Source organism: Symphalangus syndactylus, chromosome Y (genome assembly GCF_028878055.3).
Source record: "Symphalangus syndactylus isolate Jambi chromosome Y, NHGRI_mSymSyn1-v2.1_pri, whole genome shotgun sequence".
Classification (NCBI taxonomy): Eukaryota; Metazoa; Chordata; class Mammalia; order Primates; family Hylobatidae; genus Symphalangus; species Symphalangus syndactylus.
Genome location: NC_072448.2, coordinates 19,853,271 through 19,925,359, shown reverse-complemented (window position 1 = coordinate 19,925,359; position 72,089 = coordinate 19,853,271). Strand labels below are relative to the sequence as shown.

The following is a 72,089-nucleotide window of genomic DNA, read 5'->3' as shown; positions in this document are numbered from 1 at the left end:
ACATAATAATAAAGGGATCAATTTAACAAGAAGAGCTAATTATCCTAAATATATATGCACCCAACACAGGAGCAACCAGATTCATAAAGCAAGTCCTGAATGACCTACAAAGGGACTTAAACTCCCACACAATAATAATGGGAGATTTTAGCACCCCACTGTCAATATTAGACAGATCAACGAGACAGAAAGTTAACAAGGACATCTAGGAATTGAACTCAGCTCTGCACAAAGTGGACCTAATAGACATCTACAGAACTCTCCACCCCAAATCAAGAGAATATACATTTTTTTCAGCACCACACCACACCTATTCCAAAGTTGACCATATAGTTGGAAGTAAAGCTCTCCTCAGCAAATGTAAAAGAGCAGAAATCATAACAAACTGTCTCTCAGACCACAGTGCAATCAAACTGGAACTCAGGATTAAGAAACTCACTCAAAACCGCTCAACTACTTGGAAACTGAACAACCTGCTCCTGAATGACTACTGGGTACATAATGAAATGAAGGCAGAAATAAAGATGTTCTTTGAAACCAACGAGAACAAAGACACAACATACCAGAATTTCTGGGACACATTCAAAGCAGTGTGTAGAGGGAAATTTATAGCACTAAATGCCCAAAAGAGAAAGCAGGAAAGATTCAAAATTGACACCCTAACATCACAATTAAAAGCACTAGAAAAGCAAGAGCAAACACATTCAGAAGCTAGCAGAAGGCTAGAAATAACTAAAATCAGAGCAGAACTGAAGGAAATAGAGACACAAAAAACCCTTCAAAAAATTACTGAATCCAGGAGCTGGTTGTTTGAAAAGATCAACAAAATTGATAGACCGCTAGCAAGACTAATAAAGAAGAAAAGAGAGAAGAACGAAACAGATGCAATAAAAAATGGAAAAGGGGATATCACCACCGATCCCACAGAAATACAATCTGCCATCAGAGAATACTACAAAGACCTCTACGCAAATAAACTAGAAAATCTAGAAGAAATGGATCAATTCCTTGACAAATACACCCTCCCAAGACTAAACCAGGAAGAAGTTGAATCTCTGAATAGATCAAAAACAGACTCTGAAATTGTGACAATAATCAATAGGTTACCAACCAAAAAGAGTCCAACGCCTGATGGATTCACAGCCGAATTCTACCAGGGGTACAAGGAGGAAGTGGTACCATTCCTTCTGAAACCATTCCAATGGATAGAAAAAGAGAGAATCCTCCCTAACACATTTTATGAGGCCAGCATCATCCTGATACCAAAGCCTGGCAGAGATACAACCAAAAAAGAGAATTTCAGATCAATATCCTTGATTAATATTGATGCAAAAATCCTCAATAAAATGCTAGCAAACCGAATCCAGCAGCACATCAAAAAACTTATACACCATGATCATGTGGGCTTCATCCTTGGGATGCAAGGCTGGTTCAACATGCGCAAATCAATAAATGTAATCCAGCATATAAACAGAACCAAAGACAAAAACCACATGATTATCTCAATAGATGCAGAAAAGGCCTTTGACAAAATTCAACAACCCTTCATGCTAAAAACTCTCAATAAATTAGGTATTGATGCGATGTATCTCAAAATACTAAGAGCCATCTATGACAAACCCATAGCCAATATCATACTGAATGGGCAAAAACTGGAAGCATTCCCTTTGAAAACTGGCACAAGACAGGGATGCCCTCTCTCACCACTCCTATTCAACATAGTGCTGGAAGTTCTGGCCAGGGCAATCAGGCAGGAGAAGGAAATAAAGGGTATTCAATTAAGAAAAGAGGAAGTCAAATTGTCCCTGTTTGCAGATGACATGATTGTGTATCTAGAAAACCCCATAGTCTCAGCCCCAAATCTCCTTAAGCTGATTAGCAACTTCAGCAAAGTCTCAGGATACAAAATCAAGGTACAAAAATCACAAGCATTCTTGTACACCAATCACAGACAAACAGAGAGCCAAATCATGAGTGAACTCCCATTCGCAATTGCTTCAAAGAGAGTAAAATACCTAGGAATACAACTTGCAAGGGATATGGAGGACCTCTTCAAGGAGAACTACAAACCACTGCTCAATGAAATAAAAGAGAATACAAACAAATGGAAGAACATTCCATGCTCATGGGTTGGAAGAATCAATATCATGAAAATGGCCATACTGCCCAAGGTAATTTATAGATTTAATGCCATCCCCATCAAGCTACCAATGACTTTCTTCACAGAATTGGAAGAAACTACTTTAAAGTTCAAATGGAACCAAAAAAGAGCCCACATTGCCAAGTTAACCCTAAGCCAAAAGAACAAAGCTGGAGGCATCACGCTACCTGACTTCAAACTATACTACAAGGCTACAGTAACCAAAACAGCATGGTACTGGTACCACAACAGAGACATAGATCAATGGAACAGAACAGAGCCATCAGAAATAATGTCACATATCTACAACTATCTGGTCTTTGACAAACCTGACAAAAACAAGAAATGGGGAAAGGATTCCCTATGTAATAAATGGTGCTGGGAAAACTGGCTAGCCATATGTAGAAAGCTGAAACTGGATCCCTTCCTTACACCTTATACAAAAATTAATTGAAGATGGATTAAAAACTTAAATGTTAGACCTAAAACCATTAAAATCCTACAAGAAAACCTAGGCAATACCATTCAGGACATAGGCGTGGGCAAGGACTTCATGTCTAAAACATCAAAAGCAATGGCAACAAAAGCCAAAATTGACAAATGGCATCTAATTAAACTAAAGAGCTTCTGCACAGCAAAAGAAACGACCATCAGAGTAAGCAGGTAACCTACAGAATGGGAGAAAATTTTTGCAACCTACTTATCTGACAAAGGGCTAATATCGAGAATCTACAAGGAACACAAACAAATTTACAAGAAAAAAACTAACAACCCCATCAAAAAGTGGGCGAAGGACATGAACAAACACTTCTCAAAAGAAGACATTTATGCAGCCAAAAAACACATGCAAAAATGCTCATCATCACTGGCCATCAGAGAAATGCAAATCAAAACCACAGTGAGATACCATCTCACTCCAGTTAGAATGGCCATCATTAAAAAGTCAGGAAACAACAGGTGCTGGAGAGGATGTGGAGAAATGGGAACACTTTTACACTGTTGGTGGGACTGTAAACTAGTTCAACGATTGTGGAAGTCAGTGTGGCGATTCCTCAGGGATCTAGAACTAGAAATACCATTTGACCCAGCCATCCCATTACTGGGTATATACTCAAAGGACTATAAATCATGCTGCTGTAAAGACACATGCACATGTACGTTTATTGGGGCAGTATTCACAATAGCAAAGAGTTGGAACCAATCCAAATGTCCAACAATGATAGACTGGATTAAGAAAATGTGTCGCATATACAGCACAGAATACCATACAGCCATAAAAAATGATGAGTTCTTGTCCTTTGTAGGGACATGGATGAAACTGGAAAACATCATTCTCAGCAAACTATCACAAGGACAAAAAAACAAACACCGCATGTTCTCACTCATAGGTGGGAATTGAACAGTGAGAACTCATGGACACAGGAAGGGGAACATCACACTCTGGGGACTGTTGTGGGGTGGGGGGAGTGGGGTGGGACAGCATTAAGAGATATACCTAATGCTAAATTACGAGTTAATGGGTGCAGCAAAACAACATGGCACATGGATACATATGTAACAAACCTGCACATTGTGCACATGTACCCTAAAACCTAAAGTATAACAATAAAGAAAAAAGAAATTTCCTGACTCCTGGAGTGAAAACCTGTTTTTCCTGGCTCTATTTCATAAGAAAAATTATTTTCCTGATTGGACATCATGTCTTTCCAGACCTCTTCCTTGAGTAAAATTTATTCCCTCACTTCTTGCTTTGAAAGACCTTCCTCTTGGCTCTCTTATCAAATGGAATTCATTCCCTGTAACCTGAGCTGTAAGTCACTTCTTATTAGCTCTCTTTTCTGACTCTCTGGCTAGATATCTCTTCTTTCTGGTCTCTTTGCTAATGGGTAAGATTTTCTGACTACTTGATTGTCTCTCTCTCTCCTAAATGAGAACAATTTTCATGTGATTATGAGCTTAAAGTCACTTCTTTGTTCCTTTTCCTAAATGTCTATTATTCTCTGACTCCTTGGATTGAACTTATTTTTTTCCTTTGTTCTTTTATTTGAGGTAAGAGCTCTGTGATGAAATACTTCTTTTCATGATTGAAGATTATTTCCTGGCTCTCTGGGATAGAACTTTGTCATCACTCACTCTTTTTCCTGATTTGAAATTTTTCTCTGACATTTGGGCTCAAATTTCTTCTTTCTGATACTATTTCCTGATTGGGGTTATACCGTGACTTCCTTTAAAATCCTTCCTTCTCTCTCTTTAAAAAATTAATAATGATTATTCTAACTTTCTTAGATAGATGTTCCTTCTTATGGGCTCTCTTTTTTCTGAGTGACATTTATTCCTAATGTGCAGAAGTATTTTCCTCCTAGGGGATTACTGTGTGATTCCAAGAGATGGATTTTTGTTTTGTTTTGTTTTGTTTTTCTTAATATTTTTCCCCTTATTACAGATTATTCCAACATTCTGAGGATTATTTCCTGATCCATTAGTTGGAAATCTCATCTTTCTGGCCCTTTTACTTTATGGGGTATTATTCCTTGTTTCCTAGGGTGACAATTTCTTTTTCCAGGTTATCATTTTTCTAAAGATTATTCCCTGACCCACTGGGGTTGCAAGTCTCTCCTGCCTTGCTCTCTAATCTGACTGGAAATTGTTTCCTGATTTCCAAGTCTGGAACTCTTTTTTTGTCAGTTTTCCTTCATGTTTGGGATTATTCCTTTATGTTCTGTGTTGTGTATCCTTCTTCTTCCCATGAGGGGCTCATTCTCTGACATTTTTGGTTTCAGTTATCCTCTCGGGTGACTATTCTCAAGTAAGATTTTTTCCCTGATTCTCTTATGCCAAACATCTTTTCTGCTAGCTACTACCTGAGTGGAGTTTTCCCTGACTCCATTGGCTGGGTTCCCTTTTTTTCTAGCCTCTTTCCTGAGTGGAGGTTATTTCTTGATTCCCTGTGTTGGAGACCTTTTCTTCCTTAAGATGAATTTCCCCATCCTTCTGGCCATCTGGAAGTTTATCTCTATCTTTACCTATCTGTCTCTATCTCTATCTCTATCTCTGTCTCTATCTCTTTTTCTGTCTCGTGATCTCTATTTCTAATCTCCAGTGAAGCTCTTTGACACCTCTGTTTTTTATTTGTATTCTTGCCTCTCCCATGGAAGTCTCCTAGCCAACTAAAACCCACCTTCTTGGACCCTTGTAGACTTTAGGCTTTGCTAACTCTATATCCTTGTTGTTGGCAGGCCTTTTTCAAGGATAATTTGGAATTTCAATGATCTTTGAGAAACTTAACATCTCCCTGCATGGGTGCTCTTTGATGTCTTCCTTCTTATTACTCATGTTTATTGTTTCTCCTCTCACTACTTTCGATCTTCTCTTTACCTTCCTTGAATCCTTTGCCATATCCTCCTTCAGATCTCTCATCATCCATTCTTCTATCTACCCGTAATTAAACCTGTCTCTTCCTATTTTAGCCTTTCAACTCTCGATAGTCAACGGAAATTTAGGCCCACTAACTCAGAGGCTCTTGAGGGACATGAGTATCTTCCCCATCCTCCAAAAAATTATTGGCCTGAAGTTGAAATGAAAAATGGCTAATTAGAAGAGATTGAGTATTTTGTCTACTGAGCCTTTGGAGACATCCAGGTTGCAACTAGATGTATTCTATACCTAAAATGTAGTCCTCTGGCTCCATAGATTAAATATTGGGGCAAAATAATACCCTAAAAGTCTGCCTCACCAATACGAACAAAAGGTATTAGACCTATTGAATAGGAAACCTTGTCGCATTTGCCAGAAGAACAATTTAGATACAATATAATATAGATATAAACCAGTGAGTTTTATATTACTCTATTGCCTCATTCTTGACTAAATAGGAGAGCTATAAAATATGTTTGCCTCTATCTGTATTTTTATGCAAATACGCTATGTGTGTGATATATTTCTACCTCTGGATATTATTACAAAGTTAATTTTTAATCACTTAAAAATCTGCTATTCAAATTGGCTTAGAGATAAATAAGTGCTATTGTGAATTACATACTCCTGATAATCCTAGAAATATGTATTCACGTTCACATGACTCATGCAAATATTTAGTACATAAGATTAGTTTAAATTGTTTAATACAAACAGCTACATATTATGAATTGTTGTTATTATTAAGTATAAAAAGACATTTGTGGGCCAGGCATGGTGGCTTATGCCTTGAAGCCAGCGTTTTGGGAGGCTGAGGCAAGTGGATCATCTGGAGTCAGGAGTTTGAAACAAGCCTGGCCAACATTATGAAACCCCATCTCTACTAGAAATACAAAAATTAGCCAGGAATGGTGGTACACACCTGCAATCCCAGCTACTTGGGAGGCCGAGGCAGGAGAATTGCTTGAACCCGGGAGGGAGGGGTTGCAGTGAGCCATGATCATGTCACTGCAGTCCAGCCTGGGCGAGAGGGCGAGATTTAGTTTAAAAAAAAAAGAGAGAGAGAGCGAGAGAATACTTTTGTCATTTGTATCCTTCTTGGATTTACTAATTTACTAGTTAAGCTGTGTTATGTTCACTGGACATTTAAGATTTTATAAACATTTATATGGCAATAGAGTCATTTCTGAAGTTTAGTAAGAATGTATTCTCCTTTCAACAGAACCTAACTAGAACCTGGTTTTATTACAAAGCATTGTCTGAAATATCAAATACAGTTAAAAATGATTTGCATAAAATCAGAGACAACTGGGCAGCTTTAAGAACTATAGTTGACTGTGGAGAAAATACTTCTATGGCCCTCTTGGAAAAACCAGCCTCGTAATTGATTAGAGTTCCTGGCCTGAGATGTAAGAAAGACAGGTCATTTCTGGGCAAGCTCTGGAGCTTCATGATATCTGGGGACATTGAGAGGAAAGGATTTCAACCGAATGTATAGGTTCTGAAAGGGAAGCCCAGTGGCAAGTTCCTGGCTTAGTTCCTAGTCTCAAGTCTTTAAAAAGCATAATCTGAAACTAATTATATAAAGTTCTCAAAAAGAAAACTGGAAAGGCCTCTGTTGCCAGGCATGGTGGCCCAGACCTATAATCCAAGCATATTCAGAGGCAGAGGTGGGAGAATCACTTGAGCCCAGAAATTCAAGACTAGCCTAGGCAACATGGTAAAACCCCATCCCCAAAATCAATCAGAAAAAACAAACAACATGTGAAAATTAGCTAAGCATGATGGGAACTTGTATGAATTCTGCTTGCATTAGTTAAAGCAGCAAATTTTAAATTATCAACTTCTAGTTGATAAAACATAACTAAATTACAACTTAAATGCCACTTAACTATTTACCTTAAAATATATAATTTTGCTATATGAATTTCATTACCACAACAAAAGTCAACTATTTTCCCATTTTTCCTTTACCTATTCTTAGTTGCATAACCATCATCTCTTGGTGACACATGGACATTTCTCCTGGAACAGACTGGCTCGCTGCGTGGAAGACCTCCATAATTCTCTCATCAATGTAACATGGGAAATTTAATGATAAAATAATTAAATATTATGTAAAGAACACAAAATCTGAAACATGACTTTTTCTTCTCTAAAACAAATTTTTAAAATTATTTCTTATATGACTCCATTCTTCCTTCCCTAAATTACTAGACATTCATGACAACTTAAATATTTCTTCTGGCTTTGGAAAATCCCATGCCTCCACAAGGCCAGCTCTTCTAATGAAGCTGAAGGTGGACATTAATTCTTACGTAAAAGTTTATTTTTAATTGTTAAGAACTAGTTAGTTATTATTTTTCTTTTTATATGAATCACTGATGACTACTAATGAGACAGGGAAAACATGTAAATCCATCAAACTTTTCACTGAATGTAAAGTTTACAAATGCTGTCGTTTCTCAGCTGAAGAAGGTAAATTTTCCCATGTTGTTCAATCCATCTCACACACACAAATATTGCTGCCTTTGAACTACTGAACGCTAAAATTCTACATAAAAGTGCTCCTTTGTCTCTAAGTGATTAGCTCTATCTTAAATATTGACAAATTATAATGTACTAGTGCATCTCTTCTAATGATGTCCAATATTTATTTTTACTGCAATTAGCAATACTCTTAAATGGGTCATTACAATATTGTACCTCTTGCAAAAATAGAAAACTTCCTCCTTTAACATAGTCTTCACATGCTAATTTGTAGAGGTCAGCCTTTCAACTTTGATGTATTCGCTGGCTAGCCTTCTCATGGAAATGTGCTGGCTTGTGTATTCTGAAATCAATAAATACTTCAGTTCACTGATACTCTGCGTGTGAAATGTAAAACTTAAAATGGCAGTTTTCAATTTCCTCCATATTATGATGGAGGCTAGGTAAGAATTTTAATTTGTTCTGCATAAATTTCTTTGCTAAGAACTGTTACTTTATTGTCTAGCTTTCTTCTGTTCAGTCTGAAATCTTAAACTTCCTCTTCTCAAAAATATTACTTCTATTCAATCCTACTATTCACCTCATGCTGCTTATAACTAAATTCTCTCTTCAAGTAATTTCAAATCCTACACTAAGGACCTTGTGTTAAGGTTTCACCATCCCTGTACAATCTTAATGATTGTACATATCCCATATATTTACACCACCCAAATATTAATATACACCATATCTTAACTCACACCCCCCATACATTTAACAACTCTACACTTCTGTCATATGCACTTAAAAATGCTGGACTCCTTCAAGTCTACATTTCAAGCCTTAATTTTATTAATCGATATTATTTAAGCCTAGTGATTACTTATCTTTAAAATGCTCTTTTAGTTTTTAGTGTCCTCACATAACCAGTAAGAATGCCTTTCACATAAATATTATTGAGGTCTCAGAACCTGGATGGCCAGGCACAGTAGCTCACACTGTGAGCCAGTGTGGAAGGCTGAGGCAGCTGGACTGCTTGAGCCCAGGGCTTTAATGTCAGCTATGACAATGTAATGAGATCCTGTCTCTACAAAAATATAGAAAAAAGAAAGCAAATTTAGCTACGTGTGGTGGTGCATGCCTGTAGTCACAGCAATGCAGGAGGCTGAAACAGGACAATTGCTAGAGCCCAGGAATTTGAGGCCATAGTGAGCTATCATCCCACCAACGCACTTTGGCCTGGTGAGAGCAAGATTTCAACCCAACAAAAAAACTGAACAAACAATTATTAGGTTGGCACACTGGGTGACCACTACCAAGGGACCTAGAAAATTGAAGAACTCATTAGATTAAGAAGCCTACCATCAAAGAAGACTGCCAGGAACTTTAAGAAAAATTAAGAGGAGTTATCTAGCAAACACAAGGTTAAAACTAATGTTTGCTCACAGTGTGAATCCAAGAATCCAAGGCTGAGGTGGGTGGATCATGAGGTCAAGAGATCAAGGTCATCTTTGGCAACATGGGAAACCCCATCTCTCCTAAAAATATAAAAATTAACTGGGCCTCGTGTGCAACTGTAGTCCCAGCTACATGGAAGGTTGGGGCAGGAGAGTCGCTTCAACCCAGGAGGTGGAGGTTGCAGTGAGCAGAGATCATGCCACTGCACTCCAGCCTGGTGACAGAAGAAAATCTAAAATATAACACAAGAATCATTTTATATTGGCATAAGAGAGAGATGTAGGATAAATGCAGAGTGAAGAGAGAGCACAATTCTATCAGTTAAATATGTAAATACAATCTAGATAAATACAAAATATATTAGGAGAAAAATGATAAATTATTGTTCATGTAATTCTCGTATGAGGAAAGCTTTTTCAAAACATATCATAAGGGTACACCAAATGCCATTCAAAGAAACACGAATATTTACAAAATCAAAAAATGACACCTCAGAAAAATATAGTATGTAAAATTTGTATCATAAAATACAATTTTTACAAATCCATTATGAAATATTAATTTTTAGTGTAGGCTGTGGTCATTTTTAATAATCTTCAAGAATTGCATATTAAATAATGGAAAACATTTTCATATATCCATAAAAAAGGTAGATATATTCTAATGCTTTAGTGGTGTCACAGGTAGGAAAATGCATATTCTTATACATGGCAGAATAGCATTAATCTTTGCCCTCAGGGTCAACTGAGAAAAAACAAAATACCATAAAGCTATGTACCTTAAAATGGAGCAAACACCGCAATTTCAACTTTAGAAAACATATCAAATGAATTACACATCAGGTTATTAAAACTCAAACGTTAGATTTTTGAAGGTTGGTTAATAGAAAATACAATTGAACCAATTTTTTAATACCTTTTTTTTGTTTGTTTTGGTTTTGTTTTGTTTTGTTCTGTTTTTATGAGATGGAGTCTCACTCTGTTGTCCAGGCTGGAGTGCCGTGACGCAATCTTGGCTCACTGCAAGCTCCACCTCCGGGTTCACGCCATTCTCCTGCCTCAGCCTCCCAAGTAGCTGGGACTACAGGTGCCCACCACCACACCTGGCTAACTTTTTTTTGTACTTTTAGTAGAGACGGGGTTTCACCATGTTAGCCACGATGGTATCAACTTCCTGACCTCGAGATCCACCTGTCTCGGCCTCCCAAATTGCTGGGATTACAGGCGCGAGCCACTGTGATCAGCCTACATGGAGTTTTTTTTAAGTAAAAATTGACCCCTCATTCCTATTGAGTAAATCATTCATAAATACCATTTTCAGTGATTTTCCTCCAGCAAAAAAGATACATACATATTTGTGAAGCAGTGGTTTTTAGAATTTTCCTGAGTCACAGACTGTTGAGAAATTGAAGTTATGGATTTCTTAAATGCAAAATGCTTTATGGCAGGCCAATGTGCAAATTATCCATATCAAAATGCAAAGGAATACATTTGTATAGATATTTCCATGTGTATACACAAATAACAAATATTGCAAGATCAATCATAAAATACTGACTTACTTATTTCCTGATGGAAGTTTTTCACGATTCCATTGTATTTTGATAATACATTTTATATGAAGTTCTGGGCATAATGAATATAAATGAGTTCTGCAGAAAACCTGCTGAGTACAGGCAATCAGCATTAATGAATTCAATTTAGTTTTAAATGTGACATTTCAGTGAACAGTAATTAAGATTTTAAAATGAAATTTTCACATTATTTCAATCATTCTTTTAACACATCTTTCGTACTTATAAAGAATTTTGCTCATTATCAGTAAATTAATATTCTGTACATGAAGTAAATAAAATTGAGAAATTTTGATATCTTCAAACTTACTGACTTTTAGTCCTATTGTTCCATCTTTATAGTTTAAAACATTACCCAAATGTCCTTCACATGAGGGACGCAAACCTTTTGTTCCTCCACTATCTCCTCTTGCAGATCTCAGACTTCCTAAAGGCTCCTGTTTCTCCAAGAATGTGGTGGTCTTCACCTGCTATCACTTTGAAAAGATGGTTTGCTGACTTGTCCTATATAATTGCTTTTCCACCAAAAGACTAAAAGTATTAAGTATCCTATCAATAAGATTGTCACATTTAACCTAAACACATTTTACAAACATTTTTCTATCCACTATATTTCAGTTCTAGATGTTTTCTCCCAAAGCAAACGTATTTTTATCCTGAAATGACCATGTCTTTCTCAATGCAAAATTTGAGACATTTACTGAGCACATGCCTTCCATTAAGGGATCAAATACAAAATCTATCATTCAAATTCCTTGAAAAGTTTTCCAGTATTAAAAAATAACACCTCAAAAAAATTAACCTATCACATATTCTATGTGATAATGAAGCACATGTCTTTTTTACAATATATAATCTACTTCATCTTTGTATTCACATCACTTGTTTCAGTGCCCCAAGGGTATATGAAAGACTGTCATCTAAATATATAAGATTTTTTATTGAAAGTCATTAGCCACATTATTTGTTCTGAATTGTTTCTTTTTTGTTCTGCTAACCGCTTACATAAAATGTCCCAATATGATTTACAATTCTACATTCACTGTATCTCTGTTTCTGTAAACGTAATCCTTGTTTGCCGTCATTCAAGATTTTTGCCTTACTCATTTCTTATTTTGCCTTAGAAGTGTCCCTAATAAATTACTCTTAATATAGTATTTCACGTTATTTCTCAGAAAGGCTTAAATGTGCTAATTAATTTCATAATAACTTTCTTCAGTTTAATCTTTTCTATAGGCTAAGGTGATTTTTGAAAAAATGCCAGCAAAAATTGTATTTAAAAATTACATTGCTTTGTTATTTGGGGGAAGATCTTAAATCCTTTCCAAGACCTCTTGCAGTCACATAGCCAGTCATTCAAACTTTGGGACTTCTTTTGTTATTTCTAGGCCCTAAATATGTTCCCCAGATTTGCACATGACTGCTTTCTTCCCACTATTTGGAAGTCAGCCAAACTTTCTTAAAGTGTTCATTCCCCCTGAAGCCTCTAAGTACTTCCTTTATTTCCCTTCTTAACTTTTGTGTGCCTATTACATTTATATTTATTCTTACACAATAAGACATGTTAGATGAAGTAATTTAGAAATAACATCTACAGAAATCACCTGTTCTTGTGCTTGAAATCTATGGGGAAAAATAAATTGTCATAGATTACTAAACATAAGTCAAAATTGTTTCCATACCTACAAAACCATGAGCCAAAAGCAACTTTCAGTTTCTACTAAACTTAAAATATGAAAGTAAAACCTGAATAAAAATGTCCTTCTGCTATGTACCAGGAAGTGTGCTAGATGTAACAGAAACAAAAGCAACTAGGAAAACTTAAATATGCACTAAAGACAACTTAACAATCAACAGATTAATACATGGTACAATGAGGCCGAAATACCCACAATATACAGTGAAGAAGAAAATCTAAAATCTAAGCTGTTTCTGAAGCATAAATTGCAATATGTGAGATATATGCCGGGAAGAATAACTCTCAAGAAGTCCAAAAAAGCATATTGGTGATAGCATAAAGAGTATTGGGAACTAAAAACAGATTTGGATAACGTTATATAAAAAAAATTCCAAAGTATCCAGAATGCAATCATTTTGATGGTAATATGAAGGAACTAAGTAGGTAATAGGCTGACACAAAAGTTTAAAGCTGTAATAAACACACAATCCCTAGAATTTAAGATTCAGTAAGACAGAGATCATTAGTTGGATCAAAACAAGTGTTCAAACACACTGGGAAAATGAATAATTAGGTATTCATGTTACCTAAAACACTATGGTGACAAGATAAAAATGTTTTTTAGGAAGGAAAGGATGGGGCAAAAATGCCAGTCATTCTATTACTCAACTTCAATATTCTCATATTATTTTCTACTTTCAAGTACTTAACACTTCCTTAAATGTAAAGATCTTAATGAAATATACTTTCTCGAGAATGTGTTTTCAGAAAATGTGAAAAAATATTTCCTTCTTGCGAGTCTGTCTAGATGTCTCTCTATAGAAGATTCCCATCTTGTAAGTCTACCTAGCTGTCTATGCATAGTTTGTCTATGCTATAGAAGTATTTCCATGAATTGAAAGTAATTCCATTAATAGCATTTGATAAACACTGAATTATTTCTCTCATTTTTGTGAGGGTTTCTCCTAAGTTTTAAAGCTTCTGGAAAGCTTTGAAAATCTATTTACACTTGTATTGAAATACTAATATACAAATATGATTACCATATATTAATTTATGTAAAGTTTATTCCAATATCCTTCCAACTACACTTGCACTTAACATGGTAAAAAGAAGAGGATGGCTAAAGCATTTCAGATCATGTGACATTATGATATCTTCAAAACTTTAGTAATACTAAAGAGACCTTGAAATGCTGTTAAGTGAAGAACAGTTAGGATATTATCAATAAGGAAATGTTACGTTTCCATTCATATCTTTGCCAGCATTTTTAGCATCTGCAGCTTTCTCAAAATAAATGCAAAGGGTCTGAATTTGCTGGTTTCCCAATCATTTATCAGAAGAACTAAAATATATGAAAATATTTTACATTTATATAATGCACTCACTGTAGTACTAACAAATCCAAAAAATGCATTTCACATCATTACTATGATTATTTTAATGCTAAGTCACCTCTATAGTCAGGCTATTTTATTCCAATTTGTTCCCTGCCTCCACAACATATTTACTTTCGCTCATTTTCCTTTTTCACTAGAAGGTGACCTTTACCACAGACCCTTCACCTGCTGCCATGAGAATTTTCCCAATGTCAAATAGAAATCTGAAAATAACAGTTTAAAAACAAATAAATACTTTACATATTCAGTAAATACATTGAGTATATATTTACTTTAAAATATATATATATATATAAAAACCAACATATATATGTAGTTACATATATATACAGACACACATATATATCTAACATATATATACACACACACACACACACACACATATATATATAACAGTTGCCTTCCAATATGAGACCATATTTCCCAAATACTGCTTTAAGCATCTTTTCACTGGTTTCTAAACGGAGGCCACCAATGAAAAGCTTTTCAGGCCAATCTGCTTCTATCATTTTGCTGTAAATGGTAACAAAAATCTATATTTAGATAATAAATAAGCCAAAAGATAAAATTTTATTACATATTGTGTTGAAAACTCAAGTGAAATTCCCTTGCAGAGGCTGACATCTTTTTGGGTTTTCTTACTTCAAATATGTAAAATGTGTAACATGCAGAGTGAAAGGGGCACTGAATTCATGGACAAGTGCTGCATTTTAATATATACCTGACAAAAACTTGTTTGTAAAAATGAGATGAGAAAAGCTACTGTAAATTTCTTAAGCTGCAATATGCAGGATGCTCCATTTAAATACTTTTATTTGAAAACTATGTATTTATACTGTACAGTATGTTTTGTGGATCTTTTTCTTGACATTTAAATTTCCTGTTGCCAAAGTGCACCGTTCACTGCAACCTCCTCTCCCAAACCTCAAGTGATCCTCCCACGTCTCAGCTAATGCGTAAGCTACAGGCACCCACTACCAGAGCTAGCAGGCTTTTTTGTGTGTGTTTCTTTAATAGACATGGGTTTTCCCATGGTACCCAAGCTAGTCTCGAACTCCTGGGCTCAAGCAATCTTGTGGCCTGGTGCTACCAAGGTGATGAGATTTCAAGGGTGAACCACCACACCCAGCTTGATATTTTAATAAATCAAGCTAACTAAAATACATGCTTCCTTGGAGGAGAACATTTCAAACTTTTTACATTTTAGTGATTTGAAATATACAATAGATCAGGGATCACCAAACCCCGGTCGCCAACTGGTATCTGTCTGTGGACTTTTAGGAAACTGGATGCAGAACAGGTGGTGAACCACTACCACAGTCTGATCCCTGCCTCGTCAGATCAGCGAAGGCACTGGATTCTCACAGGAGTAAGAGCCCTACTGTGAACTGCGCATGCGAGGATCTAGGTGGCGCTCTCCTTAGAAGAATGTAATGCCTGAGTGTGACCTGAGGTGGAACAGCTTCATCCAGAATCCCTCCTCCCTATTCCCCGCTGGCCTGCCCTGTCGCCCTCGTAGCCCTGCTGCCCCACCACTGCCCCCTGTCACATTGCTCTGGCCCGAAGCCCCTCCCTACACTGTAATCCTCTTGGAACAGCCGCCCCCCACCTTCCCATGGTGTCTACCACACCACCTTCTACTCCTGCCCTCCTCTTGTCTGTGGAAAAATGCCTTCCACTAAACCGGTCCCTGGTGCCAAAATGGCAATAGATTAAAGAAGCTCATTATATTATGCAGGCTGGTCTCCAACTCGTGACTTCAAGCCATTCTCACACCTCCTCTTCACAAAACGGTAGGATTACAAGAGTAAGTCAGTGTGCCAAGTTAATAGAATAACTTAAACACATTTATTTTGTCTCCATTTTAAGCTCTCTGTCACCGTTTATCTCAATTACACCCACTTATTCGGTTTAAATTATTTACGGTGTCAGAGATACATGAAACATATTTCAAATACTGTCATACAAGGAAGGAGACAAAGGCTTTATGCAGACAAATTTAAACTGAGATTATTTATGGCCCTAGACTTCATTATTAACTAAAGTAATGCAATGTATGTCAAAATTTGTTAATTCCTTTCAAGCAAATCACAAATTTGACATGTGATGAGTAAAAGCTTTTAATCACAATGGTTAAGTATATTGCCTATATATTTGAATTATCACCACATTCACAGAGAAAAACCACTTTAACAACAAGTGCACATGAAAAAAAAAGGCGCCCTAGCTCCATCTCCCATAACTTGCCCATGTGTCGTCCATGTATGACGGTAAAGGGAAGAATATTCAAGAAAAATAAACGAGTTTAACAAAAGTGAGTTTCTTAATAGCACCAAAGAGTTCTCTCCCTACTGTTTTCCCCCATAATTCAACACTCATACATTGAAAACCCCACCTCCTTTTATAGACAATCCACAACATCCGGGGTGTTTGTATTCCTGACAAGAAACCAATCTGTGCAAAGAAACATAAAATAAACGTGCTTTTTGGTAGGACAAACTGATATCCAGCACTTTCATATATACAGTTATACCCATATACATAAATCCACACATAATAACAATTATAACATTTCTAAACATTTGCTAAAGAAAACCTGAGAGAAATGGTCTGATTTACCACATTTCCTCTATTCACAGGAGATGATTTAGACATTAACTCTTTCTCCTGAGATACAAACATGTCCTCTTTGCTTAAAATTAAGCTTTTTTTGCCTCATTTCCCTGATTTTCTGAGAAATCACCTGTACGCCACCCTCTGTTACCATAAGCTGAAGGAACAATTGAAGCTTGTGGCATATCCAGCTAAAAAGCTGAGAAACCTGGATGTACCACTCCCATGAAAGCCGCAAACAAAGTAGGGAAAGAGGAGCATAACATAAATCAAAGGAAGTGTGGCCCAAGACAGTTTTGAATTAAAAAAAAAAAGGAAAGAAAATTAAAATGCCAAAATATGTTCTGTATTATTTTCATTTTTTACTTTCTTCAACTGTGGTAGTGTTATCAGTCTTAAAGAAGTATTTTTATTATGAAATAGTCATCCATGTTTCATCCCCCTCTCAAATGTTAGCAATAAGCTCACCCTACATGGTGTCTGCTTATTTCATAAAATAATGCATAGAGGGGAAACATAATAACTCAAATTTAAAGAAATTTATAAGAAACAAGCAATAATAAGTAAAGTAACATTAAAAGAGAGCAAGAAAATCAGTCAATTAGAAATGTAAAATTTATACATCTTAATCTGCCATCTTCCTTTTTGGTTGTAATATAAATGTTTAGACACCTTATTTTATTTGCTTAGTAGATAAATGTAGTGATTTGATCCAAAGTTCCAAATTAACAAAAACAATACACACACACAGGCAATTTCTCTGTCTTCAATTTGTGTATAACAAATAACATCCTTAATTAACAGAGCTCTAGTAAAATAAATAGCATTTGTATTCCTGAAAAAATATTTTATTAGCTGACAGATTATATTGTCCACAGTAAAATTATTCCATTCTATGTATTCTGTTGCAAAATAAAATGTAACATAAGAAAATACACTTAAATATCTACACAATGCAACCCAAACTTATTTTTCTGAGTTTGTTTATAAATTGTGCATATCAGAATTTAAAAGAACAGTTCTTTAAAAAATGCCTACTTATAAGTCACATTTTAAGTGTTTTATATTAATTTTAACAAATTAAAACTTATACATTCTATACTCACACTTATGAATTACTTGGTTCATAAACTATAACATACCAATATGGAGCTGATTGTGTCTGCATAAATATTTTATCTTTTCAATGTTTTCTTTTCTGATGGATAACCTAACAGTAAAAGCATGCTCTTAAGGTAAAGATATGTTTATAAGTTAATGTATATTTTAGAAAAATGTTTCTTAAATTATGGTTACAAATACTTCGGTATTATGAGTTTCTTTGTTACCAAAACCCACTGTAGCATTTTATTCTCACATTCTCTTTGTCACATTCTTAGCAGAAAAACATTAATTTGACCATGGTTCTGTCTACATTATAGATTACCCTTTTTCCATTTTGAACAGATATTTCCCTTTGTTTCAATTTATATTTACTTGAGGAAATGCAAGTATTAACATTATATGTAATTGAGTAGCATATTATACTTAATGATAATTAATACAAAAAAAGAATTAGTAAGTTAGCTAGTGAGACTATACCACAGGAAAAATAGATATGTAAATAATACATTATGACTGATGTCATAGGATGTATGAGAAAATGCTTCAGTGTTTTTTTAAAAAAAGCATACACATAATGTCATTTTCCAAAAAATGATAAGCATCAACTTCTTTGATAAAATATCTACATATATTTTATACCAAGTTCATTTTTAGAAGTCCCATCACATTTTTCTAATTTTTATTAGGCCTAATTTGCAAAGCAGGAAACTTAAGTTACAAGCATTTAAAAGGTACACAGTTTTAGGAGTCTATTACTAAAAAAAATTAGGATTTAAACCAACAAATCTTTCCTTCAGAAATATTTTGTTCTTAAAGAAAACTACCTCTTATAAAGACATGGAGAAAAACAAGATGGAAAATGATTTTTAATCTATTATGTATGCTACTAAGAAACATTTTCTAGGCAGAGATAAAACGTACAGATTAATGGAGTTGTTAAAATCTGTGTGGTGGAAGGAGAAGTAAAAACACAAATATGGAGCAATATTTGCTGGGAGAATGTGCAGAAACATGCAGTGTTCTAAGTAAAAATCAACTTGGTGGAATAACCTGCATTTTCTTTTGATCAACGAAATAGGACTAAACAGACAAAGATCAGGGAATGTCAGTAGTGGACACAGGGAGGGAGGGCAAGATGATGAAGCATATTGCTTCAAATAGGCTACTTTTTTTTTTTCAGGGCAGCAGTTAAAAATAATTTAACCAAAAGCTTAATGTCTGCAAGATACTATACTGCATGTGGTGATTTGTACAGTATAAAGTTAGGCAAACCTAGAAAAATCTAACCTTCACCATTTAATAGCTGTGTGAAGTTAGACTGCTTTATCTTTGACATTTACCTAGTCAACAAAGAGAATATAATAATGGTATCTACTAGAGATTATTATCATAAGATTAATAATGTGCTGAGCACAGAACAAGTAACATAGTTCAGTGCTCAATAATGTATAGAATTGTCATAATTATATTTATATTCAGTGAGAACTAGAGGTTTACTTGCAATCCTGCTTTCTTTAGTGACTGGTCAAAAATATACAAAATAAACTTTAAAAATTGTGTTGCTTTGGATGTTTTGCATTAAGTAAAACATCCAATAGTTTAATTATATTAATGGGTACTTATACTCATATTGGGTGAACTAGCCCCCAGTATTTCAATGTAGGTTATTTTCTATTTTCTCTAATTGTCAGCCAGTCTGAGAAATAAAAGGAAAGAGTATAAAAGAGAAATTTTGCAGCTAGGTGTCCGGGGCAGACATCACAGGATGGCAGGTTCCATGATGCCCCCTGGGCCACAGAAAGGAGCAAGTTTGTATTATGGATTTCAAAAGGGGAGGAGCGTATGAATAGGGTGTGGGTCACGGAGATCACATGCTTCAAGGGCAATAAAGTATCACAAGGCACATGGGGGCAGAGAGCAATCACAGGACCAGGGTAAAATTAGAATTGCTGATGAAGTTTCATGTTCCACTAGGCACACATTATCATTGATAACATCTTATCAGGAGACAGAGTTTCAGAGCAGACAACGGGTCTGACTAAAATTTACTAGGCAGAAATTTCCTAATCCTAATAGGCCTAGGGTCGCTACAGGAGACAGGGGCTTATCCCTTATCTGCACCCGTGTAAGACAGACATTCCCATAGCATCCATTTTAGAGACCTCTCCCTAGGAATGCATTCTTTCTCAGGGCTATTCCTTTTTTTTTTTTTTTTTTTTTTTTTTCCGAGACAGAGTCTTGCTCTGTCGCCCAGGCTGGAGTGCAGTGGCGCAATCTCGGCTCACGGCAAGCTCCACCTCCCGGGTTCACGCTATTCTCCTGCCTCAGCCTCTCTGAGTACCTGGGACTACAGGCGCCCGCCACCACACCTGGCTATTTTTTTTTTTTTTTGTATTTTTAGTACAGATGGGGTTTCACCGTGGTCTTGATCTCCTGACCTTGTGATCCACCCACCTCGGCCTCCCAAAGTGCTGGGATTACAAGCGTGAGCCACCGCGCCCAGCCTCTCAGGGCTATTCCTTGCTGAGAAAAAGAATTCAGTGATACTTGTCCTCTTCACTTTTATGAGAAGAGAAATATGACTCTGTTCTGTCCAGCCCCTCAGGCAGTCAGGCCCAATGGTTATCTCCTTTGTTCCCTGAAAATCGCAGCCATCCTGTTCCTTTTGGATGCCCAGATTTCATATTGTTCAAACACACATGCTCTACAAACAATTTGTGCAGATAAGGCAATCATCACTTGATCCTGAGGCGACATACATCCTCAGTTTACAAAGATGATGGGATTAAGAGATTAAGACAGGCATAGGAAATCATAAGACTATTGATTGGGGAAGTGATAAATGTCCATGAAATCTTCACAATTTATATTCTTCTGCCATAGCTTCAGCTGGTCCCTCCATTTGGGGTCCCTGACTTCCAACAACACACTTCTACATGACTAAATAAGGAAGACAAAGAAATGAAGAAACACACATGCATGAGTACAAGCACACTGACATACACACAAACACTGGAAGAATAAATAAGAGAATAATTTAACCAGAGAAACAAACATAAAAGAATGATAAGAAATATTTGCATTATTATCATAGCAATGTGGAAAATAAGATGACAGATAATTTCAAAAAAACACGATTTAACAAGAATTGTTTGGAAAGAAATAAAAACCCTATATATAGGCCCAGCTTGGTGGCTCATGCCTGTAATTCCAGCAATTTGGGAGGCCAAGGGAGGGGCAGATAACTTGAGACATGGAGTTTGAGGCCAGCCTGGGAGAAATGGTGAAACCCTCTACCAAAAATACAAAAAATTAGCTGGGATTAGTGGCATGGGCTCTAGAGGTAGAGTTTGCACCAAGCCAAGATCATGCCACTGCACTCGAACTGCATGATACAGCACGACCCTGTCTCAAAAACAAAAACAAAAACAAAAACAAACCAAGTATACACACCAAAAAAAAAAAACAACAACAACAAATTCATATGTAATGAATTCTAGGGAATAACTCAGAAAAATCTGCTTAGGAGCCACTTTTTGCGACAAATTCTTCCTTCTTCTTTTCTCTTTCTTTCTTTTCCTTTTTCCCTTCCCTGCCCTCTCTTACCCATCTTTTATTTCCTCCTTTCCTTCCTTTCTTTCTTCTTTTGTTCTGTAACTAATATGAGAAGAAAATAAGTGATGGAGAATAAGGAAGAAAAATGAAACATTGTGTTTCAGAATGAATGTAAACAACTATAAGTATGATTAATCAATACATCAGACCAGCCAAGCAGGTGCTTAACGTCATGGGGGGGATTTCATGACGTCATCATCTTGGGATTTCATTCTGGGACAGAGTGTGTGAGCAGCAATAAGGTCATATAGGGACAAGGATACAATCTGGTGAGGTGTGGATTATGTCCCACACATGCACCTGAAAAAAAAAAAAAAAAAAAAGAGGTGAAGACAGATGACACAGAAGTTGCTTCCACCTGCATCTCCGCATTCCACTGATTGGACAAGCTGTCCACACCATGGCCCGGTGTTCAAGTGGGTATTCTCCAATCTGCCATTAACATGTGGAGTGCAAACAGGGGCTTGGGACTTTGAGGGTTTTCATACCCACGGCCAGATGGGAGTGGGATGGATTGATGTGGGTGAGATGTGGCCTCCACACTTGCCTCTTCATTTTCTGACTTCCAGGTTCCTCATCGAATTAGGGTTTCCTTGGTCTAGTTCACCATCTTCCACACAAAACATTACCCATTTCACGAAGGACGACTCTCATGGCAATTCATTGCATGAGTGTTTCTTTCTAAACACTGTCAGGTTTTCATGGCTGGACAGCTTTGATAGTTTTAAAATGTAAATTCCCACACGGCCACCGACAGGGAAACTACTGATCCCCCACTTCTATGGGAGGGCGGCATGATTCCTGTAGGATGAGAAGCAGGCAACAGTGTCTACCATTTGCCTTGTTATCTAGGCTCTGTTTCATTTCATGTGCACATCCTTTCTCGTTGTCTCACGGCTCCTTCTTTGGGCTGTTGCTGGATGGAACTGCTCTCGCCACAGATCTTTTGGCTTCCAGGGATTTCAGAGAGGAAACTGGACTTCAGATAGACTGGCTGAACTCCAGGTTGTGAGTCATGGTTGCATTGTGGGGGCTGAAGATGTTTGCACTTTGCAGGAGGATGTTGGGTCCCCGACAAGAATCATTGAACATTGCTTGGACTCCAGCACAAGGCAGCTCGTTCTCTCAGGTGAGCAGAATTAATTTTTCTTTGCGTTCCTGGGGGGTCCACATTGCCCATAATAGCATCACTGGACACCCTTTTCAGGCTTGCCGTTGCCACAGATGGCCTCTTAGACCCTGTCACAAGCTCATCGGCCCACAAGTGATGCCAGATGAAGGTGAGAGAACACTGCTCAACCTCGGATTTGCCTTTGTCGTGGCCCTTGCCTTTCCCAGATAGGCCCTGTGAGGCCCAGGATGAAGGGAGGCAGTGAGGTCAAGTGCCCAGCCACCTTTTGCCTCTGAGGTCTTAGGTATGATTCCATCACATAAAGAATCCTCGACAACTCACCAGACTCTATCCTAATCCCCATCAGACCTGATTCTTGCACACAGGCTCTTTCAGGAATGGAGACAGAAGAGCCATCTCCAGCAACCAGCTCACAGTCTCCAAACACCTCCTCCTCCACCAGGACCTGACCAGCGAGACGACCCAAAGGGGCAATCAGGTCGAGACTTTCAGGGTCCCACAGTAGGTTGTTGCAGACAGCCTTTTTTCCCAATACCAGTCTAGCTCTGCCTGTACCATTTTCATCTGCTTAGGCAGTCTGACAGCTCTGACAGCCAGGCACACAAGCCTGCCTCATGAATGCGCACGCGATAGTCTCAAAGCACCAGACCTGAGCAGGGAGCTATTGCTAGCCTCGCAGTGAATGCCACCGTTGCTAGTGACAAGTCCCCGTGGCTTGGCGGAGAAGGAGAACTCCCTGGAGGTGCGTCGGCGGTGGAATCTTGCCTGTCTTCTCTCGGAGATCCACAGGACAGTCCCATGATTCTACGAGCGGGTAGATGTGAGTCAGCCTGAAGAAATATCAAGCAGAGCCCCAGGAATGAACCGCAAAATCCCTAAGCATCCATAAGGATCTGGAGAATGCCTCATGCCTAATTACACGTTGTAGGGTTAGTATTTTTGAAACTTGTCACACAGTGATTACTGGGTACGGCCCGCCTGTGTTCCCCGGGGTGGCTGTCTCCCAGTTGGGGCTTCCTGCAGAACCACTCAGCCACAGAAGCTTCTGGGCCATGTTTCTATTGGAGTGTTGCTAGTGTTGGATGTCTGCTTGCCTGTGTGGCTTTGTGTATTTGTGGGTGTATGTGTGGGTGTGTATGCCTGTAAGTGGAGTCTGCTTATAGTAGTGTGGCTAACACATTGCAGTGCTTCTTTTTTTTTTTAGTAACTCAACATTCAGGTCACCTGTGTGTCTGTGGGTCCGCTTGCACTTTGGGTCTCCGTGTTCTTTATTCTTCTGTGGATCATGAATCCACAGCGAATTGGGAGTCTGGCTGAGACCCGCCAGAGTCCAAATTACCTCCCCCTGTAAAAAAAAAAAAAAAAAAAAGTAGTCTTCTGGAAAGAAGAGGGGCACGTCGTACCCAGGAATTGACATCTCCCAGTGTTTCACTGTCCCGCGGCCAACCCAGGGAGGGCACTAGCAGCCTTGTCCTCAGGATCCCTTGAATTTACCTCCAATTCGGTTTTCCAGCCAAGCAGGTGCTTAACGTCATCAGGGGACACTCCTCCATTGTCTTGGGATTTCATTCTGAAACAGAGAGTGTGAGCAGCCCTAAGTTCACTGTTAGCTAGTGTGAACCCCTAAGTTCACATAGGGGTGAGGAAACAATCTGGTGAGGGGTAGATAGGCTCCTGCAACTTCACCTGCAAAACAATGGTGAAGACAGAGGAGACAGACAGTGCTACCAAATGCATCCCTGCATTCCCTTCATTGTACCGGCAGTCTGCAGCACGGCCCTGTGTTCATCCGAGTGTACTCCAATGTGCAGGAAACATTTGGAGTGCAAACCGGGGACATCCTGGCAAACTCCTGATCTGAGGGCTTTCATTCCCATAGCCAAATGGGAGTGGGATTCATTGATGCTGGGTGAGATGTGGCCTCCACACTTGCCTCTTCCTATCCTGTCTTCCACGTTCCCCGTCGGCCTAGGGTTTCCCGGGTCTGGCTAAGTGTGTTACACACTAAATGTTTTCCAGTTCACAGAGGATGACCGTCATGGGAATTCATTGCATGTTTCCTTCTAAACACTGTCACATTTTAATGACTGGGCTGCTTTGATACATTTAAAACATAAATTCCCATTACAGAGGCCATGAAGGAAACTCTTTTTCTCCCACTTCTGTTGGAGGGCTGCATGATTCCTGTAGGATGAGAAGCGGGCAGGCATGTCTGGCTTTTGTTTGCTAATCTAGGCTGTGTTTCATTGTGTCTGCATGTCCTTTCTCATTGTGGAGGAAGTATTTCATTGGACAGTGGCTGGATGCAACTGCCCCTCTCCACAGATCTCTTGGCTGCCAGGGATTTCAGGGAGCAAAAGGGAAGTCGGGTAGGCTGGCTGCACTCCAAGGTGTGGGTCCTGGTCTCTTTGTGGGGGCTGACATTTTTTGCACTTTGCAAGAGGCTTTGGGTCCTCTGACAGGAATCTTTGATCATCGCTAGGACTCCAGCACAAGTCAGCTCATTCTCTCAGGTGACTTTTGATTTTTCTTTGCCCTCAGGGTGGGTCCACAGTGACTTTCAACAACACTACTGGACACCCTTTTCAGGCTTGCAACGGCAGCAAATAGTCTCCGAGACACTGTCTCAACCTCATCTGCACCTGTGAGCGTCCACTTTGAGGTGTGAGAACACTGATCCACCTTGGACTTTCCTTTGCCATGGTCCCTGCCTTTCCCATGGTCCCTGCCTTTCCCAGAGAGCCCTTGCAAGGTTTAGAGTGAAGGGAGGAAGTGAGGTTAAGGGCCCGGCCAACATTCACTGACAATACCTCTGTGGTCTCGGGCATGACTCTGTCAATCAAAGCCCCCTTAACAACTCACCAGACTATACTCCACATCCCATAGGAACCAATTCTTGCTCACAGCCTCTTTTGGCAATGGAGTCAGGAGTGCAGCGTCCAGCCATCACCTCACAGTCTCCAAACTCCTCCTTCTCCAGCCACACCAGGCCACAAAAATGGCCCGACCGGGCCCTAAGGTCGAGACTTACAGGGTCCTGCAGTGGGTTATCACAGAAAGACTTTCTCCCGATACCAGGCTGGCTCTGCCTGTACCATTTTCGTCTGCTTAGGAAGGGTCACAGATGTGAGAGTTGGGCGCCCCACCTGCCTCGCGAATGCACGCGCGCTCTTCTCGGGCTGCCAGGCCTGAGCTGTGAGCTCTGTCTAGAGTCCCAGTGAATGCCAGCGTTGCCTAGCGGCAAGTCCCTGCGGCTTGGTGGAGAAGGTGACCTCCGTGGAGGTGCGTAGGCAGTGGACTCTGGCTGTTTTCTCTGTGGGATCACGGCATAGTCCCAGGATCGTAGGAGAGGGCAGACGTGAGCCAGCCTGAAGAAACGTCAAGCAAACCCCAGGAATAAACAGTGAAATTCCTAAGGATCCAAGTGTATCTGCAGGATGCCTCAGGCCTGCCTAGGCCTTGTAGGAGTGAGTCCTTTAGAAACTTGGCCCAATGTGGTTTCTAGGAACAGACCATCTGAGTACACCATGGCTGCTATCTCCATGGTGGGGCTTTCCACAGAACCATGCAGCCTCAGAAGCTGTCTGGCTGTGTGATGCGGTGCGACTGTTGTGAGTGTTGCATGTCTGCTTATGTGTGTGGCTTTGCCGTGTGTTGTGTGTGTGTGTGTGTGTGTGTGTGTGTGTGTGTGTTAGTGGAGTCTGCTTAAATGAATGTGGCTAACACACTGTAGTGCATCTTCTGTCAGAGTCTCCCAATCTTTTGGGAGTGGCTCTACCTGGGCTGTGTGGCTCTGTGTTCTTATGTTTTTGTGGTTAAAGAATCCTCAGTGAATTGGGAGGCTGGCTGGGAACCCTCAGGGTCCAAATCACCTACCCCTGCAATAAAAGCCACTCCTCTTCACACAAGAGTAGACGTCTCCCGCCGTGTTTCCTTTTCCTGTGGCCAAGACCGAGAGGGTCACTAGCCAGTCCTGTCTGCAGAGCCCCTTGAATTTACCTAGAATTCTGTTCCCAGCTGAGCAGGTGCTTCAAGTTGTGAGGGGGCACTGCTCCATCATCTAGGGACTCCATCCTGGCACATAGAGTGTCAGCAGCAATAAGATCAGATAGGGGTGAGGATAAAATCTGGCTGGGGTGGATGGTATCATGGAACAGCACCCACAAAAGAAAAAAAAATGAAGGCAGTTGACATAGGAGGTGCTTCCGACTCCATATCCACATTCAGTTAATTGCGCAAGCAGTCCACACCATGGCTCGGTGTTCAGGTGGGAGTACTCCAACGTTGAAGGATCGTTTGGAGTGTAAGTCTGGGCTATCCTGGTAAACTCTCGATTTCAGAGGTTTCCTACCCAGAGACAAATGGAAATGGTATGGATTGATGCTGAATGGGATGGGGCCTCTGCAAGGCCTTCTCATTGTGGAGGGGCTCTTTCACTGGGCTGTTGCTGGATGGGACTGCCTCTTGCCACAGATTGTTTTGCAGCCAGGGGTTTCAAAGGGCAAAAGGGGCTTTGGGTAGGCTGGCTGCACTCCATGTTTCAGGTCCCTGTCTCACTGTGGGGTTTGAGGTTGTTTGCAGTTGGCAGGAGACTACTGGGTCCTCTGACAGGAATCATTGAACATTGCTTTGACTCCACCACAAGGCAGCTGATTCTCTCAGCTGAGCCTTGGATTTTTCCTTGCTTTCATCAGGAATCCACAGTGCCCCTCAACGGAACTACTGGACATAGTTTTCAGGCTTGCTGTCACCACAGATGGCCTGTGAGACACTGTCTCAACCTCATTTACACTCGTGAGAGGTCAGTGCAAGATGTGAGAACACTGCTGCACCTTCGACTTGCCTTTGTTGTGGTCCCTACCTTCCCTAGAGAGCTCCTGCAAGGCCTAGGATGAAGGGAGGCAGTGAAGTCAAGAGCCTGGCCATCTTTCGCTGACATCCGCCTCTGGGGTTTCGGGTATGATTCTATCACCCAAAGAACCCTCAAAAATACACCAGACTATATTCCAATCTTCATGGGACCTGATTCTGGAGCACAGCCCCTTCTGGGAAAAGAGTGAGAAATGCAGTTTCCAGGGAACACCTCACGGTCTCGAAGCGCATCCACCTCCAGGGGGACCTGACCATGGAGACGGCATGAAGGTGCTTGGAGGTTGAGACTCTTAGGGTCTTGCAGTGGGTTTTTGCAGGCAGCCTTTTTCCTGAAACCAGGCTGTCTCTGACTGTACTATTTTTCTCTGTATAGTTAGGCTGACAGCTCCCATATACAGGCACGTGAGCCTGCCTCATGAATGAGAACGAGCATGGCTCAGGGCAACATGCCTGATTGTGAGCTCTGGCTGGTATCGCAATGAATGTCAACATTGCTTAGCGAAAAGTCCCTGTGGCTGGGTGGAGAAGGAGAACTACAAGGAGTTTCATCGGTGGTGGACTGTCACGTGTCTTTTCTGTGGGAACCATGGGATGGTCTGATGAATCTAGGAGATAGCAGAGTTGAGCCAGCCAAAAAAAAAAAAAAAAAAAGTCAAGCAGAGCCCCAAGAAAAAACTGCAAAATCCCTAAGGATGCAAAAGTATCTACAGGATTTGTCAGTCCTGCCTGGACGGTGTAGGGCTAAGTCTTTTTGTAACTTGCCCCAGTTATTTCTAGGTACAGCCCACCCGTGTTCACAGGGGTTGCTCTCTCTCGGGTGGGGCTTCCTGCAGAACCACACAGCTTCAGGATCTGCCGGGATGTGTGTTTCTGTTAGAGTGTTGTGACGCTTGGATGGCTGCATGTGTTTGTGTGGCATTTGTGTGTGCGTGAGTGTGTATGCATGTGTGCACCTGTAAATGGAGTCTACTTAAAGAAATGTGGCTAACACACTTCATGGCTTTATTGCTTTGGGTGTCCTAACATTCTGGTGGCCTATGTGTGTGACTCTGCTTGGGCTGCGGGGTTCCATGTTTTTTCTTTTCTTTTTTCCTGTGGATAATGAATCCTCCGTGAATAGGGAGGGGGTCCAAAACCCTCTGGCATCCAAATCACCTAAGACTGCAAAAAAAGCAAAAGCCACTGTTCCAGAAAGAAGAGTAGCATGCCACGACAGGAAACAAACATCTCCCAGTGTTTCGTTGTCGTGCAGCCAACCCAGGGACCCACACTAGCAGTCCTGTCCACAGGGCCCCTTGAATTTACCTCAAATTCAGTTTCCAGCCAAGCAGGTGCTTCAAGTCATGAGCGGGCACTCCATAATCCTGGGATTTCATCCTGGGACATGGAGTGTGAGCAGCAATAGGGTCAGATAGTGGTGAGGATACAATCTGGTGAGGGGTGGATTGGGTCCCACAACTTTACCTGGAAGAGAAATGAAGACAGATGACACAGAAGGTGCTTCCAACTCCATCCCTGCATTTCCTTAACTGCACAAGCAGTCCACACCATGGCCCAGTGTTCAGGTGGTGAGGAAGGAGACCACCTCTCTTATTGTCTCACACCTCAGAGAAAGAAAGAGGAAGTAAAAACTAAAGAAAGGCAGAAATGAGATCAATAGTCAGACAGCTGGCTCCACACTCCAGGCCTGGTACTTAAAAATCAACCCTGACCTAACCGCTTGTGTTATCTATAGATTCCAGACATTGTATGAGGAAGCATCGTCAAGCTTTCTGTTGGGTTCTGTTCTGTCCTGATTACTGACACATGCAGCCCAGCCACATACCAATGCTTGCTCAATTGATCGTGATGCTTTCACCTGGACCCATTAGATTTGTAAGCTGTAAAAGGGGCAGGAATCTCTCTCTCAGGGAGCTCGGGTTTTGAGACGCAAGTCTGCCGATGCTCCTATCCAAATAAAGCCACTTCCTTCCTTAAGCCGGTGTCTGAAGGGTATTGTCCAATGTTGCTCCTGCTACATTTTTCAGTTCCTTCACTGGGAAGCAAGGTGATTAGCAGAAGGTTGAGGCAGCCCATTACGTGGCTTAGGCCTGCCCTGTGGAGCATCCTTGTGGAGGACTCCATCCAGCCTGAGTGACGTGGATCCTGAGAGTGCTCCTGGGTAGGCAATTGCCCCAGTGGAATGCCTCAGCAGAGCAGTGCACAGCAGGCCCCCACAAAGGATCGATGCAGTGGCTGAACACCAGGAAGGAACTGGCACTTGGAGTCCGGACATCTGCAACATGGTACGGCTGGTCTTGGCAACTTGCCTACTCCAAGTGGAAGCATGGCCTGATACCCACGGCATGGGCATGCCTTTATTGGCAGTTTGGTTTAGGTTGTGATTTTGACTTGGATTGAATTACTTGACTTAGTGTGAATTAGAGGAGTGCGTGACCTTTACCCTTTCCCTCTTGCAGTGTGAGTATTGTCCTGTTCGTAAGTGCGAATATTCAATATTTGATTTTCTGTTTCCTCATTAATTTGCGTAGGTTAATGACCTCCAGCTGCATCCATGTTGCTGCAAAGGACATGATTTTGTTCTTTTTATGGCTGTGGACTCTTCCAGCGTTCATATGTACCACATTTTCTTTATCCCATCCGCCATGGATGGGCTCCTATGTTGACTCCGTGTCTTCGCTGTGGTGATGAATATGAGAATTCATGTGTCTTTTGGTAGCTTTAATGATTTAATGTCCTTTTCCTTTGAGCATATACCAAGTAATAGGATTGCTGGGTGGAATGCTAGTTCTGTTGTTAGCTCTTTCAGAAATTCCCAAACTGCTTTCCACAGTGACTGAACATCCTCACCACCAGTGTATAAGAGTTCCTTTTGCCCTGGCATCTTGCCCACATTACTCTTCTTTTTATTATTTTGGCTTTTTAATAAAAATAGTCATTCGGACTAGGTATGAGACAGTATCTTGTTGTGATTTTGATATGGGTTTCTCTGATGATCAGTGATGTTGAGCACTTTTCTTATGTTTCTTGGCCTCTAGCATGTCTTAAGAACATATTTCATAGAAACATACGACTATTTCCTCTACTGATATGTGAAATTCTGCCTATGTCCTTCTCCTCCTACTACATGATTTTACCTGGACAATGAGACAAAAAATGTGATATGCTGGTAATATATTTTATTTCATACTTGTAAAATCTTTTTCTTTCGAAAACACAACATGATCTAATATTTATTTTTCTTAATTCCTGGGAAGTGGCAATGGGGACAGGGAAATTTTAGAGCAATTACTTAACAAGGTGATTCCAATGTAAACAGTATATTGTTCATTATCAAGTTATTTTGTTTTTGAGTAAAATTTAAAAAAAAATGTACAAATACAAAATCATATAAAAAAATACCAATTTAACCCACTTAAAAATAAGAGCTATGAAGTTATTCCATGTTCTATTTGCATTACCTCTGGTTGTAATTGGAATATACGCCCTCAGGTTCGTTTCCTTTCTTCCATTTCCCGAGGCACCATTAACATCAACTTGGTATTACCTTCGTATTTTTAATTTATTCATATATTTATTTCTAAACAATACTGGTATTTTATAACTTTTTAATGTTTACGTGAATAAGGTGTGTATTATTTTGCATGTTTTTTCTGTTAACATTCTTGATGAGAGTTGCCATTCTTGATGGCAATTATCAGTCTACTGAATTCTCCTATTCCGTGATGTGTTTATTGAAATGCTACAATGAGAAACCTTCCCTATGCCTCCGGGTACACATGTGTGAGAGTTTCTAATGAATATACTAGAAGAATGGCTGGACTGCAGTGTGTGTACACTTTTAACTTTGAGGGGGCAAAACGGTCTCATTAGCTCCCTGGACTACCAATTTATTACTATTGTTGATCCATGCTAATCGGCTTAGCATATGTCTCAGATTTGTCTTAGATTTTTCATTTTTAATGAAGCATTATTATAAGTTACAGTGATTAGAACCAGCATGTGTGTGTTAAATGTTCATTTTGTGTAATAATTACAGCTATTGTCAGGCCTCTATCGGTATGTGAGAAAAATAAAATGTTAACGGAATGATGACTTTAACAGGGAGATAAATCAGAAAATCAACTTTATTTTCCTGACACGGTTCACACAAAACACAGACACTGCTACTTTTTCAAGGGCAGCATGCCGCAGATTGAGTGGTAATCAATAGATATGCACTGAGTCAGTAGTGGCTGGGGATGAGTAGTTTCTTCCAATCTTGCCTGGTGAGGGGAGAAGTATTTGACATATTTTTATTTATTTATTTATTTTTGCTATGTTGTCCACTTACATGACACTTCCAGGTCATCATATGGTAGGTCTGGGGAAAATGAAGGAAATAATAGGCTAGATATATGTAAATTATGTCCTGGAAATAGAAGCTTAGCACACAGAGAGTAGTTGATTCGTCTGGCCACAGTGGTTTTGTCATCTCTTATATGCTTACAACTACCTATTTCCGGGCTGTTTGCTAATGACTATTAAAAAAATCTGTTTCAGCAGCAATGACCTAAAAATGCAAGTAGGTATTTAATTAAAAACTACTCAGTTTCCCTTTCAATCAAATTTTGGGTTAAAGAGTGCCAATAAACACAGGGTGTAATCAGGAAGTCTTGCAGTCCATGTTGGGACCACAGGCTAAAGGTGATATCCTGAAATCCAGAATAAAGAGGGCTGAGGGGAAAAAGCAGCTGCTATTTCCAAAGGTAATACTTAGTTGCTTTAAGAAAACTATGCCGGAAGATGACATTTTCATAGGTTGAATGTGTGAATTTGGAAAAATTAAGCAGATAATTCTGAGACACCTGGCTTTTTATTTATATCATATTGCTATTTTTAAAAATCAATTGTGTACATTTTTCATTCTAATTTTTCTGCACTTAAGAAATACGCATCAGTAACTGTTAGTATGTTAGCTCCATTAGCTACAGAACAAATTCCAAAGGAATTGAATAATGCCATTTAGATGTTTCAAACAGAAAATTAAATTAGAAAACGGTTTGAATTTTTAATCAATCACTGGAAACAAAATAAAGCTGTTGAAATTCTATTGTGCCGGAAATAAAACATTGAACAATGTGCGATAAATGATTTTTAATGTTCAGTTTAAAAGCTCAACATTGCTGATAACTTTTATTGGTGACAACAAGACACAACTTTGGAGAAGCTTGCAAGTGACTTTATTTAAAAATCAATATAAAATTAAAAGAAATGCGTTTTCCAGAAGAGAACTATGTATGATTATTGTTAAGAAACAGATTAAATCATACAAATATGTTCTAGAATTGTTATTCTACCTAGTATTTCTAATATTTAAACAATAAATTCAAAGAAGTTATTTTTCTCCTTTGCTTCAAGATATGTAATTCTGGTTTTAAATTTTCGAAGGGATTTCATTTTCAAAAATAGTTGGAAGATAACTATTTCATAGATCCATCGATATAGTAAAAACAATTTGCCTATAAGGAAATAATCTATGAAATAATAAATGATTTCGTATATATTAGTATCTTTTATCCTAAAAAAGTTTCCATTGGAACAATAAATGTTTTAGCCACCCTAATTTCAATAAATATCACTAGATAGTCCTGTGGATTGATGGGAAAAATTATCATTCCTTACATTCTTGACTACACTTGGTACTTATTATTTTAATAGCTGACAAGCTAATGAACGAAAGTTGGAACCTAATGTGGTTTTGATTTATATCCACGGATTACTAATGGAGCTCAAGCATCTAGCCATGTTTCGTTGGTCTTGACTTTCCTCTTTTCTAAAAAGGATCTAATTAATTACCTGTACTGCTTTCCTCTACTGGGCTAGATTGTATATATTTTTTCTTGTACGTTTGTATGAGTTATTTTGATTATTTGGGATGCTGATATTTTTATTTATATTTTTCTTAGTGATGTTCTGGGGTTTTATAAACACCCAAGATAGTCTTTAGAATTTATCATCTGAAGATTCTCCAAAAGCTAACTCAGAAGTCATTTTTGGCCATAATGCTAAATTCCAATGAAAAAAATTATTTTGCCACTTTAGCAAAACACACTTTAAAGATACTAATTAGAAAGCACTGAAGTGCTCACTTCTCTCTTTTTAATAAAACTTGCATTTAAATAGTCATTTCAACAAAATCCTTTACCTTTACAGTAAGAACCAATGATTAAATGTTGATCACCTAGCTCCTGGATGGTTTTCTAAATATTTCACAATTGGCGTTTTGCTAATAATCACTTAGCGTACTTGTGAGAATTACTGGTTCTCCAGGTCTCATTCCAAGTGATTGAAATAGGATTTTGAAGGAAAATAGCTAGAAGTTTCTGGGTATATATTTTATTTATGACCCACGTAATTATTTGAGGACAATTGTGAAACTCTGATCTGACACCTAAGAGAAAGTAAAACAACAACAAGAAAAACCAAAAACAGAACAACAACAATAAAAAAAAAAAAAAAAAAAAACTCAAACAATAAGCCACACACGAAGAATATCAAGCCAGGAGTCAGGAATAAATATATTATCTTTTCCCAACTGCAGCCTTCTCAAGGCATATGGCCCTATCTTCTTTTTCATTCTTGGTAAATACTACTCCTACGGTCTAGCAGTTCACGGTAGTAATTAACCTGTTACTTTGCAATTTAGCAAAATATATGTAACCTCTTTCTGAACATTATCTTTAGTATCATTTCTCTAGCTATACAACATTGGTCAGTCAATGCTATATATGGCCATAAAACAGCAGTATTTAACAAAACTATTTGAGCACTGTGGCAAAATTATCTTCTGTAAATGATCCACTGCTACTAAGATTACATTGACATGCTGGAGACTGTAATGACATTTTGAATATCACATGCTCAAGGAAGATTGGAAAGCGTCTTCAGATGTCATTGTCTATGAGGATAACAGTTAATACTGGTATTAACTTTCAAATTTTTCTAGGTTAAGGCAGGTGTGCAGGTATTGGACGAACAGGTAGGCCCCTGAAGCATAGCTGTGGTTAAAGTTGTAAAAGTTTTGGCAAAATTGCACATAACAACATCTCCACAGAAAATTGAGATTTTGGCTCAGCTAGGAGATGTTGCAGAAAATTACATTTTTTATTCCTAATGATTCCCCAGCTGGTCCTCAAAGGGAGATAGCACAATATTGTGGAAAGAGGTAGTTTTGCAATCTGAAATGAGACTTTAAGAGAAGTTAATGATTTTGAGAGCCAAATTTCAGATGTATGAAGTGGGGTCTAAAATAGCTAGTACCTGTGTGTTTAGTTATAAAGATCATGTAATAACAATTGATTCTATTTGCCTTGCACTTTTCTGTAAAACAAAGACATCATTTAATTGTGTATAGATTCGTGTGGGCATTTTTAAGGAACAATTACCTCATCATAAATAAAGTGGTAATACTGGCAGAGAATGGTACTTACTCCAACATTGACATTGCAGAGCTTCAGCTGTTCTGTAGAGAAAGTGGCGTGAATCGAAAAAAACAAAAACAAAAAAAAAAAACCGCACGATTGAAGGTTACTTAGGGGCTGCTCTTTATTAGCCAAGACTATATAATTCTCAAGGGGAAACACAAGCTGTGAAGAGTTGGATGTAAATGATGAAGAGTCATTCAGAAAAGGTTGCCTCCAGGATCATCCTCTACATTTCTAGCCTGAAATACAGGGTGTTTGGTGCTGTGAAATTCTGAAATAGTGGAATACTATAGGAGGAAACATGTTTCGGTGATGAAATGAAGGTCTGGTTTTGGTGTGTGGAGATGTAAGGCATGCAGTTGGATACGCCAAGTCTGAAGGTCAGAACAAAGACGTGGCCTGAGGTCGAGAATTTCTTAATGGTCAGCATAGAAAGGGTGTTTGAGCCTTGGAAAAGCCCAAGAGAATCCACGACTGAGATCTGAACAACTTCAACACCTGTAGATTTAGTAAGGGTGCCAACAAAATACACACCAAGTTCATATCAAAAGTAACAGGAAAAGACAAACTACTTAGTGAGAGGTATTCAGGCAACCAGCATTAGGTAGCTATTAGGTAGCAAATTTGGGAAAAAATAAAATGTATAAAGAATCTTTGATCAGGTTTCCAAATATACAAAATAAAAACCACTTTCATGTTAGAAGACAATCTACAAAATGATATTATGTTAATGGTACTATTTAATGCTGATCGACAAAAATGAAAATTATTCTGAATTAAATCAATAGACAATATATTTTCTATCATTGTCTTTTCTTCTCAACTGGTGTGTTGTTTTAATTCACTAAGCAATGACTCCTCTTAATTCCATTACTTTTTATTTAACACTGCATTTTTTTCATATGTGCAATATTACACTGCCCAATAGAGAGGAAATGCAGAATTTGGGCTATTATATCAGAAACACCTTAGCTTTTCAGCTTTGAGCTTCTGGAGTGTGGCTAATTTAAATATTCTCATCAGGCCTTGATTTTTCTAGTTTCTGTAATCACTTCTCCAGGATAAACAATGTCTGAAACTGATGGCTACAATAATATTAAAATTGTGCTGGCTGTTGAGATACTTATGTTTAAGTAAATTTGACGCTTTTTGTGGGGGGGTTGGGGTGGTGGAGACAAAGTTTTGCTCCTGTGACCCAGGCTGGAGTGCAGTGGGGTGATCCTGGCTCACTGCAACCTTCGCCTCCCGGGTACAACCGATTCTCCTGCCTCGGCCTCCCAGATAGCTAGGATTACAGGAACCTGCCACCACGCCCAGCGAATTTTTGAGTATTTAGTAGAGATGGGGTTTCACCATGTTGACCAGGCTGGTCCTGAACTTCTGACAACTGGTAATCCAGCAGCCTTGGCCTCCCAAAGTGTGGGGATTACAGGGGTGAGCCACCCCGCCTGGCCTTCAAATTATACCTTCATACCCACTCACTTCCACAATTTTTTGGAACTATCTGCACATTCTCCTCGGGGGTGCGGGGGCAGAAACGGTATCAGAGTTCTTGAAGAATTTATGAAAGAGAGAACGACAATACTATACAGGGTTTAGCCTATTCACAATACTGTATTTACTGAATGAAAACATTACTTTTAAGATTCTACTATTGAGTAAATAAATACATTGCATTCTTTCAATCACTCTAAAGTGCGTGTACATGAAGAGAACAGAACAAGTGCTCAAATAAATAAACAAATAAACGAGGCCAGGCATGGTGGCTAACGCTGTAAGCCCAGCAGTTTGGCAGGCAAAAGTGGGTGGATCACTTGATGTCAGGAGTTGGAGACCAGCCTAGCAAATATGGTGAAACCCAGTCTTGACTAAAAACACAAAAATTAGCCGGTCATGGTGGCGTGCACCTGTAATCCCAACTCCTCAGGCAGGGGAATCGCTTGAAGCTGGGAGCTGGAGGTTGCGGTTGGTTCAAGATCCTGCAGCTTCACTCCAGCCTGGGTGACAGAGCAATACTCCTCAAAACACACACAGAAACCCCAAAAAAAGCCAACGAATGAAAATAAAAATTTTGTACTCATAGTCAAACTCACATATCTAACAGAAAAGAAAAAAAAAAGTACTTTAAAACAAAGTTCCCTGCCCGAGCGCGGTGGCTCACGCCTGTAATGCCAGCACTTTGGGAGGCCGAGGGGGGTGGATCATGAGGTCAGGAGATCCAGACCATCCTGGCTAACATGGTGAAACCCCATCTGTACTAAAAAAAATATACATAAAATTTAGCCGGGCATGGTAGCGGGCGCCTGTAGTCCCAGCTACTTAGGAGGCTGAGGCAGGAGAATGGCTTGAACCCGGGAGGCGGAGCTTGCAGTGAGCTGAGATTGCACCACTGCACTCCAGTCTGGGAGACAGAGAGAGACTCCGTCTGAAAAAAAAAAAAAAAAAAAAAGTTTCCACAAAAGGCAAATAAAAAAACAAATGTATCACCTTGCATATAAATTTAAAATAATAAACTAAAGAGAACTATAAGGGAAAAAATTCAAAATTTACAAGTAATTACTCTAAAAGAAGCTGAAAGTCACTCCAAACATTTCTGGATTCTATGTCTCTACAGTGCAAACATGATCATAAAATTTGCCAAGGGCAGAACTATCAAAATCTATCTTAAAAATAAACACTTCAAGTCTTACCTAAGAATTGTAATCAAAATGGACGCATCTGCAGTATTTCTATACAAATCTGAACAAACGCTATTTCACTGTACTCATTGTTTCACTGTTCTCAGAAAATAACTTCCATATCAATATCCGGGGATGTGACAGAGCAGGTCTTCATCATGAGTAGTAACACTGGGTGTCCAAACCACTACTCAGGTGGGCCTGAATTCCCAGCCATTTTCCCTCCCTGGACACACCCATTTTGGGCTCACCCATTTTGCAATCTCTTCACATTTCCTCCCCTGTGAGCCCAGTGTGGTTCTCCAGATTCCCTGTGTAGTGGCCTCTCTGGTCTGGTGGGGCAGGGCGGGGCAGGGCAGTGTGAGTGATGATGGCAGAGGGCAGAAAGCATGTCAGGGAAGCCTGGGATCATTGTAACAAAAAATGATGGGCCAGGGACAGCCCATCAGGGAGGACGTAGAGAGGGGCCTTGGGAGGATATCTGTGTGGAGGGTGAGAGGGCCCTGGTTGAGCCCAAACTGAGCCCCAAGTGGTAGCCGGCCTCAGGCATCAGCCGGTGAGGGATGATGAGACAGCTGCCACTTGAGCCTTGCTTCTCATCCACTGACCTTAGACACTTCCTCCTCTTAGGAGGCTTAAGGTGCCCCACTCCTAAAATGTGGGTGTTATAGTTCTTTGACGGCCATTTCTCCGCCAGCCCATGGATGGCCTGGGATTGCTCACTGCAGTCACCTCCCTGAGGCTTGGATTCTCCATGTGGGGCACAACTCCAGGAATCAAAGGCCTCTCAGGCCCCGGCCCTAGACTGCACACCTGGCCTCCTCTCTGTTCCCTCTCTAATGGCCTCCCTCCCTTGGGAAGTACTGCAGGGGATTGAGCTACAGGCTCTGGCTGATGATCTCGGGGACTGCAGAAGTGGGTACAGGTCAGTTCAGGTCATGGCTCAAAGCCAATTCCCCACAGCCCAAGGAATGACCAGCAAGATCTTTTCCCATGATGCCCTACCTCGGCGGCTGCCTCAGCAATCCTGCCAGAATGTGGGCAGTCATGGTCAGCCAACCAGCTGAAGAAGCTCTGGTGCTCTGCCTGCAGCTGGAGGCTTGACCTTCATGATCCCACAACAACTAGACTGCAGTGGAATGAGACATCCTGTATCCTGGAGAGAGAGGAGTCAGGAAGTTTCATGCCAGACCTACCCTCCCACACACCAGGTCCCCTACCATGCTGGGAGGCACTCCTTACCCAGGACGCCAATGCAATACTCCTGAATGATCACTTCATTGTGGAAGTAAACATTGTGATAAAAGGAAAACTTTATCCTGCCCCTGGTACCCGGGACAGTGGAGTTCCTCCCCTTACCTGGCCAAGAAGGACATAGAGGACGTACTTAAAGGACCATTTCATGTAGCTGGGGTGAGGTGACCTGTTAGCTGGGCTGAAGCATGAGTTTCTCCTTCCCAGCTATCTCACTGAGACACCCCCGGGTCCCAGGGGTACCTCAACCTGACCCGGACACCAGACTCTTCCCAAAGCCTCAGGCTCCTTAGCCCGACCTGCAAATCCATCATGTAGCTTAGCAGGACTTCATCATCATTTGTGATCCCGGCCAACATCTGGCTGTGCTACACAATCTGCCTCTGGTCAAGGAGCCGCCAGATGATTGGGTGGGCATACAAGGAAACACCCTGCAACCTTGCAAGAGCACGGAGAGTGGGGGGCAGGATACCTTCCCTTCCAGGTCCTCTGTCTCTGTCTGGCGTGGGGGGGCACCATCACAGCTGTGGTGGTCTTGGTGGCGGGTGGAGGCAGGCCCAGACAGCTTTCGCTGACCAGGGGCTGGCACTGAAGAAGTGGGCAGGCGGCTGGGGGCCGCTGTTGTGGTGTGAGGCGACTACTTGCTCAGGGTTTCTGAGCTGCTGGAGGCCCTCGTGTGCTGGGTGCTGGACAGGCTCTGCTGCTGTCTGGGTGTGCGGTCTCTCCTTCTCCTGGTCTCCCTGAGGGGTGCACGTGTCCACCCCACGGATCCACTGTGGGTAGAAGTAGCTGCAGGGCTGTGCCTGGCTCTCCCCAGGGAGCTCGAGTGGTTTCAAGGGAGGTTACATATGCTCAGGGCCTAAACATCTTTGCGTGCAGCGCTGGCAGGGGGAAGAAATTGTCTGGGGAGATAGTGCCTGCCTTGCAGAGGACAGCAATCCCATGCACAGTGAAACCGAGTCTCGAGCACCTTGTGTTTCTGGGGTAAGCCTGCAGGACACAGGCACGGGGAGCAGGGAAGTTCCATGGCTGGCATGGGCATGCAGACTCCCCTTCCTCCAGGGACTTTCCCAGTGAAACGTATCCTTCAACTTCCTGCTCTTATGAAGGGTCCTTGGCGCTGCTATTCTCCCTCGTGAGTGCTGTGCTTGGCTTCCTGGCCCTACCACGTGCCCTCAGGGCACATGCAATTAAGCTGCCCTCGTACCTGCATGCGCCTGTTCTCGATTCCCCTCGTTGTCCCCCATGTCCTGAATCCTGGCTGACCCCCGGTGCCTACCACCCTGTTTCCCCCAACCCCGCTCCCGGGAGCTCAGCGCCCATCCCCTGCTGCCAGCCATCCCGAATTGGCAGCTGCAAGGATATGGCTCTGGCCCAGAAGCCGGGGATGCCCTGCGGCCTGGGACATTCACGTAGCCCAGCTCCAAGTGAAGGACGTCCAGCGAGTCTGTTGCTGGCCGGGGCGTACTGGGGCCAGGGCCAGGCCGTGCCTGCAGGTCCTCCTGCTGCGGCTCCACACTGGCCTCCTCCTTGGCCACCACCTCCATCTCTGCAGTGATGACATCCCCCACTAGCATGCCTCTTCCCCCAGGGTTGCCTCCCTGCTCTGGGCACAGGCCGACCTCTCCTGCACAGCCTCCAGCCTTAACATGGTGCCCTCCTTGAGGCTCCCACAGAGCAAAGCCTGTGCCACCCACCCCACACCCCCCGGGGCCCCTCGACTCTGGAGACGACTCCCGGAGAGGCGTGCGGGCCTTGCCGTGCTGAGAAGCACGCCCCACGCCTATGTGGAACAGGGTTCCGGAGGAGCCCCACAGGGCCCTTAGCCCGCCACACTCAGAATGGGGCTCAGATACCCAGCAGGGTTAGCTGCGCACAGCAGCCCTGGAGTTGGAGGCCAAGGCCCTGGCTTCCAGAGCCCCGCTAGCAGGCACCACGGCCACCGCTGTACTTGCGAGAGCCTCTGCGCCAGCAAGGCAGTGCACGCGGGTCACTGGATTGGCGACTATGGCAGTTGGCCTCCGGTGTTCCCAGGGCACAGGATGAGAAGTCCTTTGGAATGCCCCTGTGAGTACAGCATCCTCAGGGAGGAACCATGAAACTCAGTCTGTATTTGCCTAGACCTGGGAGAGAGAATTCTTGCAGGGTTTCAGCTTCTGGTGCAGACGAATTCCACCTCAGCAGTGTACCAGTCGACTTTAGTCCCACGCACCCGCCCTGCCCCAATCCCCCAAAGCCACCGCCGCTGCCCTCGCCCCAGCGGGCAGCGCTGGTCCCTCTCTCTCTCCCCTCTGTTTCGGCAATATTCAGTACCAACAGCCTATCCTGCCTAATGAAGTGAGATGTTTCATGTGTTCCCTGTGGTTTAATGTCTCGCCACACTCAGGAGGACCACAATTCCAAAGGGCTCCCGTCTCCTGCGTGCCTGAATCCACCGCCACCTGGCACAAGGCACAAGCGGCATCTCAGAAGAGTTACCGCGAGAGGATGGAGCTGCAGGCCAGCCAGGGGCGGGGCGCCTCAGGACACGCAGGCAGCCTTCGCAACAACTGGCCGACGCCCACCGCCTTCGCAATGATTGGCCGCTGGAGGTAGGCGGGATTTCCGGGCACGTCTTCCGGCGTCCGTCCCTCTCAGGTTAGCGCCTGGCGTCGTTCGTGCGGTTGGCCCTGTGGTGTTCCGAAGCCGGATCCGTACGACCTGAGGGCCAGGCGAACCTCAGGCTCTTTGTCCGACTAAAAAGCGCCGTATTTGCTGTTGCTCTGGACAGCTCGGTCTCTCGGCAAGAATAGAAAGCAAAGGTTTGGGATTTTGTCTATACAAGGGGAGGGGTTTGCTATGTGTGGGTGTTGAATTACGGGAGGAGACAGTGGGGAGAGAACTCCTTAGTGCTATTAAGAAACTCATTTTCGTTGCACTCATTGATTTTTCTTGAGGATTCTACCTTTAACTACCTACTATGTCCGACTAGTTGTGGGAGATGGTGCTAAGGCGCCATTGTTTTCATGTGCACTTTTTGTTAAAGCGGGTTTTCTCTGTGAATGTGGTCATAATTCAAAATACAGGCAATAGACTTAACCACTGCGATTAAAAAGTTACACTTTTGGTTAGCACATGTCACGTGTCTGATTTGCTTGGAAGAAATTATCAAATTTGGACATAAATGGTGTAACTTTAGGGTATGTAGAAATATGGGGCCATAAATAATCTCAGTTTAGCCTTTAATTGTCTCCTTCGTTGTAGGGCAGTATTTGAAACATGTTTCATGTATCTTTGGCACCGTAAATAATTTAAACCGAATAAGTGGGTATAATCGAGATAAATGGAGTTAGGTAGCCTAAAACGGGAACAAAATTGATGCGCTTAAGTTATTCTGTTAACCTGGCACACTGACTTACTCCTGTAATCCTAGCATTTTGGGAAGTGGAGGTCGGAGGATGGCTTGAGGTCAGGAGTTTGAGACCAGCCTGGGTAACATAATGGACTCTTTCATTGCTATTTTCGCATCAGGGACTGGTTTAGCGGAAGACAATTTTTCCTCAAACAAGGGTTGCGCAGGGGAAGAAGGCGGCGAGGTGGACACGTTTGGGAGTGGGGGCTGGCGGCAGGTCCCCAAGGGGCACGTGGTGGGGCGGGTCTTCCGGTAGGAGCCATGTGACAGAGGACAGGTGGGGCAGTGGGGCTGCCACGGGGACAGGGAGGGGCAGCGAGGGAGTAGGGAGGATGGTTTCCGGATAAAACTGTACCACCTCAGGTCATCCTCAGGCGTAAGTTACATTCTCCACAGACAGGTATTACATGTCATCCTCCGGCATCACATTCAAGCCACAGAAAGGTACGGGTTGAAGACTAGGGTTTGAGGATCTTTGACCTATTGTATATTTCAACTCACTAAAAGATTGTAAAAATATTTAAAATATTCTCTCCCGAGAAGATTTTAAGTAGCTTGATTTAATCTTTTATCCAAATATCATGCTGAGTGTGGTGATTCAGCCTTGAAATCCCATCAGTTTGGTACTCCCAAGCCGGTAGAACACTTGAGCCCAAGATTTGGAGACTCGCTTGGGCAATCTGGGGAAACCCTTGTTTATTTTTAAAAACAGAAAAAATTGCACGGCTGTGGTAGAAAGCCCCTGTAATACTAGCCACTTGGGAAGCTGAGATGTGGGAAGATCAGTTGAGGCTGGGTGGAGGAGGCTGTGGTGAACAGTGCACTTTGGCGACAGGAGATAGGCATCTCAAGAAAGAAGATATTGCAAAACATCACACGGTAGCTCATAAATAGATAGTTTTCAAATAAAATTATTTAAATGGGGGTATTCTTCATATTGCAACTTAGGAAAATTATGATAGCTTTTCTTATCTAATTTTTAGAAATGAGGTTTTTGTCAGGTACAGACTAAAATGCAGCAGTTGTCCATGAAGTTAGTGCCCCTTTGCTCTGAGTGTTACGAATTTTACATATTTGAGGTAAGAAATACTAAAAATATGTCACGCTCGGGAAGGGAATTTTACTTGGATTTTCAACACAGTATGTAATAAGATTTTATATTTTTAGCTTATTTATTTTTACCTAAATATAGATAGTTTTTTACCATTACAGCACAATGGTAGAAGCAGATCGTCCTGGCAAGCTTTTCATTGGTGGCCTCAATAGAGAGACCGATGAGAAAATGCTTAAAGCAGTATTTGGGAAACATGGACCCATATCAGAAGGTAACTCTTAAAACCGTGCGTGTGTGTGTGTGTATGTGTGTGTGTGTGTGTGTGTGTGTGTGTGTGTGTATTTTCATATGTATATTTCAACATGTATGTTTAAAATCTGTATGTTACGTATATATATATATATATATATATATATGTTTTGAAAAGATATATTTTTTTCAAAGTTCATTGTATACCTACATTAAAATGCCTTATCTGTTTTAAACTCTTATTTTGTAGTACCTGTTTGATATTTGGAAAATTCTCATAGTACCAGGTTAAGGTTCTATGGAAAGGATAACCTACTATGTAGAAAGGAAAATGAGGAAAAGTAAATGTGTTGTGGAGTTCAGGAACAAACTGGAATAAAACAGACTGACTATAGGGGTGGCTCAGTATTAAGAACAATAATAGTGACGTGAAATGCAATTATTTTTTAGTTTGATGTAATAACTTTCAGATGGTTAGCACCTTGATGAGTCCGTTATATTAATGTAAAATGTTTTCATGTATTTGAGTTCTTTTGATAAAGGATCGAACCAGCAAATGCAGAGGCTTTGCATTTATTACTTTTGAGAACCCTGCAGATGCTAAGAATGCTGCCAAAGATATGAATGGAAAGGTAAGAGTCCCTTATTATGAATATTCTTACTCTGTTCTTCAATTAACAGTATTTCTGGGTCCTTTTAATATTACTAAACTTTCGAAGATAGTAGAATGTCATATGAAGCCATCCTCTTCTTTGTGCCATATACCTGCAAGTGTAGTTGGAAGGGTATTGGAATTAACATTATATAAATTAATTTATGGTAACCTTTTTCTATGTTTGTATTTCAGTATGAGTGTAAATAGATTTTAAAAGGTTTCGAAGAGCTTTAAAACTTATAAGGAACCCTCATGTAAATGATAGTAATAAGTCAATATTTATTACATGCTGTTAATTGAAGTACTTCCAATTCATGGAAATACTTTTAGAGCATAGACAAACTGTAGATTGATATCTAGACAGACTCACAAGAAGGAAAGATTCTTTCTTTCTTGAAGAATATATTTTCTGAAAATATATTCTTGAGAAAGTATATTTAAATAAGACCTTTACATTTAAGGAAATGTTAAGTAGTTGAGAATAGAAAATAATATGAGAACATTGAAGTCAGATAACAGAAGAAGTAACTGACATTTTTGCCGCATCCTTGCTTTTTCTCCTAAGGACACTTCTTTCCTGTCACCAGAGTGAGTTACGTAACATGAATACCTAATGACTCCTTTCTCCAGTGTGTTTGAGGACTTGTTTTGATTCAACCAATGGTCTCCTGTCCTGTTGAGTCTTAAATCTAGGGATTGTGTGTTTAGTAAAGCGTTAAACTTTCATGTAACTATATTAATTATTGAATTCCTTTACATTGTAGTCAAGATCATTTCCTTCTGTGCCCTTTAGTGCTTCTTTGCTTTATGACATTATCCCCATCATGCCCTGCATGGTGGCTCCTGCATGTAATCCCAGCACACTGGGCGGCCGAGAAGGGCAGGTCACAAGGTCAGGAGAACGAAACCATAATGGCCAACGTGGTGAAACCCTGTCTCTACTAAAATCCAAAAGAAAGGAAAATTAGCCACATCTGGTTGTGTGCGCCTATAGTTCCAGCTACTCAGTAGGCTGAGGCAGGGAGGCAGAGGTTGCAGTGAGCCGAGATCACGCCGATGCACTCCAGGCTGGCCACAGAGCAAGAATCCGTCTGAAAAGTAAATAAGTAAATAAAATGAAAAAGTTAACATTATCCCAATCTGTTTTTAGCTCCTGTTAGTCTTTACGCTGTCCCCAAAATGTTTTTTGGACTTCTTGAGAATTGTCCTTCCCCTCGTATGTCTCAGAAATAATAATTGATGCTTCAAAAACAATATAGATTTCATATTTTCTTCCTCATTGCATATTGTAGGTATTTTGTACTCACTGTACTATATATTAATATATTGATTGTGAAATTGTATATATTGCATATTTAAGTCTTCCTAATTGCTTTTATTTCTGTTACATCTAGCACACTTCCTGGCACATAGCAGAAAGTACATTTTTATTCACTCTTATAAATTAATATTTTAAGCTGTGGTAGAAACCGAAAGTTGCTTTTGGTTCATGGCTTTGTGGTAGGTATGGAGATAATTTTGACTTATGTATAGAAATCTATGATAATTTATTTTTTCCCTCAAGTTTTCAAGCAAAACAGCAGATAATTTGTGAAAAGTTTTTGTTCGTTTGTTTGTTTTTTAAGATGGAGACTCGCTGTGTCCCTAGGCTGGATCGGAGTGGGGCCGTCTTGGCTTACTGCAACCTCCGCCTCCCGGGTTCAAGCGATTCTCCTGCCTCTGCCTCTGAGTACCAGGGGCTACAGAGGCGCGCCACCACGCCCAGCTAATTTTTGTACTTTGAGTGGGGATAGGGTTTCACCCTGTTGGCCAGGATGGGCTGTATCTCTTCACCTCATAATCCACCTGCCTCAGCCTCCCAAAGTGTTGGGATTACAGGTGTGAGCCACCACACCCGGCCAATGTTATTTCTAAATTACTTCATCTCACATATTTTATTGTGTTAAATATGAATGTTGTATGCACATAAATGTTAAGATAGCCAGTAAAGGAGATTCTTAGAGTTTTCAGGTGGAATTAACAGTTAAGGAATTTTGGCTGACTTGAGAACACGGGGAAGGAAGCAGCCATGGGCAAATCTGGGGAAAATATTTTGAGCCCAGAAATAACGAAAGAAGTTTCAAGGTAGGAACAACTGGCGATGTGGCTTCAAGAGGTCTTGTCAGGGATTTAAGTCCTTCCTCCAAATAACAAAAGCCATGTAATTTTTAAATCTCGTTATTAGCTGAACTGCTTTCAAAAATTGCTGTGGCCTGTAGAAAAGATTACAGTGAAAAATGTTATTGTGAAGTTAATTAGGATATTTAAGCATTTCTGAGAAATTACATGAAGTACTATATTACGAATTGTTTTTTAGGGGCACATCTAAGGCAATATAAGAAATGAGTAAGGCAATATAAGAAATGAATAAGGCAAAAATCTTTAATGAGATCAAACAAGGATCACATTTACAGAAACATTTTTAGAGTAAATGTAGAATTGTAAATCATATGGGGACATTTTATGTAAGTGTTAGCAAATCCAACAAGAAACAACTTATAATGACTAATGTGACTAATCATTCTGAAAAAGTAAGCTCATTTTTTAAAAAGGACACAGGTTTCGTTGGGACAGTGAAACTTTAAATGAGTGATGTGAATACAAAGATGAAGTGGATTATATATTGTAAAAAACAGATGTGCCCCATTCCTCCATAGAATGTGTGATGGGTGAATCTTTTTTTAGGTTTGAGTTTTTTTTTTTTTTTTTTTAATAATGGAGAAGTTTTCAAGGAATTTGAATAATTGAATTTGTGTTTGATCCCTTAATGGAAGGCATGTGCTCAGTAAATGTCTCAAATTTGGCATTGCGAAAGATGTGTTCATTTTAGGAGTAAAATAATTTCCTTTTGGAGAGAATACCTCAAATTGAACTATAGTTGATGCAAAAATGTTTGTAAAATGTGCTTACGTTAAATGTGCCAGTGGTAACTGATAGTACCGTTAATACTTGTAGTGTTTGGATGGAAAAGCAATAAAAGTAGAACAAGCCAAGAAACCATCTTTTCAAAGTGGTGGTAGGTGGAGACCACCAGCTTCCTCAAGAAACAGAAGCCCTTATGGAAGTCTGAGATCTGCAAGAGGAAGTAGTGAAGGAAGAAGAGGGTGGCTTCCCTCCCATGAAGGACACTTAGGTAATGTTTTAAAATATAAAGATGGAACCATAGGACTGAAAGAAAATAAGGTTGAAGATATCGAAATTTCTCAATTTTTTTATTTCCTTTATGGACAGAAAATTAACTTATTGATAAAAAGCAAAATTATTTGTGAGTACTAAAGGTGTATTATAAGAATGATTGAAGTAATATCTAAAATTTGTTTTAAAATTGTAATAAGTTTGCATTGAAGTAACACACAATTCAAACTGAGTTGTGTTTATGAATGCTGATTGCCTGTACTTAACCGGTTTTCTGCAGAACTCATTTATGTGGATTATATTTTAAGAGTTTTCTACTTTGGGGCCCAGAACTTCATATCAGTTGTATTATCAAAGGACGATGTAATACTTAAAACTTTCCAACAGGAAAAAGTAACTCAGTACTTAAGATTGATTTTGCAGTATTTGTTTCCTTGTGTATACACGTGCCAACATCTATGCAAATCTATTGCTTTGTAATTTTGATAGGGAGAGTTTGTACATTGGTCCGCCATAAAGCATTTTCAATTTAAGAAATGCAGAACTTTAATTTCTGAAAAGAGTCTGTGACTCTGGAAAGGTGTAAAAACGACTGCTTCACAGACACGTATGTACCTTTCTTTGCTGGAGGACGAGTCACTGAAAATGATATTTATTGAGTGATTTACCTAACAGAAATGAGGGGTCCATTTTGACATATAAAAGAAAAACAAACCATCTATTTAAAAAAAAAAGAAAGAAAGAAAAAGCTGTTGCATGGGCTGTGCGAGGTGGCTCACGCCTGTGACCTCAGCACCTGGGGCGTACAGGGCAGGTGGACCAGGAGGTCAGGACTTCCAGACCAGCCTGGCCAACATGGTGAAACCCTGTCTCTCCTAACGATACAAAAAAATGAGCCTGGTTTGGTGGTGTGCACCCGTAATCCCAGCTACTCGGGAGGCTGAGGCAGGAGAATCACGGGAACCTGGGAGGCAAAAGCTGCAGTGAGCCAAGTTTATGCCATTGCACTCCCGCCTGTGTGATAGGGCAACAGTCCATCTCAATAAATAAATAAATAAATAAAGCTGTTGGTTAACTTGTATTATCTATTAACCGACCTTCAAAACTCTAACAATTAACTTGGAGTTTTAATCACCAGATGTGTAATTAAGTGGAGATGTTTTTTCAAGTTGAAATTGCAGTGTTTGCTCCATTTTAAGATGCATAGCTTCATGGTTATTTTGTCTCCATTGATCTTGAGGGTGAGGTTCAATTATACTCTGCCACGTACGAGAATGTGTATATATATTCTAACCTGTAACATCACCTGGCAATTGGCATATATCTACGTTTTTGTAGATATATAAAATACTTTTATATTATTTAACATGCAATTCTTAAAGACTAAAAATTTAGCATAGTCTAATCTGAAAATTAGTGTCTCGTAAGGGAATTTTAAGCATTCTATATTGTGTTCACAGATTTTAGAGACGATGTATTTTCCTGATATGTCACTTCTTGGTATTGGAAATATTTGAGTTTCTTTGGATGGAATTTAGTTTATCTTTATGATATGCTTTGAATATTTTTCCTCATTACAGAATGATATAAACAGTCATTTATCATTTTTCTTTTAATATTTTTATGCATATTATATTCATATATTTTGCGGATAGATTTCTGCCCCCTGTTTTCCCACATCTCTGTCTCATACCAACATATTATGATACTTGAGTATGTTTCTAGATTTTCTACATGGACGTTTATTGCTTGAAGTGTAGTAATATCATGTAGGAATGCTAATTTTATTAGCTTAGACAAATGTGAATTTGTTATAAAATGTAGAAAATATTTGTAAACAACTAAAACTCAGCCATTTAAGAAACAGTGATGTTAGTTAACTAAAAAGATTTTGTTTGAAATACAGATGATGGTGGATACACTCCTGATGTCACGATGAGTTATGCCAGGGGACTCATTGCAGTGAAAAGAGGTCCCTCTTCAAGAAGTGGAGGTCCTCCTCCTAAAAAGTCTGCTCCTTGTGCTGTGGCAAGAAGCAATAGTTGGATGGGAAACCGAGGTAAATGCTACCGCTACCTGACAGAAAGACCATAGTTTTTGTATGAGTAAAAATGAGCTCTTTTACCTGAATGGTTAGCTTTAAATTCATAGAGCAAAAGAGAAGTGACACATACATGAGCGTAACTACTGATTGATAGCTTTTATTATAGTTTCTATCTCACTAGGTACATTTCAGATTTATGTTGAAGGAATACTTGAGCTCCCGATTGCAGACCAAAGAAGTGATTAGAGTGAGGCCAACATTCCTTTTAATCCTGTGTTTGGTAGAAAATTCCCCTTAATTTTTCTAAAAGTTCCTAGCAGTATTCTTTGATGGTAGACTTCTTCATGTAATTAATTCTTCCATTTCCTAGATCCCCTGGAATTGGTCCCCTGGTGTCCCATTCTAAAAATTGCTTGTTCAGTTACTTTGTTGGGTTGGAGTCTTGCCCTTACCAGGTGTGAGTGCACTGGTGAGATGATGGCATACTACAGCCTCAAATTTCTGGGCTCAAGAAATTCTCCTGTTTCAGCCTCCCGAGTTTCTGCAGCTACAGGCGTGCACCACCACACGTAGCTACGTTTTTTTCCTATGTTTTTGTAGAGAGAGGATCTGACTACGTTGTCAAAACTGTTGTTAAAGCCTGGGGCTCAAGCGGTCCAGCTGCCTCAGCCTTCCACACTCACTCACAGTGTGAGCCGCTGAGCCTGGCCATCCAGGTTCTGAGACCTCAGTAATGCGTATGTGCAAGGCATACTCACTGCTTATATGAAGATTCAAAAGAACCACAAGAGCATTTAGCAGACAAGGAGTCATTGGGCTGAAATATTATTTAAAAATAAATTTAAGGCTTGAAAGGTAGACATGTAGGAGTCCAAAATTCTTAAATTAAGTGGATATCACAGAAATGCAGAGTTGTGAAATACAGGTGTATGGAAGTCAATAATTGAGATTGTACCACGATGTTTAAGCATTAACCCAGGATCCTTAGTGTAAGATTTGAAATTGTTTGAGGAGAGCATTGAGAACTAAGCAACATGAGGTGAGCAGTAGCATTGAATAGAAGTAATATGTTTGAGAAGGCGAATTGTAAGACTGCAGACTGAGCAGAAGAAAACAAGACAGTAAAGACAAGTTCTTAGCAAGGAGGTTTAGGCAGAACAAATTAAAGTTCTTACTTAGTCCTCCATCCTAATATGGAGGAAATTAAAAACTGCCGTTTTCAATTTTACATTTCGTATGTAGAGTGTCGGTGAATGGAGGTATTTATTGGCTTCAGGATACCCAAGCCAACACATTTCCATTGGGAAATTAGCCAGTGAAGGTATCATATGTGAAACACTGACCTCTAAGGAATAGCAAGTGAAGAGTACCTTAAAGGAGAAAATTTTCTATTTTGAAATGGCAACAATGTTGTAATGACCCCTTTCATAGCATTGCTTATTGCAGTAAAAGCAAATCTTGGCCATCATTAGAAAATCTTCACTAGTCCATTTTAATTTGTCAACATTGAAGATAGAGCCAACCAGCTAGAGATGAGGGAGAACTTTTATGTAAACATTTAGCATATAGGCGTTCAAAGGTAGCTGTATTTATGTGTATGTGAGATGGACTGAATGATATTGGGAAATTCACTTTCTTCGGCTGAGAAAGGACAATGTATGTAAACTTTAAAATCAGTGAAGAGTTTGATGGTTTTACATGTTTTCCCTGTGTCATGAGTAGTCGTCAGTAATTCATATGAAAAGGCAAATAATAAGTAAGTAGTTATTAACCACTACAAATGAACTTCTACCTAAGAATTAATGTTCGGCTTCAGCTTCATTGGAAGAACTGGCCTTGTGGGAGCCTTTGGATTATCCAGAGCCATAAGAAGCATTCACAGTATCATGACTGTCTAGTAATTTAGGAAACAAAGAACGGAGTCACAGAAGAAATAATTTTAAAAAGTTATTTGAGAGAAGAGAAAATAGTGTTTCAGGTTTGGTGTTCTTTACATAATGTTCCATCATTTTAATGTTGAAGGTCCCATATCACGAAGAAGAGAGAATTATGGAGTTCCTCCACGCCGAGTAACAATCTCTTCCTGGAGAAATGGTCATATGTCACCGAGAGATGATGGTTATGCAACTAAGGATAGGTAAAGGAAAAATTAAAAAACACAGTTGATTTTTTTTTTTACTGTTTTGATGAAATTCACGTAACAAAATTAAATATTATAAGGTAAACAGTTAAGTGGTGGTTAGTACATTCTGTGTCATGCAACAACTACTTCCATCAAGTTCCAAAACATTTTCATCACTCCAATTTGAAACTCCAGCTACCAGTTAGGCAGTCCCTTCCGTTTTCTCCCTTTCCTCAGCTGCTAGCAAACACCAATCTGTGTTCTGCCTCTGAACTTACCTGTTGTGGGTATTTAATGTTAACGTGCTCAAACACGACATGACTTTTTGTGTTTGTCTCCTTTCCTTTTGCGTGATGTCCTGAAGGTTCATTTACATCATAGCACTTCACTTCTTCCACAGGCTGTTAAGCCATTATTTGATCTGGGATGTTTCCACCCCAGTATTTCTATGCACCAATATGTGTTTGAGTACACTTATTCAATTCTGGGTGTATATGAGTGGAATTGCTTGGTCCTGTGATAATTATGTTTGTTTTCTTGAGGAACCACCACATTTCTCCATGGTAGCTGCATCGTTTTCCATTCCAACCAGCATTGTATCAGCGTTCCAATTTACCTACATCCTCTCAATCACTTGTTATTTCCTGCTTTTTAAAATTTACTGCCATTCCAGTCTGTGTGTGAAATATGTTACCTTGTTTTGGATTTGAAATGCATTTTCTGCACCCATTAACTCATCACGCACATGTACCCTAGAACTTAAAGTATAATAAAAAAAAAAGAAATGCACTTTCTGAATCACTGAATATGAATGTCCATCCCATGCGCTTTTTGAGCATTCATTTGCCTATTTTATTTGGAGAAATATCTGTTTAGATGTTTGGCCTTTTAATTTTCTTTAAGTTGTAAGTTAGTCATATATTGGATACTAGAAGTTGAAAATTTAAAATTTGTTGCTTAAACTTACGCGCACAGAAATCATCCAAGTTCCCGAGAAACTAGGGATTATTCTCCACCATCTAGAGGCGATGCATACCGTGATTATGGTCATTCTACTCGGGATGAGCATGCCTCCAGAGGATATAGGTACTGTAACTTTTTCTGGATTTGTCAAATAGATTTCTTAAATTGTTCATTCCAGCTAACATTGTATCAGGGCTCCAGTTGATCTACATCCTCTCAAACACTTGCTGTTTCCTGCTTTTTAAAATCTATTGCCCTTCGTGTGTGTGTGTGTGTGTGTGTGTGTGTGTGTGTGTGTGTGAAGTGTGGAAGCTCCTTTTGGATTTGAAATGCATTTTCTGAACCACTGATTATGAGTATCTTTTTCATGTGCCTCTTGGGCATTTGGGCATTTTGGGCATTTGGGCTTTTTGGGCATTTTATTTGGGGCAATATTTATTTAGATGTTTGGCAATGTAATTGTGTTTAAGTTGTAATTTAGTTATGTTTTGGACACTAGAAGTTGAAAATTTAAAATTTGTTGCTTAAACTTGTGCACACAGAAATCATGGAAGTTGCCGAGAAACCATGGATTATGCTCCACCACCTAAAGACGATGCATACCGTGATTATGGTCATTCTAGTTGGGATGAATATTCCTCCAGAGGATATAGGTAGTATAATGTTATCTGGATTTATGAAATAGATTTCTTAAATTGTTCGTTCTGACATTAAAAAACTTTTCTTTTTCAATTTAGTTATTGCGATGGCTACAGCGAGGCCCGTGGTAGAGATCACTCCGAACATGTAGGTGGAAGTTCTTATAGAGATGCATTTCAGAGATATGGTAAGGGTCCAGGATGGATTTGTAAATTACAGAATTTTATTTAATAGACCAGATTGTTATTTTAATGAAATTCTAAGGAAAATTATAAAGGACATATGCAACATGTTTAAGTATTGAGTATTCATAACAGTATAAAGCATAGGGAATGATATGAAGGTGAGAACTTCAGTTCACGTTAAGAAAATGTGACTCAACATTTACTTTAGAATGAAGGTTGTTAAGCTTCAAAATAATGCTCTTACACTTCTTTTAAATAAAACCTTCTGACCATTGAAGGCTTGATTAATATCCTGTCAACAAAGGCAGAGGAAAGCAGATATTTCCAAATAGTACTTTAATTCATGCTTTAATGATAGCAGTAAAAATGTTTAAACGTAGTCCAACATACTATTTTATCAACCCTGCAGGGGCCTCTCATGGTGCACCACCTGCACGAGGGCCTCGGATGTCTTATGATGGAAGCACCTGCCATGCATATGGTAATAAAGGAGATAGATATGGCAGAAGTCGGGAGAGTTACTCAAGGAGCTGTGGTGATTTTTATTACGGCGATCGTGAGCATGTTTGCGGAAAAGGCCGAAGGAATCTGCCTTCCTGCTCCTCGTGAAGCTTATGGTAGCTCAAGTTATGTGGCATGTACAGTAGATGGTGGGGAAAGTGGATCTGCAAAAGGAGACCTAAGTAGATATTAAAGCAAGTGTTCCAAATAATAGTTACTGCATGCCAAACCTTGTTTGCAAATCAGAAATTGAAATGTTATTTCTGCATCGTTACCTGCGTATTACTAAGAGAAACATATTGGTTTTGTGGAGAGAGGTAGATACTAACTTCCTCCATGAATGTTTTGAGGTATTCAAAGGAAAAGGAATTTTTTTCAAAGTGATTTCATACTTGTTGATGCTATTTGAAAAGTGTTTAGATGTAATATCTACCTTACAATTTTCACAATAAAATTTTACATGTAATGCGAAGTGCCTGGTGTTATTGGTTAGCGGCAAATGCTTAAAGCAAATTCAATAGGGGAGTAAATTGTGTAGTTCGTTGTACATTTCCCTTTGTTTCTTTGAACACAGATACAAAATTAAGCATCTGTTATGTCCCCCTTGCAGGCTGCTCAAGTTTTCTAATTAGGCTGTCTCTCTTTAAAAACTAACAAGGTTAAAATGTTTGAGAAGTCTTCAGAAAGACTACAAAACTGTCTGCCTCACCATAAAATGTTTATTTTTTAGAGGAATAGTACAGGTCAAAGGAAATAATTAGATGTCATTGATACTAAAGTTTAAGACATCCGGAACATTCTGGGTGTAGCATTCTGTGATTGAAGGAGGATAATGGTAATGAAACCTTTTTTTTTTTTTTACCTAAATCAGAAGTGAACCAGCCAAGTTTCTCAGATGCATAGCACAATGAATGATAAATGTTTGTAGTTTAAATAGTGGAAAGTAAGTGTTTCGTCTTGTGAGACACTCACATTAATTTTTTCTTGAACATTTTTACAATGGATGTTGTAAGTAATGGTTTAGCAATGCGTTCTTACAAATAGGAATAATCTAGAATGGTTGGCATATTATCAGTTTTTTTTTTTTTTTTGAGATGGAGTGTATCTTTGTTGCCCAAGCTGGGGTGCAGTGGCTCTGTCTTGGCTTATTGCAACCTCTGCCTTCTGGGTCCAAGCTATTCTCCTGCCTCAGCGTCCTGACTAAGTGGCATTAGATATGTGTACAGCACAGCTGGGCTAATTTTATGTATTTTTAGTGCAGACAGCATTTCACCTTGTTTGCCAGGCTATTCTTAAAATCCCGATCCACCCTCCTCGGACTCCCGAAGTGCTAAGATTACAGGCATGAGCCACCACTCTCAGCCTATCAGATTTAATTGATGATAGCAATGGAAACACTTTAAACCTCATACTTTGGGGAAAGTGAAGTGTATAAAACATAAACAACAGCATAAAGTTTCCGACGGGATTGCTTGAAGTTTTAAGAAATCATTGAATGATAAAAATATTTGGATCTAAATAAGTACTAAATCAATTAATTTTCCTGATGATACAAAGGAAACAAGTGAAATACATCAAGTTCCAGAAGTTTTACAGTCCATAATTCTTACAATTAACAGACTAATCTGCAAGGAGAAAGTATTTTCTTGAAAAATTTTGACGGGATCATCAATTTTTATAGGGTAAGGGTACAAATAATTTTAAAGGGAGAAGTCACCAACTTTGATTTTCAAGTGAGGTATTCATGTTACGAAGTTGTGTTTTCATTCACCTGTAGCATTGTGAGGACGAAGTGAAAAGATAAATCTCCTTAGTCTTGTGTATCTTACTGTCCAGATGTGATGGCTCAGGTCTTCAATTCTAACACTTGGGGAGGCCGAGGCTTGCACACGACTTTAGGACAGGAGTTGAAGACCAGGCTGGCCAACACCGTGAAACCCCATCTCTACCAAAAATACAAAAATTAGCCGGGCATGGTGGCACGTGCCTGTAGTATGTTACAGTTAATTGGGAGGCTCAGGCAAGAGAATTGTTTGAACTTGGGAGCCTGAGGCTGCTGTGAGCTGATATTGCACCATGCACTCTAGCCTGGGTGACAGAGTGTGATGCCAACAAAGAAATAATTATATAAATCAACAAATATGTAAATAATAAATAGGATATCCTTCAGTTCAAGCACTTAGCCATTCCTTTTTCCTTTTTAGAGACAGGCTCCCACTCTGTTGTCCAGCCTAGACTGCAGTGGCACCATCGTAGCTCACTGCAGCCTTGAACCCCTGGGTTCAAATGTGCAAGCCTTCCCTTTCAGCCTCCCAAGTAGCTGGAATTACAGACACACACTAACCACCATGCCCAGCTTTTGTGTTTGTGTGTGTGTGGTAGGGATATGGATATATTGTTTGGATATATTGATTTGGATATATTGTTCGGGCTGGTCTCAAACTCTCAGGCTTAAATGATCCTCCTTCCCTGGCTTCCCAAAGTGTTGTGATTATAGCCGTGAGCCACTGAGTCTGGCATATCTTTCCTTGGTATGAGCGACATTCCACCTTTGCTCTTTTAATTATTTTGAGATGTACAATAAGTCATTATTAAGTGTAGTCATCCTGTGCCACTGAACACTAGATCTTATTCCTTCTAAGCAACTATGATTTAACACATCCCCATCCCCTCTTTGATCCCTCCCTTACCAGCGCACATTCCTTATATCAAAATATCGCATGTATGCCAAAAGTATCTACAACTTTTATGTACAAATTTTCATTCCCTTCCTCCCTCCCTCCCTTTCTTCCATCCGGTCTTTCATTCTTTTTATCTCTATATCTTTTTCTCTCATTGGTTTTTTTTTTTTTATAAGACAGAATCCTGCTCCGTCACCAAGGCTGGAGTGCAGTGGCATGATCTCAGCTCACTGCTCCCTCCCTATCCCGGATTCAAGCAATTGTCCAGTCACACCCTCCTAAGCAGCTGTGACTGCAATCATACGACACCAATACTGGCAATTTTTTTTTTTTTTTTTTTTGGATTTTCAGAAGAGACCAGGTTTCACAGCATTTGCTCAGGCTGGTCTTGAATTCCTGTCCTGTAGTGATCCACCCACCTCAGCCTCTCAAAACGCTGGGATCCAGACATGAGCCACCATGCCCACCCAGTTTGACGCATTTCTCTCTTCAGTGATCTCTCCTATTTTATTATTTTATTCTCTTTTTATTTCTGAGACAGCGTCTCGCTGTGGTGCCCAGGCTAGAGCACAGTGGGATGATGTCAGTTCACTGCAAACTCCATCACCAGGGTTCAACGGATTCTCCGGCATCAGCCTTCCAAGTAGCCGGGATAACATCCATGGGCTACCAAGCTTGGCTAGCTTTGGTATGATATTAGATGTGGCATCTTGCCACGTCTAATTTCATATCTGTTTTAAAGCTCAGTTGATAAGCAATATTATCTTTCTGGAATGCTTTATGTTTACAAAACAACTACAGCACTATTATTTAGCCTCCTCAGATAAAATATGGTAACACACAAAACATACACACACAGACAAAGACACAGTCAGTGATCAAAAAATCAGTGTAGGCCATGACCTAAAATGAAAGGTGTGCTGCTGCAGTTGCCTGGAATTAAACCAGACCGGAGTTGACTCATACCCAGCCGAGAGATGAGAACAGAGGCTTTCCAAGAACGCTATCCGATACATGTTAGGTTATTCTCCAGCCATAGCAAAGGGGCATTAAAGATCCGTTGTGCTTAGCAGAGTCTTGATGATTTGACTTTTCCTGGGTATTAGCATTCATGATGTTGGCCTTTACAGCTCTCTGCCGTTAAATCAGTAGGCAACTCAGTTTTCGTAGGAGTCTAAAGTGCTTTTCAGAATTATCTGAAACTTAGTGGCTTAAAACGCTAATTATAATTTACTGTCAGTCTCCGCAATCTCCCACAGTCTGTCAGCCAAATGATTGTGGTTCAGGGGCACTCAGGAGGATGCAATCTAGTGATGGCCAAGGATGGGCACATTGGCAGGTGTCCTCTCATGCCATGAGGTGCCATGGCTAGCATGACTCAAATAGCAGGGGCTGGACTGCTGAGATCCTCAGACATCTTTTTCCATTTCTATGAGTCTCTCCATTGGATGTGCCTTCTGCATAGTGTTGTCAGGGTGTTAGGCTTCGTGATGCACTGGTCGGGGGCTCCTAAGGGGTTTGTCCCCATGAGAGCAGGAGACTTAGGCAGAGCTGTGTCACCTTTTCTAAACTAGGCCAGAGGTGGCCCAGTATGCAGAAAATGCTTGCAGTGTTTTCTGTTTGCCGGAAGCAAGTATTGTGTTCAGTCCCATCAGTAATATTTTCAAATGGGTTTGAGAAAAATTTCAAAGTGTGTTTTAGACCACTGCAGTGGCCATGCCTAATAATTACTTATTTTTACAAGTGCTGGATGGTTTTTTCCCAAAATAATAGCAGATACAGACTTTTCCACTTGAAACCTACGTATCATAGCTCGGAACATTTGGCTATATGTTGAAATAACTCGAGCAAAAATTGATTTTGAAATGAGAGTTATAAATAAATAAAATACGTGAGATAAAGTCAGAAACATATGGATGAAATGCTTATAAAGAGATCAGCCTTAAAAATGTCAGTAGGTCTAATGTGCCACTATTTTGCTATTTCTGTGGATATTACTTGGATAAGAGGACAAGGACTCAGGGGTCTGCTGGTCAGTCTCTGCGCCTTGAAACAGCAGCTGGGGCACCAGGAGTAGCACTTCCAGCTAACACCATGTGGTGAGGACGAGGAGTCCATTCAAGTTAAGGAGGGTGTCAGCATATTGTGATCTGGAAGAGAGGTACACCTGGTACCGCAACCAGGATCAAGGTCCCCGGCACACACTGCAATCCCCCACGCCCAGCTGTGGCAGAGTGAATCCCTCAGCTGGTGCTGGGCTTCCAGGTGTGTTCGGAAAGCAGCTCCCTGGGCTGGGAAGGATCCCCCCATTCCCTTGCCCTGCGGGAGGGTGAGGCTTTGGCCCCCGCTCTGACTGTTCCAGCTCTTTTCCTTCCCGTTATCCCACTGCTGGCTAAGACGGCAGGATCGCGGAATGTAGAAGGGCCCTGGGTTGTTGACAGTGACTGTGGGTGGCCATGTACTAGGAGGAGAGTCCCCACTGAGCCTCGCAGGAGCTTGGCGGCTGGGAAGGAGCCGTCGTGCGGCACTGGCTGTTCCAGAGTCCGGGGTCCTGTCCCAGAGAAGGCCGGGGGGAGGTTGTAAGCCTGTGGATCTGCAATCTAGGTGGAAGAGCTGTATCTGCCATGGCTGACATCATCAGGGCAAGACACCCACTGGGTGGAGAGCTGGGCTTATGCATTTTACCCCTGTCCTGAAGAGACCCTGCGTGCCTGGTTCTCCTGGGACTGGTGATCCTAGGGAACCCCCAGTCTGGGTCCACTCATGACCATAAGCTTAGGATCTTGTGTGCCTTGCTTCCTATCTGCCCACGTGAGGCATCCTGGAGAGGATGCGGGGGGCAAAGCTCGTGTGCGCACGTGCAGCACTGGAATGGGGTGTCACCGGCCGTTCAGGCCGCTGCTCACCAGGCCCTCTCCTGAGTTCCCACCTGGCTAACTGATAAGTGTCCCCCCAGCCCAGGTTTCTCTTCCACCTACCGACCCATGCCCTCTTGGGGAGAATGCCAGCCTCCCTGGAGACTCAGGCCCCGTGGGACCCACATGCTGTACTCTCTCATGGGCCGGACACTCTGGTGCACAGGGATTCCTGAATAGCGAATCCCAAAGCCCTGCAGGTTTCACTGATTCTTACTTGAATGCCCTGACCGAACACACAGGAAGACACAGGCAGCTACTAGGTTTTATTTCCCTCTGGGTGTCATTTCAGGTTCATGACATCTCCCCTAGGTAGCTCGTGCCAGCCACCCTTGTCCTCCTCCCTCTGCCATTTGTGAGAAGCATGAGGACTCTTTGCTTCTCCCTAGCATGCAGGCTTCACGTGTCTTGAAGTTAGACTGACAAACCCGGCGGTGCCCTGCTTGCCAGCTTAAGAGCTAAGTTTGAGGCACACCTGTGGGTGGGAGTGTCGCCCCCCCCAAAACCAAGGTACACAAAGGCACACAGGCACAGGTGTGCACGTGCGTGCATCAGCTTAGACACACAGGCTGCACACGCAAACTGGAACGTGCCCATACCCACAATGTTACCAGAGAAAGTGGGTGTCTACACCTATACTCAGGTGAGCCTTCCCGCTCAGCCACGTTCCCTCCCTGGACACACACAGAAGATCCCCTGCCGTTGAACTGATCATCTGCATTAGGATTTCTTTTTACTTTTATACTTTTTAACTTCCCAAAGTATGTTGCATTCTTTTCCCCATCGTGAAAAAGACTTTGATACAAGTAAAGAGGAAAAGCACTTCTTACAGTAAAATGCTTTATCTACATCTATATTATTAAGGCATTTTAAAAACTTTATGTCTATTTTTTAATGTCATAGGCAATGTCTTGGGAGCCAGGGAAGCATGAGTGAGGATGGCAGAGGGGAGAAAGCATGTCAGGGGAGCCTGGGGTCATTGAAACAGAACATGACATGACTGGGATAGCCATTCTAGAAGTACGTAGACCTAGGCACGCCTCGCGTGCGGTCTAGTTGAGCCCAAACTGAACCCCAGGTAGCAGCAGGCCTCAAGGCATAGAAGAGAAGGATGATGAGACAGCTATCTGTTGAGCCTTGCTTCTCACACATTGACCTTTGCCACTTCTGCCTCTGAGGCACTTCAGGTTCCCCAATTCTGAAATATGGGCCTTTCTCCCCCAGTCCAGGGAAGGCCTGGGATTTCTCACTGCAGGCTCCTCCCTGAGCCTTGAGTTCTCCATGTATGTCACAGCTCCAGGACCCACAGGCCTTGGAGCCCCCAGCTGTGGGCTGCTTACCTGGCCTCCTCTCTGTTCCCTCTCTGAGGGCCTAATCCTTATGTAGTGCTGCAGGGGATTGAGACAGAAGCCCTGACTGATGATCTGGGGGAGTGGGGAAAGGGGTCTGTGACAGGTCAGGTCATGGTTCAAAGCCAGTTCCCGAGATGCCAAGGGAAGACCAGCAAGGTCCTTTCCCATGACGCCCCACAGTGGCCCCCACCTCAGCAATCCTGGCTGACCCTGACTGGTCACAGCCAACTAGCTGAGGAAGCTCAGTTAGGCTGTGTCCTGCCTGAAGCTGGGGCTTCTCCTCATGACTCTAGCACCACTGGACTACACTAGAGCCAGAGGCCCTGTATCCTGGAACAAGAGTCGGAAAGGCTCAGGCCAGGCCTAGGGTCCCACACTCCACCCCCTCTACCATGCCAGGAGGCACTCCTTACCAAGGATGCCGACACGATATTCCTTAGTGATCACTTTATGGTGGAAATAAAGGTTGTGACGAAAGGAACACTTCATCCTGCTGCCGGTACCCCGGATGGCTGAGTTCCTCCACCTGCCATGCCAAGGAGTAGAGGAGAGACTCAGAGGATCCATTTCATCTATCTGGGCTGAGGGCCTGCTGGCTGGGGTGAAGCATGTGTTTCCCCTTCCCAGCTCTCCCGCTTACACACCCCTGTGCCCCAGGAGGACCTCAACCTGAACAGGACCTTGGACCCGTCCCCCAGACCCGGGCTCCCCAGCCTGAACTTCAAATCCATCCTGTAGCTTACTTAGCAGGACGTCCTCATGGTTTCTGAACCCCGCCCACATGTAGGTGTGCTGCACAATCTGCCTCTGTTCAAGGAACCTCCAGATGATTGGGTGGGCGTGCCAGGAAACACCCTACAACTTTGCAAGAGCTGGGAGAGTGTTTGGCAGGGCTATCCCAAAACCTTTGGCCTGGCATCCTGCATTGGTGGTCCTGTCTCTGTCCAGTGTTGGGAGCACGGTAGTGGATGCCTTGGTCTTGTGCGAGGGTGGAGGGAGGCCCAGAGAGCCTCTGCCGACAACGAATGGGCAGCACAAGTCGGCAGGGGATTGGATGTGGGGTGCTGTTGTGTGAGGCGGCTGTTTCTTCAGAGTTGCTGAGCTGCACATGGCCATTGTATGCTGGATGCTGGACACGCTCTTCTGAGGGTGTTCAGCTGTGCAGTCCCCTCTTCTCCTGGTCTAGCTGAAGGGTGGGCGTGTCCACTAGAGGGAGCTGCTGTGGATAGAAGGGACTGCAGGGCTGTGCCTGTCTGTCCCCATGGGGCTCCCGTGTGTGTAATGGAGGTGTTTGTGCAACGGAGGTTGTATAGGCTCAGGGCCTACAGCTCTTTGGGTGCAGTGCAGGCAGAAGGAAGAAAGCCTATCTGGGGAGCTGTTGCCTGCCCTGCAGAGGACAGCAGCCCCGTGCACCGTGAACCCCAGCCTTAAGCACCTTGTGCTTCTGGGGTAAGGCTGCTGGACACAGTCGTAGGCAGCCAGGGTGGTTTCTATGGCTGGCTTGGGCATGCAGACTCCCCTTCCTCCAAGGACTTTCTCATGGAAACATGCCCTTCAAGTTTCTGCTGCGCGTGAAGGGTCCACGGGGCCGCTATTCTCCCTTGTGAGTGCTGAGCTTGGCTCCCAGTCCCTACCACGTGCTCTCAGGGCACCTCCAAGCAAGCTGCCCTCCTATCTGCAGGACCCTGGCCTCAGCACCCCTCGCTATCCCCCATCCCCTGCCTCCTGCTTGGCCCCGTTGCCGCTTGCTTGGCTCCCCTGCTCCCCACCTCCAGAAGCCAGATGCCCACCCCCTGCTGCCAGTCATTCCCAATGGGCAGCTGCAAAGATGTGGCTGTGGCCCAGAAGCTGGAGATGCCCCGGCTGATGGCCCCTGTGCCATCCAGGCCCGGGAGGCACCTCTGCCAAAGCTTCCGTCTCAGCCGTGGGCAGGCCAGGTGGCCTGAGTATTCATGGAACTGTGCTCCGTCCGAATGAAGGACTTCCAGTGAGTCTGTCGCTGGCTGCGGTTTGCTGGGGCCAGGGCCAGGCTGTGTCTGCTGGCCCTCCACCAGGCTCCATGTTGGCCTTCTCCTCAACCACCACCTGTACCGCGCCACCATGTTGCCCATCACCAGCACCTTCTCCTCCCTGAAGGGCACCTTCGAGCTCCGTGCCCCGGCTGCCCTCTCCTGCAGAGCCTCCAATTTGAAAGGGGTGCCTCCTTTGGAGGTCCCACTGACCATGACCTGCACTGTACACTCCACGTCTGGATAAGTATATCCTTAAAATATACTTAAAAGAAAAACTTAAAAGCATTCCCATTCCTCCACATTCTCTCCAACATCTGTTGTTTCCTGACTTTTTAATGATTGCCATTCTCGCAGACATGGGATGGTATCTCTTTGTGGTTGCAGGGTCATGGATGAAGCTGAAAGCCATCATACTAAGCACACTACCACAAGGACAGAAAACCAAACACCACGTGTTCTCACCCATAAGTAGGAGTCGAACAATGAGAACATGTGGACACAGGGCGGGGAACACCACACATGGGGCAGTCAGTGGAGTGCAAGGCTGGGGAGGGATAGCGTTATGAGAAATAGCTAATGTAAATGATGAGTTGATGTGTGCAGCAAACCAACATGACACATGTATCCCTATGTAACAACCCTGTACGTTGTGAACATGTACCCTACGACTTAAAGTATAATAAAAAAAAAAATAAAAACTGTAAAGGAAAAATAGCTCTCCAAACCCAAATTCTAAATAGAAAATTAGTATCAAGTGGCCTGGAATCTAACTTGCACGAAAATGTCACAAACATTCAGCAGATAGTTTCTAAATGCCAAAATAAGCCTGTCAGTCTGCAAGAAGCTCAGAAAAACATGGTCCTTGCTTTTCTGAGACTGCAGTTGTTACAGGCGCAGAGATAAATGAGGAATACTAAGTGTGATAAGTGCTGAAATAGGCAAATACAGGAAATATAAAGCACATTTTCCTGATTTATGAAACACAAGTTTAAAAACCGTTTGAAGTTCAAATGAGAATACTTGCTGTTACTGGGTAAACTGTCATGTGCTACGCAATTTTTTTTTTTTCTCGCAGTGATTTATACCATGTGTGTATTACATGGTTAGTGTAGCATTCTCGTAAAGGAAAGCCTGAAGTGTCTTTCAAACAGCTGCTCAGGTTTTATTTTTGAACTATTATGTTCATTGTTATTTCTCATATTTTTTCTAGGGGATTTTGAATTTTAAAGAGAATATGTAAAAACTGAAAAGAGAAGGGCAATGATATTGCAAGACTACAGTCCTAATAATTTCATTGATTAATTCAATTGTTTATAGAGCAAGATTACATTATGTTTCTCCCAAATGATTCTTGGAGAAATTCTAAGATGATGTACTCATTGTTAGAAATCCCCATAAAGTTGTTGCTTAAGTTAGAGTTAACACTTTTTAAAGCCTGAAGATACAGTAATAGTTATGTATTTAAACAGGGAAAATAGGATTTTTAGTGCTACTTTCTCTCACCTGAAATAGTTATAAATTTTAAATTGGTCTTTCTGTCAAATTAAATTTTTCATAATTCCACCTCGCATTTTGAGTGAGGCATGTCTTTTTAAATGTATTTTCACCCATTTTGTACTTCTGTGAGAAAATGCAGACTTAAATTCATATCACAACTATCTTTCGCTTTTACTTTTCTCTTCCTAAAGCTTCAAAAAATAAAGAATTGCACTTATGCTTGTATTTTTCAGCAATCTTGTTTCAGAGAAGGGTGCACGTTACTGCAGAAATCACATGGACAGTTCCGGGCGGGGGTGGGGGAGGAGGAGGAGGAAGGAAGAAAGAAGAAGGAAGAAGGAAGGAGAAGAAGGAGGAAGAGGCAAGCCATTTATTTTTCTTGAGACAGCGTCTCACTCTGTTGCCTAGGCTGGAGTGCAGTGGTGCAATATGCTTAGTTCTTTCAGCAACCTTATCTCAGATAACAGTGCACATTACTGCAGAAATCACATGGACAGGTGCAAACTAGGGGGAGGAGAAGAAGAAAAAGAAGGAGAGGAAGGAGAAGAAAGAGAAGAAGGAGAAGAAGAAGAAGAAAAGAAGAAGAAGAAGAGGAGGAGGAGGAGGAGAAGGAGAAGAGGAAGAGAAGAAGAAGAAGAAGAAGAAGAAGAAGAAGAAGAAGAAGAAGAAGAAGAAGAAGAAGAAGAAGAAGAAGAAGAAGAAGAAGGAGGAGGAGGAGGAGGAGGAGGAGGAGGGGGAGGAGGAGGAGAGGGAAGGGGATGGGATGGGGAGGGGGAAAGGGGGGTGGCGGTAGGGGAAAGGGAAGGGGAGGGGTGGGGGGTGTGGGAAAGGGAGGGGAGAAGCAGAAGGAAAGAAGAAGAAGCAAAAGAAGAAGGAGGAGGAGGAGAAGAAGGAGGAGGAGGAGAAGGGGGAGGAGGCAAGCTTTTAAGTCTATACATTAGTAACACTATATCAGAAACTCTATAGTCATAGTGCCATAAAAACCATGATCACAGTCAATTCCATCTCATACCTAGACTGAAATATGAAACTTCTAAAGAAAAGAAAGTTAAGAAGTTTGGGCTTATCAAAATTTTCCTATACAGATGAAATTATTGGTGACTTTTTCTCCCTAGAAAACCTAAAGTTCCATGCTTTGTACATGTGTAAATAAAAATATGTTTATTTCCATCTGTTATGATATGCAAGCAAGTAATAAAGTGAAAGTACATTAATAAAATGATATAAGGAAATTTCTCTGTGTCAAAAATTCCATTGAGGCTATTAATTTTACAAAAACCATAGAGAATGCATCATGAAACTACATTATACAGTACTTTTTAGTATTTTACTTACATTTTAAATAATCAACAAATGAAAGGAAATTCTTAATTATTATTTATTACCAATAACATTATTCTACTCGAATAATCCTTTTGAGAGTCCGTATTTTAAATAAAACATTAAAAACAAATTGTATTGGCTGATATCAACTTTCAATGAAATAACGCTTCTCTATTTGTAGTCATGTGAAGTATAAATTTCTCCTCACAGTGGATCTTTTATAACACCAGTTTTATTATTTTCTCTGATACAAACCCTATGATATCTCATGGCTTTACTGTATCCAAACATTACATTGACACCAGAGAGTAGGCTTAAAACAGATGGAAAAATTATATTTGTGACAAAATTCTAGGAAAGGGAATGGTAAAATGGGAGAATAATTTCTAAATTTCTAACTGTTCATCAATGGATTTGTATATACTTAGATATAGACAAATACTTGCACACTGCAAGTTTGCATATGTGTATATTAAATTTATATGAGATACTCATAATGTATGGGTTGTGTAATCTTTTAATTAATCCTCAATTTTACATATGGGAAATTTGGTAAGAGTTTATCCTTATCAAATAATCAATTTGAAGTACTATACTCAATTGGATGTAAAACCAACAAAATCTCTGTCAACATTCACTTTAATTGATCCAATAATGTTAACTACTGATGGCTTCATTCTCCTTGTCCCCTGTTGGCAGCCTGAAAGTTGATTCTCACTCTAATTCAGCACTCAAGTTGCCATCCACAAGAGACTATTACTTTGCTGTGGATTGTGACTTCTCATGCCAACACTTTCTTCCTGTAACAGTCCTCCATTTGTGTATTTAAAGAATTTGTACATGGCTAAAAAAAATGGAAGTGCAGTGAAATGTCAGGCCATGCTGTGAAATTTTCCAGTGTTTGTATATCTCTGATGGACCTTTCATGTTATAGAAACAAGAAAAACAATTCAATATGTTTCTTAGTATCCAGTCCAGTGCACCCTTACTTATTAATACCAAACCCATCCATTCAAGGCAATGACATCTAAACACAGCTAGATATATCAAAATCTCTTCTCATTAAAAACCTTTACATTAATCACTGTTGCCCAGATCTGGACTCTGACTATGAAATCCTCGGGTGCAAATTGCTGTAACGGCTCACACTACGGGAATGACTATTTTTCGTCATAATTATTGCTGTCAACTTACTGAAGAATATCACATTAGATGGCAGCTCTTAGATACATAAATGCTAGTGATTAATTTTTAACATCTAGTGTGTATGATGTGCAAGTAAAAATCTTTGAGAACTTAAATGATTAGCTGAGCAATGACTTAAATAACAGCAATTCAAATATTAATTTACTACTAGAAGTGTCAAACATCATTAACTCCTGGTGAAAACAAAGCTGGGAAATTTCAAGTGCTGAATTGGTTACTAAATTATGTATTTCGCGGTATTATATGAAACTAGCCTTGCCATGTATGATGCCTCACCTGCAAGGAGGTGAGGCTTTAGCATACACACACACATATATATATATAATATATGTAATTATATATATATATATATAATATATATATATAGTGTCTTCTCTTCTTAATATCTCTCTACATTTGTCTTCCAAACCTCAATACAAAAACACCCACGTACTTGACTTTCAGCTGAGTTGACTACCACTTATTAGGGTTTAAGTAAACGAAATAAAGATTTCAAACTTTGTTGACCAATATGAGAAATCACACTCTCACTGTAAGAAATACTTATTCTCAAGTGCCACTGCAAATGCAAAATTGAAAGAAGAAATTAGGTCTAACATATTGCAATATTCTAAAATCTAAAATTTCCTCTTTGAGGTCTGGTGGTTCATGCCTGGAATCACAGCTCTTTGGGAGGCTGAGAAGGGAGAATTACTTCAAGCCTAGGGTTCGAGACTACCACAGGCAACACAGCAAGACCAATCTCTACAAAGACAACTAATTAATTAATTAATTAAATTGGGCATGATGGCACACAGCTGTTTTTCTGTTTACTCAGGAGTTCAAGGTTGCAGTGAGCTGTGATTGCACACTGCACTTCAGCCTGGGCCACGGGGCAAGACTTTGTTCATGGGGAACGGGCAGTGGACATTGTTGATATTGCTTTCCAAAAATTAGGATAAATATGTTAGAATATTATATGTAAATATCTAATAACCTTTGGTACAATAAATATTGACAAATGACAAGCCATTGTGTTTATAGACATTTCCATCAAAATATTCATAGTTTAATTGGAGAATAAAGAGAACAGCAATAATTGCAATGTACTCTTACAAGTGTTACAACAGACGCAATGTAGCAACATAGTTGGAGAGGAATGAAGTTCTTAACGGGGTTTGCAGGGATTTGGGGAACATTCTTAGGGCAGAATCATTTGACTGGATTGGTACGGATTTGAATTTCCATGAAGAATGTTTGGAAGAAAAACATTGTAGAAAAAAAGAAACATTCTTTCTATCAATGAAAGAAGTACTAACAAGGCATATGATGCCATCTGACCAATTCTTAGACCATACTAGCTCAATAAATATTTCTTGAATGAATCCATGAATGGAAGCTATTGGGAAAAGGATTCTGGAAGGGATTTTCAAAATCCTATAAAGTTAAATACCCTGGACTTTATAATTTTGCCTGCTTTTCTTTCTGTTCTTATTATGTTTACTACCTCATAAGCTCTGTTTTACTTTTCGGTCTTTTCACAAATATCGTGCATGAATCGTTCCTAATGCTACTTCTCTCAACCTCTTGATACTGTATTTCTCTGTGATACTCCTTTGTGTGAGGTCCTGGGTTTGTATGCCCACAGATACATCACTCACCTCTCCCTGGCACTATTCTGTAATAGAGAGGCCTGGCCCCTGGGAGGCATGGTTCCTGGGCTCCCTTAAAAATTACTTCCTATTTTAGGTCAGTCAAGGGGTGACACTGCAGAGACTGGAGAAGACGATGAGAGAGGCCAGTTTGTTTCCCTTTCCTTCTCAGTAGGAGATATGTTTGCACAGGGATTCCACGGCCTGCAGCACGTGCTCTCTGTGTTTCCATTTTCTATGTAGTGACCCTAATCCTAGACTGGTTCTTCTAATGCCATCTTCTCCAATTGTCTTCTCTAAAGGATTTGTGTACTATTTTTGGAGTTTTAAATTTAAAAAGTATTGATATGGAAGGGGGGCAGGGAAGTGTCTGGTAGAGGAGGGTGTGGTTCCTGGCTAGGGATCCACCCTCAGGCCTGTGCTCCCTGACCTAGGTGAGGACGCACACTTCTGTTTTCTTGCCCAAACTGGTGAGGGCATGCCCTTCTGTTTTTCTGCCCAAGTGTTGCACTTGCCAAGACCACCCTGGCCTGCCATACCCCCATCATGTTCTATAAGAATCCCTGAGACCCTAGCAGGCAGAGACACAGCAGCTGGACGTCAACAGGAACCATCGGCAGACGAAGACAAAGCAACTGGACCTAGAGAGGACACCAAAGAAAGGAGGGCACAAGGATGGAGGTGGTAGACCTTCCACCACAGAAGAACGCGGAGTTCCTTGGGGCTGTGGGAGGAGAGTGCTGAGCTGCCCCATTCCAAGGGAAAAGCACCTTCTCACTCCATCTCCCTTCTAGCTCCCCATCCATCTGCTGAGAACTTCCACTCAGTGAAACCTTGGACTTTTTGTAGAAGCCCACGTGTGAGCCAATTCTTCAATTACACCAAGGCAGGAAATCCAGGGATCCAGAAAGCCCTCTGTCTTTGCAGTGAGGCAGGGTGTCTAAATGAGCTAACACAACCTGCCTACAGATGGAAAAAATAAATTAACGCCGTGTAACATATGCCCAGTGGGGATTCAGGAGCTGTAAAACTTCACCCCTGGATGCTGCCTGGTGTTGGAGCCCCACAACCCGTCCTCATTTCTTGCCCCGTAGTGGGGGGTATAAGGAACATTTTCCTGTTTCGATATGAGTCTGTTTCCAATGCAGTGTGCTTTCTGCAATACAGCAGTGTTACTTCCTTGCATATATTTGACAAGATAAGTTATAAACTGTAACTAATATGAGAAGAAAATAAGTGGTGGAGAATAAGGAAGAAAAATGAAACATTGTGTTTCAGAATGAATGTAAACAACTATAAGTATGATTAATCAATACATCAGACCAGCCAAGCAGGTGCTTAACGTCATGGGGGGGATTTCATGACGTCATCATCTTGGGATTTCATTCTGGGACAGAGTGTGTGAGCAGCAATAAGGTCATATAGGGACAAGGATACAATCTGGTGAGGTGTGGATTATGTCCCACACATGCACCTGAAAAAAAAAAAAAAAAAAAAGAGGTGAAGACAGATGACACAGAAGTTGCTTCCACCTGCATCTCCGCATTCCACTGATTGGACAAGCTGTCCACACCATGGCCCGGTGTTCAAGTGGGTATTCTCCAATCTGCCATTAACATGTGGAGTGCAAACAGGGGCTTGGGACTTTGAGGGTTTTCATACCCACGGCCAGATGGGAGTGGGATGGATTGATGTGGGTGAGATGTGGCCTCCACACTTGCCTCTTCATTTTCTGACTTCCAGGTTCCTCATCGAATTAGGGTTTCCTTGGTCTAGTTCACCATCTTCCACACAAAACATTACCCATTTCACGAAGGACGACTCTCATGGCAATTCATTGCATGAGTGTTTCTTTCTAAACACTGTCAGGTTTTCATGGCTGGACAGCTTTGATAGTTTTAAAATGTAAATTCCCACACGGCCACCGACAGGGAAACTACTGATCCCCCACTTCTATGGGAGGGCGGCATGATTCCTGTAGGATGAGAAGCAGGCAACAGTGTCTACCATTTGCCTTGTTATCTAGGCTCTGTTTCATTTCATGTGCACATCCTTTCTCGTTGTCTCACGGCTCCTTCTTTGGGCTGTTGCTGGATGGAACTGCTCTCGCCACAGATCTTTTGGCTTCCAGGGATTTCAGAGAGGAAACTGGACTTCAGATAGACTGGCTGAACTCCAGGTTGTGAGTCATGGTTGCATTGTGGGGGCTGAAGATGTTTGCACTTTGCAGGAGGATGTTGGGTCCCCGACAAGAATCATTGAACATTGCTTGGACTCCAGCACAAGGCAGCTCGTTCTCTCAGGTGAGCAGAATTAATTTTTCTTTGCGTTCCTGGGGGGTCCACATTGCCCATCAATAGCATCACTGGACACCCTTTTCAGGCTTGCCGTTGCCACAGATGGCCTCTTAGACCCTGTCACAAGCTCATCGGCCCACAAGTGATGCCAGATGAAGGTGAGAGAACACTGCTCAACCTCGGATTTGCCTTTGTCGTGGCCCTTGCCTTTCCCAGATAGGCCCTGTGAGGCCCAGGATGAAGGGAGGCAGTGAGGTCAAGTGCCCAGCCACCTTTTGCCTCTGAGGTCTTAGGTATGATTCCATCACATAAAGAATCCTCGACAACTCACCAGACTCTATCCTAATCCCCATCAGACCTGATTCTTGCACACAGGCTCTTTCAGGAATGGAGACAGAAGAGCCATCTCCAGCAACCAGCTCACAGTCTCCAAACACCTCCTCCTCCACCAGGACCTGACCAGCGAGACGACCCAAAGGGGCAATCAGGTCGAGACTTTCAGGGTCCCACAGTAGGTTGTTGCAGACAGCCTTTTTTCCCAATACCAGTCTAGCTCTGCCTGTACCATTTTCATCTGCTTAGGCAGTCTGACAGCTCTGACAGCCAGGCACACAAGCCTGCCTCATGAATGCGCACGCGATAGTCTCAAAGCACCAGACCTGAGCAGGGAGCTATTGCTAGCCTCGCAGTGAATGCCACCGTTGCTAGTGACAAGTCCCCGTGGCTTGGCGGAGAAGGAGAACTCCCTGGAGGTGCGTCGGCGGTGGAATCTTGCCTGTCTTCTCTCGGAGATCCACAGGACAGTCCCATGATTCTACGAGCGGGTAGATGTGAGTCAGCCTGAAGAAATATCAAGCAGAGCCCCAGGAATGAACCGCAAAATCCCTAAGCATCCATAAGGATCTGGAGAATGCCTCATGCCTAATTACACGTTGTAGGGTTAGTATTTTTGAAACTTGTCACACAGTGATTACTGGGTACGGCCCGCCTGTGTTCCCCGGGGTGGCTGTCTCCCAGTTGGGGCTTCCTGCAGAACCACTCAGCCACAGAAGCTTCTGGGCCATGTTTCTATTGGAGTGTTGCTAGTGTTGGATGTCTGCTTGCCTGTGTGGCTTTGTGTATTTGTGGGTGTATGTGTGGGTGTGTATGCCTGTAAGTGGAGTCTGCTTATAGTAGTGTGGCTAACACATTGCAGTGCTTCTTTTTTTTTTTAGTAACTCAACATTCAGGTCACCTGTGTGTCTGTGGGTCCGCTTGCACTTTGGGTCTCCGTGTTCTTTATTCTTCTGTGGATCATGAATCCACAGCGAATTGGGAGTCTGGCTGAGACCC

At 41.3% G+C, this 72,089-nt stretch overlaps 1 protein-coding gene across 1 annotated transcript; it reads left to right on the top strand.

Moving 5' to 3' along the window:
- Positions 1-41,323: 41,323 nt before the first annotated feature.
- LOC129476703 (RNA-binding motif protein, Y chromosome, family 1 member F/J-like) lies at positions 41,324-54,036 on the top strand. Its single transcript, XM_055269586.1, is given in 9 exon segments — positions 41,324-41,457; positions 43,470-43,582; positions 44,089-44,192; positions 47,210-47,387; positions 49,296-49,448; positions 51,456-51,570; positions 52,531-52,641; positions 53,061-53,344; positions 53,752-54,036. Coding segments are annotated over 9 exon segments (1,362 nt in total). The 5' UTR covers positions 41,324-41,353; the 3' UTR covers positions 53,952-54,036.
- Positions 54,037-72,089: the final 18,053 nt, after the last annotated feature.